At 36.9% G+C, this 72,089-nt stretch overlaps 3 protein-coding genes, 1 long non-coding RNA gene and 2 pseudogenes across 8 annotated transcripts in view; 5 read left to right on the top strand and 1 right to left on the bottom strand.

Annotated features, from left to right (window-relative positions):
• The window catches only part of LOC116146060 (ADP-ribosylation factor-like protein 8a), a 4,415-nt gene extending 1,843 nt beyond the window's left edge, over window positions 1–2,572 (top strand). Inside the window, exons 4-6 of the mRNA XM_031431476.1 lie at window positions 1–37; window positions 1,668–1,829; window positions 2,153–2,572. The exon at window positions 1–37 is cut by the window's left edge and continues 85 nt beyond it. Of these exons, the coding sequence (XP_031287336.1) occupies window positions 1–37; window positions 1,668–1,829; window positions 2,153–2,270 (317 nt within the window). The 3' untranslated portion in view covers window positions 2,271–2,572. The remainder of the gene's footprint in view (window positions 38–1,667; window positions 1,830–2,152) is intronic.
• Window positions 2,573–6,137: 3,565 nt separating this feature from the next.
• Window positions 6,138–10,419, top strand: LOC116146054. 4 transcript variants are annotated; one of them, XR_004130462.1, is made up of 6 exons: window positions 6,138–6,617; window positions 6,868–7,013; window positions 7,400–7,798; window positions 8,841–8,965; window positions 9,129–9,250; window positions 10,118–10,419. It is a non-coding gene; the product is annotated as an uncharacterized LOC116146054 (long non-coding RNA). The 4 variants fall into 4 exon arrangements; XR_004130460.1 differs by lacking the exon at window positions 10,118–10,419 and adding an exon at window positions 9,591–10,083; XR_004130461.1 differs by lacking the exon at window positions 10,118–10,419 and adding an exon at window positions 7,257–7,308 and having other exon boundaries at window positions 9,129–10,083.
• A 1,743-nt stretch (window positions 10,420–12,162) lies between these two features.
• LOC116146017 lies at window positions 12,163–12,543 on the bottom strand. Its single transcript, XM_031431426.1, has one exon. It carries the CDS (start codon window positions 12,541–12,543, stop codon window positions 12,163–12,165), a length of 381 nt encoding a protein of 126 aa, XP_031287286.1.
• A 31,494-nt stretch (window positions 12,544–44,037) lies between these two features.
• Window positions 44,038–45,791, top strand: LOC116145977 (cytochrome P450 83B1-like). 2 transcript variants are annotated; one of them, XM_031431399.1, is made up of 3 exons: window positions 44,090–44,510; window positions 44,583–44,916; window positions 45,052–45,791. In XM_031431399.1, exons 1-3 carry the CDS (start codon window positions 44,227–44,229, stop codon window positions 45,679–45,681), a joined length of 1,248 nt encoding a protein of 415 aa, XP_031287259.1. In that variant the 5' UTR covers window positions 44,090–44,226; the 3' UTR covers window positions 45,682–45,791. The 2 variants fall into 2 exon arrangements, with proteins under 2 accessions (XP_031287258.1, XP_031287259.1); XM_031431398.1 differs by having other exon boundaries at window positions 44,038–44,916.
• Window positions 45,792–55,776: 9,985 nt separating this feature from the next.
• On the top strand, window positions 55,777–56,867 carry LOC116146016 (annotated as a pseudogene).
• A 7,440-nt stretch (window positions 56,868–64,307) lies between these two features.
• Window positions 64,308–69,661, top strand: LOC116146015 (annotated as a pseudogene).
• The last annotated feature ends 2,428 nt before the right edge of the window (window positions 69,662–72,089 follow it).

Raw genomic sequence — 72,089 nt, 5'->3', positions numbered from 1 at the left:
TGTGGGAGCGATACTGCCGTGCAGTTTCAGCTATTGTGTATGTCCTTAAACTTATATTGTCTGTCCATCTATATCCTAGCAACCTTTCCATCATCTTTAGTTCTTTCAAAATTTTATAAGATGACCTTCGTGTTCTGTTGTCTAGTTTCTTCATATGTATAATTTATGTTTTGTTTGGTATTTCATTGCATATGTATTCTTTTGAATTTGTTGATCACTTTTTTGATCCACATTGTCTGTATAAGGAAGATTATAATATTCATTGTTGTTAAAACCATATGAATTTAATACTCTTTTGGAGATTGTTTCTTTAAGGAATCTCTACTAATTTAACTTGTCAACTGTTAGAGGTTCTCTCCCATAACAATTTGAAGCCCCTTTTTATTTATGAGATTTAGAGCGAAATTGAGAACTAACATTTCTGTCATTAACATCTTACTGGCGCAAACAAAATAGCGATCCAGCTTCAACCTACTTAACTTTTACATTCAATGCCTTTTTTTTACTCTTAGTTAAAGTCAGTGATGGTTGACATTAGGTTTGTTTATTTTCATTTTTTTATTTTTTATAAATTCTTTGAATTATTGTCCTGTATGGGATATTTCTTATTCTTTTCAGGTTGTGCTTCTTGTTTTCATTTGCTTTGTTTTCTTCTATACATGCTGGAAAAGCATTTCTATAGAGTTTATTCTTATTACATAGTATCATCTTTAATTATCTTCTCTCATAATCTTTTCATTTTCTCTTGATCAGTTTGGGCATTAAGCCTTTTACACTGGAATAATGCTTCAGTGAGATGTTCTTGTTTCATTTAAAGCAATTGGACTACTTTTCTTGAATCCTTCAAATGCTATCAAAATTTCAGTACTATGTTTTTTTCCAGAATCATTCTTATTCGTCCATATTATTTCAATTTCTCTTATTTTTCTTCATTCTTAATGTAAATTATTGTCTTCCTATTTTTTTCCTTTTTAAACTACTCCTTTATAGAGCTGCTGTATTTAGTTTTGCTTTTGGATGAAACTTCCTACATCAACGGTTTTGCTGATATCCTTCTTGCTTTCTTTTAAACAATATTGGAAATAGTGGAAGTTCTATGCATCCTGATTTTTTTCTTGGAAATTTGGTTTTTTCAATTTTGAAGTTTTACAGCTTTAGGTCAAGCTGAGCCACGTTACTTTGATATTATCAATTATACTCTAGTGTCATATTCCTTTTTACTTGGGGATTGCAAGAAGTGAGAAGGGGACCCGGAAGCTGGAAGAGATTTAGTTACAACCTATTTCAGCCTCATTGTGTCTAATATGCCCTAAGTAGTAGAGTTGCATGATCTAAAGCCCTCATATTTTCTCATTGTTTTCAGTTGACATTCCAATTATTTCTCTTTCCTTTATATGGTATATATACATGAAGTTATTCATTGCTTTTCTTACTTTTACTTGCTTGATGTTTCAATAACTTTTTACTGATGAGGCTTTTGTAAACTAGTCATGTGATTTTTCAAGCTTTCATGATCTAAGGTTTGTTTTCAAATAAGATTGTAATATTTCTTTCATAATGCAGTATCTGTCAGACTGTGTGGGAAATGATTGTTTATTGGACTAGTAATTTGGATTTGGTTTACTACTTGGTTCTTTAGATGTTAATGTCAATGTTGTAATTTGCAGTTATGTTGTTGATGCTGCTGATTATGAGAACTTGCATGTTTCAAGAAGTGAACTCCATGACTTGTTAAGTAAGTCCTCACTGAATGGCATCCCATTGCTGGTTCTCGGAAACAAGATTGATAAACCAGAAGCCTTGTCTAAAGAGGATCTGACAGAACAAATGTAAGTGGTGATTCTAGAAATCAGAAACTTTTCTATGTGGTTTGTCAAGATTTTTTCTGCTGGCATCATCAATATCACATTTTCATGAAATTGTCTTACTGTTAAAAGCAAGGACAAAGTGGAACATGGACTTTATGCTCAGTATGGCTGGCAATGAAATAAGCAAATGACACGGAGAGATTGAGCTTACAAAACAATGGAGCTAAAAGAAAAAAATATAAATAATAACTAGATATATTTTCCCTTTTTACTTGTTTATCAATATATGATTGTTCTACTTATTAATGAATTGTGTGATATGAAAGTGTGATTTTGCTATGCAGGGGATTGAAGTCTATTACTGATAGAGAAGTTTGCTGCTACATGATTTCATGCAAGAACTCTTCAAACATTGATTCGGTTATTGATTGGCTGGTAAAGCATTCAAAATCAAAGAATTGAGTGATCAGCTCCTGTAGTTTTGAGCTTGTATTGGCTCCATTTAACCGACTGATATTAGACTGGTGAAAGTGACTTATGCTGTTTGTCTAATCAAAGGTTTATAAATGTGTGAGCATTGTCTTTATTTTAGTCGGCTTCAATCATATATTATAGCATTATTTGGGTTGGCATTAGAAATTGGGAAACATCCTTGTATTATTGTTAGGCTATAAAGCGATTTGAGTCTTGTATAGATCTTGGTGTGAATTGCATTGTAAACTTGCTATTTGAGCTGTGTTTTTAATGAAATAATGGTTTTAATACATTTAGTTCTGGAGCATATGCCTCTATTCTAAAGACTGCCCTGATTGCCATTATGTTTATGCCGATTAACACATAATTCATCCATTCCTTGAAAGAACTTGACCTTAAGCACCAAAGCATAATGTGTAAAACCTTTCTAAATTTTTAACACATGGCCAATCCACTGGATGACTATTATGTCGATAACTTGAACATTTTTTCTTTTTTCTTTTTCTTTTTGGGTGTGTGCAAGCAGTGAATGAAACTAGGGGCAAAATGAACCAGAGTATAGCCTGCATTTCCCAGACATCTGTTTGATACTGTACACTGATCTATAGGCATTGATGGTGATGCTGTGAATAAGGGCATTGATGTAAAATTGAAAAGTTAAGAAGAATTGGATGAAATTTCCGTCTCCTCGCACGGATAAATCCTTGGCCAAGTGTAGACAGTTTCTTTCAAAACTCAGCCCCTTTTATTGCACTTAACAAATGCTTTCTTGTTCCCGAAAACCACAAATCTATTCATCTACACCTGTAACTCTGTAAGTCTTTTATTATGTGCTTGACTTGTCTTGGAATGGAATTGCCAATCAGACTTCGCCAAAAATTAAGCTTATTTCTGCATAATATCTATTTGATATTCTCTAAAATACTGTTATTTAATCCTCCAGTTAACTTTATGATTTGTCTCTGAAATACCCTTTCGCCAAAGAATTCCACAACTCTTTTCTCCAAAAGCTTGAAAACATCCCATTCATTAAAAAAAAAAAAAAAACCACCTATATAAAATAAAATAAAAGGTGTTTTAGAAACTTGAAATATAAAGATACTAACGAAGTCTGTACATTCTACTCAGATGAGCTAACCAAGCTCTCCTCCTATCATGAGACATACAATGAAAAGCTTTCGTCCATTCAATACCAACCATTTTCTCCACAAACTGTATGTATGTATCATTGTCAACAGCCATGTGTCACGGGTTGGGAGTTTCACACCCAAAAGGCTAACCCTTTTAGGTGGAGATCCTCCCCCCATTTATAAGCCCAAGACCTCTCCAATACGCTTCCGATGTGGGATTCGCTACATTCTCCTTCACCTAATCCTGTGACGCCCTCGTCACAAGTGGGGCCCCCTGCCTACCCGTCCACCTCACTCTCGTGTAGACCCACAATCACACGTGGACGTCCCTGCGTGGACGCTTAGCAGGACATCGAAAGACGGATCGAGTCTGCTCTGATACCACTTGTCACGGGCTGGGAGTNTTTATCCTCCAGTTAACTTTATGATTTGTATCTGAAATACCCTTCGCCAAAGAATTCCACAACTCTTTTCTCCAAAAGCTTGAAAACATCCCATTCATTAAAAAAAAAAAAAAAACCACCTATATAAAATAAAATAAAAGGTGTTTTAGAAACTTGAAATATAAAGATACTAACGAAGTCTGTACATTCGACTCAGATGAGCTAACCAAGCTCTCCTCCTATCATGAGACATACAATGAAAAGCTTTCGTCCATTCAATACCAACCATTTTCTCCACAAACTATATGTATGTATCATTGTCAACTGTCATGTGTCAGGAGTTGAGAGTTTCACACCCAAAATGCTAACTTTTTTAGGTGGAGGGACTCCCCCCATTTATAAACCCAGGACCTCCCCAATATGCTTCTAATGTGAGATTCATTACATTCTCCCTCACCCAATCTTGTGACGCCCTCGTCACAGGTGAGGTCCCTGCCTACCCGTCCACCTCACCTCGTGTAGACCCACAATTACACGTGGACGCCCCTACATGGATGCTTAGCAAAACATCGAAAGACGAATCGGGTCTGCTCTGATACCACTTATCACGGGTTGTGAGTTTCACACTCAAAAGGCTAACCCTTTTAGGTGGAGGGACTTCCCCCATTTATAAGCCTAGGACCTCCCCAATACATTTCCGATGTGGGAGTCGTTACATTCTCTCCCACCCAATCCTGTGACGCCCTTGTCACAGGTTAAGCCTCCTGCCTACCCGTCCACCTCATTCTCGTGTGGACCCACAATCACACGTGGACGCCCCTACATGGGCGCTTGACAGGACATCAAAAGATGGATAAGGTCTGCTTTGATACCAAATGTCACGGCCCAATTGTTTCTCTTCAGACTCATGCGACCTTAGGCGCCAATCACTCGACGATTGCCCTAAGTCAGCCTTACTCGCTCAAGCCTCTAGCCCTGCAAATAAGAGAACACTCACACAAACTCACTCACAAGAGATGCTAGAAGAGAACTCTTTATTAATAGGAGAATGTTTTACCATTCTTGGATGGTTTGGCCAAACGAAGGTCTCCCACTTTTATAGTAGATGGAACTTACAATGGACGGTCTAGATCTTCCACAATCAACAGTAGAGATTAGCTAACTCCAAACTACCACTACCAACTACCATCTACCAATTACCATATTAATTACAAGATTCTAGCAAGGCCGAACGACATGCACCTACCCATAGTTTGCCATAACGATAATTTGATACTCAAAAGGTTTGAAAATGACAATTACCCACTTTCTGTCCATCTCTGTGAATAAAATTTGTTTAAGTAAGGCCAATATAGTAATTTTATACCCATTAATTTTAAATTAATCAATAAATCCCTAAATTTTTTTATCATAGTTTTTTATTTCATTTTTCTCTTCTCTTTCTCATCTTCTTCTTCATCTCTCCCTTCTCTTTCTTTCTTTTCCTCTGTCTTTTCCCTCCTTCCCTTCTCTTTTTTTACTTTTCTTCTCCGTCTTTTCCCTTCTCTTTCTTCCCTTTCTTCTCCGGTTCTCCCTCTTTTCCCTCCTCCCCTTCTCTTTTTTCCTTTTCTTCTCCCTTCTCTTTCTTTCCTTTCTTCTCCATCTTTTCCCTCCTCTGGTTCTTTTTTTTCCTTATCTTCTCTGTCTTTTCCCTCTTCCCCTTGTCTTTTTAACTTGCTTCTCCCTCTTTTCCCTTTGGTCGCTAGGCAAGAACCCGTCTTTTCCTCCAGTTTTTAAATTTTTTCAAAATTTTATAATTTTTTACGGTTTGGGTTGGAAGTGTCTGAAGCTTGTGGTGGTTTGTGGCGGTGGTGATGGTTGTATTTGGTGGTCTTTTCCTCTTCAGTTTTTTAATTTTTAATTTTTTTTCAAATTTTTATAACTTTTTACAGTTTGGGTTGGAAGTGTTTGAAATTTGTGGTGGTTTGTGATGGTGGTGATGGTTGTATTTGGTGGTTCTGGTGGCGGGTTTGGAGCTGGTGGAGGTCCTGACCGAGAAGAAAGGAAGAAAAGAGAAGGGAGGAGGGAAAAGACGGAGAAGAAAGGAAAGAAAGAGAAGGGAAAAGAGGGAGAAGAAAAGGAAAAAAGAGAAGGGGGGAGGGAAAAGATGAAGAACTGGAGAAGAAAGGAAAGAGAGAAGGAAAAAGAGGGAGAAGAAAAAGTAAAAAAGAGAAGGGGAGGAGGTAAAAGAGTCAAAAGACGGAGAAAAAAGAAAGAAAGAGAAGCGAGAGATGATGAAGAAGATAAGAGAGAGAAGAGAAAAATAAAATAAAAAAATATGATAAAAAAAGTTTAGGATTTTATTGATGAATTTAAAATTAATAGATATAAAATTATTATATTATCCTTTTTTAAACGGAATTTATTAACAGAGTTGGATAGAAAGTGGATAATTGTCATTTTCAAACCTTTTGACTATCATTTTATCGTCATCGCAAACTATGGATAGATGCATGTCGTCAGCCTTCTAGCAAATACAGAAGGTTCTAAAATATCGGGTTAACGACTCCCAAGCATTTCATTAATCACTTCGTTACTTATTGCCAATGAAACATGAAAGAAATGCTAAATACAAGTTAATAAATTGGGATATTGCAAATTCCTCTATTATTGTTCCGCATGATTTTTCTATTTTCCTGTTCTTACTTTACTATGGTTTTTGAGCTTCTAATCAAAATTGCATCATTTCATAGGCTGGTCTTCCCCCAGGTGTTCTGAATATAGTTTCTGGCCATGGTCCAACCGTTGGTGCGCCTCTTGCCAGCCATATGGATGTGGACTAGGTATATTTTGAACTTTAACATCCTTGCTCATCATTTCTATACGCATAACGGTGTTAACTGTTGAATCTAATAGCTTGATGAGTTGATAACCTAATCAATTATGTGGACACAAATCGACCTGGTCTTTTGGAACCCAATCTGAGCATTTGCCACTTACATTGGGCATTATTTTATTATAGGCTTAGCCGTTGTTCATTATCTCGTGGTTTTTAGAATACGAGTGATTAAACCATCGCCACTACTATTGCAGCTTGCTTTCACTGGTTTTACCGAATCTTAAGCCAGCTTAGGTACATAAGGTCAGGCATTGAAAGCAATGCAACCCTTGATTGTGGAGGTGACAGATTTGGCACCAGAGGTTACTTCGTTCAGCCTACCGTCTTCTCAAATGTTCAGGTACTATTCATTTATCTCCTGTAATTTCCTCTACCCATATGTTTTCATATCATTATATCTCCTGTAATTGACTAAATGAAAAGCGAAATGCACTCTGAATAACAGTAGAATCAGTTGGTTCTAAAAGGTTTTTGGTATTGTTGGTTATTGTTACACAGTTCCATTTTACTTTTGTTCAATGGTTATGAGAAATTTGTGCCCCTAATTTCTATTTGTTCTGTCTTGCCCACCAATATTTGATAGCAATCTAAATCGTCTTTGGAAGTTTTCTCACACAGTATATCGGTTATAAAGGGTGGGCCATTTTTCTATTTTAATTAAATGAAATTATCTATCAAGATAGATTCACTCAGCCTGTTCTTCTCATGACATCTTGCATTTGGCAGCTAACTGCTAAATTAGGTTTGCAAGTGGTTGACCAAGAAGTAGACAATTGGAAGAATTTTGGAGAAGTTGGGGTTAGAGTCGACACCAATTAACACTAAAGGCTATGAGACTTTGTTGAAATTGGTGCAGCACACAGCTGGAGATAGCTTTGATCTTTATTATGGTCTGTTCATGTACAATGTAAATGCAATGGAGCAGCTAGAGGTTGGATTTGGCTTTTGATTCATTGAAGAAGCAGCTTCTTGGTAGAGTGCATGGTGTTCTGCGGAGGCAAATGTTCGAAAATGCAGAGACATTCCTTGATACGAGGGAGAAGCCGACAGCACCTAAGCTTTCTCAAAATGATATTGCACATGAATCTTCCTTGGAGACTGTTAATGTGCAAATGAATTATGCTGGTAAGTAGTATGTGTATTTGTTTTATTTTAATCAAGTACTCCGTTTATTTATTTTCTATTCATTTTATATATTTTCATGGTATGTTTGTCATATGGATTCAACTTTTTTAGATGTAAATTTCCTATGCACATGAATCATCTTGGTCAAATCTATTTTACTTTGAGCCTACCTTCATCATTAATAACTGTCTCCAACTTTTTAACGAGTATTACCGTTGTTGTATATGGTTGTGATTTCTTTTTGTTTTATTCTTTTTTTGAGCTAAATTTGACCAAATTTACTCATATCAAGAGAAAATACTTTTATTAAAAAGATAACAAGACAAAAATAGATCCATATGGGAGAGGAAAATATGAAGTATAAACTGGAAAGCAAAGTACTCCAAGCCAAAACCACTTTTTCGTAATTTCACATGTTAAAACATTTTTACCATTAAACAACAAAGAAGCAATCAAGCCTGAGCTTCTATTCAAACATTAAGCAGATGCAAATCAGAGTGGTGTATTGTAAATTTTTAAAAATAATAGAAGTGAAAACTTAGAAGAATGCCTTAATAGAATAAGTAGATTATATTTCTTTCCAATCTTCATCGTAAGCCTCTATGATAAACTATAGTCTACAGATGTTAGATTGTTGTTGCTTTATTCATCTTAAAACTTGGATTTTAATATAAAAATATGAAAAAGAATGGGAATGATTATGATTGATACTATTCACGTATGAAAGTTCGGGAATTGATAATGGGACAATAAATCGTAAGAAAATGTGAGTTAAAGCCAAAACACTTCAGCTATATTTCTTTCAAGTTTTTGAGGTCTATGAATCAGTGATTCACTACAAAATTCATTAGAAATTGCAACTAAGGGCTTTTCTTCTAAGTTTTTGAGTTCTCTGAATCATTGATTCACTACAAAATTCATTGGAAATTGCAACTAAGGGCTTAACATCTACTTATTTGTCATAGCCATCGGATCAAACCTTGCAAATTGCTAGAGTTAAATGGTAATATACATTTAACAAAGCGGATCCTTTCAATTGCAGGCCTAGTGAAAGAAATTGTGCTAACTCTTTTGTGAGGGCACATTAATGGAACTGAGCATAAACTTAATTGTATGGTCAATAGTGCTGGATTAGCAATGGTACAATTCTCTAGACGCAGTAGGCAGGTAATGATTCAATACTCTGTTTTTACTGCTTGTATTGTATTACTATTCTGCTCTGTCAATGATTTTGAATAAGTGGGCTCGTCTGACCATCCAGTAGTAATGTATTTATTTTTTCTTTGTGCCATCTGGGATTCATTTTTTATTCAATAATTTTGTGGAACAGGTAGCTGAGGCATTTAATATTAACTTCCATGGAGAAAATCTAAGCAATTTTTGGTAAACATATGTGGAGGAATAATGAAGTGTGATGTAGTTGCAAGCGGAATTGTTAATACCGCTAAACAGGTGAGCAGTGCATTAAATTGTTTTGGATTTTATGTAAACCAATTCTTACCATTTTAAATGCATGAAATTGTACTGGACTATCTGCCCTTTTCAGTACCTGAATTTGTACTTTCAGTCAGTTACTCATCTTCTATAATATTGCCTACAATTTTCACCTTTTTATTCCAAACTTTTTCTATGAATGTAACTTTGGAATAAGTGGAAGGATGGCCTATTTTCTCCACTAATGTGAAAATGGAAAGAGCAACGGAAAATTGTTGGTGATGGCCAGCGTTGAATATTTCAATTGTCTCCAGGAGTTATACTAATAGCAATATTTTTGTTTGGTCTTGTACACAAGTTCGCCCTAAAAAATACTAGTGGGAGTTCGACTTGAAGGCACCGATGTTGACCAGCGAAAGAGATACTTGAAGTAAATATGGAATTCAAGCTGATGTGAAAAATCTTTTGAATGAGAATTTTGATATGATATAAAACTTCATAAACTAAAGGTTCTGTTATGAAGCTTCATTTTCCCTAATGGTTCTGCAGGAAAGTTGTTATACACTAATAACAGCAGAAGATCTTGATGATGCTGCTGAGAAAGCAGTTAAACCAACTGTCAAATGAGCAAATCGATGATACAAGCCTGTTGTTCCTATTCTTCATACTTTTTACGAATTTTGATGAAATGAATCAATTGAATATTTGCTGATGATGAAGCAGGAAGGGTGAAACTTTCTTATATTGCCTTTTAAAATTGACTGTTTTGTGGTTAAGAGAATTGTGGTGTTTCTTTTAGATATTTTATACCGCTACCAAAATACTTGCAATTAATTTTGCAGTTATATTCTCCGTCCACTGATTTCTCTTTTGTTTTTGGTACAGATGTTCATTTATTTCAGAAATGGAGTTTTAAAGTTGTGAGCAAACACGGTCTTGCCAGGAAATGCAATAAACACCGATTTAGAAAATTTTCCTAAACGAGACTGTTGAGTTATTTGCCATCTATTTCCATTCAGTGGAGATAGAAGGATTCTGAGATGATACAATGAAGATACTGATAGGATCACCTGCAACCAGACCCAATCCACAACAAAAATAATGCAAGAAACACAATCTTTATAACCTCAGCTATATTTATATGAGTAATGCTACATTTACACCATCCATTACATCATTTTTATTACACCATCACCATTTTACTAATAATTATTTTATTATAATATTAAAAATTCAAAATAATTAAAAATTTGTGTGGATGTAGGATATGTCACATTATGGTGTAATGAAAATTGTGTAATGAGTGGTGTAAATGTAGTATTACTCTATTTATATTAATCAGATAGCAGAAAACAAATGGAATCAGAAGATAATGGAATGAAATGAATTTGTAGCCATAAATCCTAGCATTTCGAGGAGCCAGGAACCTCCACTATTTGATCATCCAAAAAACTAACTGCTATTGAGACTCATCCTGCTTATATACTAACCCTTTCCACAATTGCCCTTACTCAAACAATTCTTATTCTCATAACAGACTCCTACCCACCCTACGCCTGTGATTTGTGGACCCTACACCATAACAACCTTCTTAATGTCTATTACGCCCCGTAAGGGTGTACACCTTATGCACCACAGGTTTATCAATATCGCGCACACCTTTATGCACCACAGGTTTATCAATATCGCGCGCCCCCCCCCCCCCCCCCCCCCCCCCCCCCCCCCCCCCCCCCCCCCCCCCCCTTCCCCTTTTGAAGAGTCACCTTGTCCTGAAGGTGAAATTGAGGAAACTGCGTTTTAATCACTTCATACGGTTCCCAGGTGGCTTCAAACTCAGGTAGATTCTGCCATTTGATGAGGACCTCCTTAGAGACATCTAAGAGAGTACGCACAAAGAGGACTGCAGTTGGTTGGACCAATAATTCTAGGTCTTCAGAAAGTGATTCCGGTAAGGGTTTGATGGGCACCGATTGATGTAAGCTCCTTTTGAGCTGAGAAATATGGAAGACAGGATGAATATGGGCCGTGGGAGGCAGGTCCAATTTATAAGCCACTGGTCCAATTCATTCCAAAACAGTGTAAAGACCATAGAAGCACGGACTGAGTTTTTCATTCATCTTCCGGGCAAGAGATTTAAACCTGTAGGGCTGTAGCTTCAGAAAAACTGAGTCACAAGTTGGAAACACTCGTCTCGTCGATGAAGGTCAGTATTTTTCTTCATGTGAGCTTGAGCTAAAGCTAAATTATCCTTAAGCTCCTTTAACATGGAATTCCTCTCATTCATTTGGACATTTACATCTTCCATAGCTGAGGGGCAGTTTGTGAATTTTAAAAGAGTGGGGGGATCTCTTCCATAGAGGGCTTTAAAGGGGGTCATTCGGATGGAGTCGTGATACGTTGTGTTGTACCAGAATTTAGCCCAAGTAAGCCACATAGGCCATTATCGTGGCTGAGAACTGCAAAAACAATGGAGATAAGCGTCGAGGCACCTATTGACCACCTCTATTTGTCCATCTGTTTGTGGATGGTAAGCCAAACTAAATTTCAGGACAGTGCCAGTAGCCTTGAACAATTCCTGCCAAAATTGACTCATGAAAATTTTGTCTCTATCAGAAACAATGAAATTCGGAAAGCCATGGAGCTTGATCACTTCTTTAACAAATATGGCAGCCACATCCTTGGCCATGTAGGGGTGACCAAGACAAAATAAATGGATGTATTTGGTAAGGCAGTCAACGACCACAAAAATGGTGTCCACTCCTTTTGAACGTGGTAGTCCCCTGATAAAGTTCTTTAGAGAGATCCTCAAAAACCTGATTTGGAATGGGCAGGGGCTGTAGGAGTCTGGTTGGTTTTAACGACAACTGTTTGTTTAGTTGACAGGTAGTGCATGCCTTGATATAGCGTTGTATATCTCCGCGAATACCATCCTAGTAAACCACCGATGACACCCTCTTATATGTTCTGAAGAAACCTGAGTGTCCTCCACTGAGACTCTGGTGGAACTCAACAAGTAATGTTGAAACAAACCTGAACCCTTTCAGAATTACCAGCATGTTCTTATAGAATAGGCAGCTCCTGCGGAGTTGATAGTTGGGTTGACTAGAAGAATCAAGGAGAAGGTCCTGTAAAATTACCCGTAGTTTCGGATTAGTTTGTGCCTCCGATGCCATGTCCTCATACTTTGAAAATTGTACCATAGATAAGGCTGTCAGGTTGGCCAATTCAGTCCCGTATTCTCTTCTTGAAAGAGCGTCTGCCACTCTATTTGAAGCCCCTGGATAGTACTGAATTGCAAAGGTAAACCCCATGAGCTTGGAAATCCACTTGTGTTGTTCTAGGGTTTTTGATCTCTAGTCCGTTAAAAATTGGAGGCTGCGCTAATCAGTTTTATTATGAATTTCCTGCCGAGCAAATAGTGGCTCCACTTCTTGACCGCAAAGACAATGGCCATCAATTCTCGCTCGTAAACCGATTTAAGCTTGGCTGTAGGGGAAAAGGCCTTGCTGACGAAGGCTATGGGGCGAGACTACTGCACCAAAATAAACCCAAGGCCTCTACCGGATGCATCTGTCTGAATCTCAAATGGAAGTGTGAAATCTGGGACTACCAAAACTGGTACAGTAGTCATGGCTTCCTTGAGTCTATCAAAAGCCAATTGGGTTGAGTCATTCCAAGTGAAGGAGTCTTTTTTTAGTAGTTGAGTAAGGGGCTGTGCGATGGAACCATACCCTTTTACAAATCTCCTATAATAACCTGTCAATCCAAGAAATCCTTTCAAACCCTTCACATTCAGTGGTTGTGGCCAAGACACCATGGCCTCAATCTTTTTCGAATCTGTCTCCACTCCCTTTGTCGAGACCAGGTGACCCAAATACTCTAGCTTAGATTGGCCAAACGAACATTGTTTCTTGTTAACAACCAACTCGTGTTCCTTCAAAATCTGAAATGTTGGATGTGGGTGGAGATGCTAAGGCTATATATAAAGATATCATCAAAGAAAACCAGGATGAATTTGCGTAGGACAGGCCTAAACACTGAGTTCATTAAAGCTTGGAATGTTGAGGGGACATTAGTGAGTCCGAAGGGCATAACAAGGAACTCATAATGCCCTTCATGAGTGCGGAAAACTGTCTTTGGAACATCAACATCTCATACCCTGATTTGGTGGTATCTTGACTTTAAATCCAGTTTTGTGAACATCGTAGCCCTAGCCAACTCATCAAGTAACTCTTCAATGGTCGGAATTGGGAATTTGTCGGGTATCGTAATGTCATTTAATGCCCAATAATCCACACAAAATCGTCAACTCCCATCTTTCTTTTTGACTAATAGAACAGAGCTGGCATACGGGCTAACACTAGGTTGAATAATCCCAGCAGTCAATATTTCCCCAACCAGCTTTTCGATTTCATTCTTTTGAAAGTACGAATATTTGTATGGTCTGATGTTTGGGGGTTTGGAACCTGATTGGAGTTCTATGGCATGGTCGTGGACCCTATGGGGAGGTAGTTTAGGATTCTGGTCAAACAAATGGGGATAAGTTTCTATCACCTCTATTATTTTAGGATTAGTTTCCTCCTGCTTTGAATCTTCCTTCAACCTTATGGCTCCAAACTCCACTACGTAGCCAGTTCCCGTAGAATGCAAGGACCTGACCATAGTCTTCAGTGAGACTTCAGTTTTCACCAGTAAAGGATCCCCTCGCAACTTAACCCTTTTTCCTTCCCATTCAAACTCCATCGTTAGACTCTTCCAATTGGAACTCACATCTCCCAAACTACTCAACCATGTAATTCCCAACATGATGTCTGCACCTCCTAATTCAAACGGGAAAAACTCCTGCTGGATCTCAAGCCCCTGGAGTTTCAGCCTAACTGCCTTACAAATTCCCTCTCCCCGAATGGTACATCCATCCCCTACCATTACTCCAAAGGGTCTCCCTTTTCCACCTTCAGCGCTAGCTTCTGTACAATCTCATAGGAAACGAAATTGTGGGAAGCCCTACTATCCACCAACACCATCACACTCTCATCCCCAATCTACCCTTTTAACTTCAAAGTTTTTCCCGAAGAGATACCCACGATGGAGTTCATCGAAAGAGCTAAAGATTTACCTTCACGTTTGGGTTCATCGTCAGTTTCTGTCTCAATTTTTGGTGGGTTTGCATCTTCATCATCCAGGAGGAGTAGCACTTGTAGAGATATGTTCTTACACCTGTGGTTTGGCCCAAATTTTTTGTCACAACGATAGCACAGCCCACGCTCTCTTTTGAACTGTATTTCGGCCTCGCAGAGTCGTTGAAATTTGTCGTTCCAGTTACTAAACCCCACAAACTCTGTCGATTTCTCCCTTCGCTCAGGTCCCTTATTGGAGTTTGACGAAAACGAAAGGGGATTTGGGGACTTTGCGCTGGTATTCCACCAGTTTGGGCATGAGGTATTTGGGTTTGGGCTGACCCGTGAATAAGGCTCCCCTCTACCCATTTGATTTTTAAATGATTTGGCCTATACTTTTCTAACACCCAATTCCTTTCTTCCACCCTGTGGGCCTGGTCCATCAACCCAAACAATGAAGTTAGCTGATTTCAGCTTTAATTTCCTCCTTCAACCCATTTGCAAAAATCCCCTTTAACAGATCTTCACCTAGATCCTTCAATGGTGCAGCGTTGGCTTCAAACTGTTCTAGGTACTTTGTGACTGTCCCATCCTGCTTCAAGGCTACTAAGGCCTCATAGGCAGATCCCTTAAATAATGGTCGAAATCGATCAATCAGTGCTGTTTTGAATGCATCCCATGACTGAAATGGTGCTTTGGATTCTACCCATTGATACCAGCTCAGAGCTCTCCCCTCCATGCAAACTGCTGCTGCTTCTACCATCTCTGTCTCCTGATAACGATTGATGGTGAAGTAACGATCTGCTCTGAAGGACCATCCATATGGATCTTCACCATTGAAGATTGGCAACTCCAGCTTGCGTGTTCTGTTTCTGCTCTTTCCCAACTTCCCTACTATCTCCTCGATCTGGTTCCTTTTCTCCCCCGGTATTCTGGTTCTCTGCTGATGAAGAGGATTTCTCTCTTTCTAGGTCTCTTCTTCCATCTCTTTCTTCTCTCATGCGCATTAATTCCCTCATTTCTGTCAAATATTCCTTAACATTACCCATGTCAATCTTCAAGGTACTTGTGTCTTCCTTTATTGTATTCATCTCCTTCTCCACGTTATCCATCCTATTCTCCATTTTGGATTTTATCATTCCCCACTCTGGCTCTGATACCAAATGATAGGATCACATGCAATCAGACCCAATCCACAACCAATCCACAACAAAAATAATGCAAGAAACACAATCTGTATAACCTCAGCTATATTTATATTAATTAGATAGCAGAAAAAAAATGGAATCAGAAGATAATGGAATGAAATGAATTTGTAACCATAAATCCTAGCATTTCGAGGAGACAGGAACCTCCATTATTTGATCATCCAAAAAACTAACTGCTACTGAGACTCATCCTGCTTATATACTAACCCTTTCCACAATTGCCCTTACTCACACAATTCTTATTCTCATCACAGACTCCTACCCACCCTACACCTGTGATTTGTGGACCCTACACCATAACAACCTTCTTAATGTCTATTACGCCCCTTAAGGGTGTACACCTTATGCACCGCAGGTTTATCAGATACACAGTCGGATGTTGTATTCTTATTGTATAACTTTAATACCAAATGTAAAGAGGTGAATGATTTTCAAGAGCATTTCTGTGCCAATGGTTTATGTTTGAGCAATACCTATGCAATCTTCATGGAAATGCAATAGGTCGTGCTGTGAATAGTGTGATCATTGGATTCTCACACGCAAATAAGCCTTTAGCTACCCATCTTTAGCCATTCAAATCTTACAGCATTCTCTTCCTCATTCACATCCATCCTGCAACTTCCCAACCGATGTGTTGAAAAATATAAGCTCCAACTGCATCAGTGGTGTCCAAAAACTCATCTAACTCTTCCTCCTTCGTCCCTTTGTATTTCCTTCTCTGGCCATTTTTGATGTCAACCCTATCAAAACTCTTACAACCTGCCTCTACGAACAATAAGAATTCAATATGCATTTGCTTGAAACATGCATCTTGTGTAGTTTAGCAGTTAGCCTATTGAAAACAATTTTTCTTTACATAACATAGTTGGAGCTTTACATTCTATTATTTTAACCATTGTTTTAAAACCTGACTCAAGGGGTGACCGGTCAACTGGTCGGGTCTTGGTTCGATCGGTTGGTTGGACCGACCAGTTGGACTAGTGAAATCATAAACCAAGGGTAATAAGGTTAAAAAAAAAATGTTGTTTTCAAAGAAAAGTGATTGATAGAAAATTCATTAATGGCAATGATATGTCATATATTGAAGATTTGGTGATAAGGTTATATTAAAGGTTAAAATAGAAACAGAGGAGGTCAAATTTTTTTTTTTTTTTTTAATAGAAAGTGAAAACAATCATGTTTGCGTGAGAAAATTTTCAGTGAGATCCTAGCATGTAAGGTCGATTTACTTGGCTGATAGAATTTCAAGCTTTATTCTATTTCTTCAGTTGTTGTATGATTGTAAGTTTATAGAGACAAATGAGATTTTGATTGAGATTTTAATTGGATTTTGATGAAGAAGAAGGTAAGATTTGGCTTTAAGTCGAGATTGAATAAGGTGAGATTGAAGAATGTAACAAAATTTCAAGCTTTATTCTATTTCTTCAGTTGTTGGCTTTGTTGGAGATTTAGGATTTGGATTCGATCCTCTTTAGAGTGAAGAATCAAGATTGAAGATATTGAAGGATGCAAAGCATAATTGGATGATGTGAGATTGTTTTGTTTTTAGGGATTATGCTTTTAATTGACCCGGTTTAGCTACCGAGCTGGGTGGACCAAAGGTTTGGTACTATTCCACCGATCCATAACCAGCTCAATCTGGTTTAAATACAATGATCGGGCTTTAGGAATAACCAGATCAAAGTGAAGGTCGATTTTCCGTTGAACCAGTTGGACCAGTCGATCCGGTTCAGATTTTAAAATAGAGATTATAACCAGGACTTAGATATATCTCATTGTATCGATAAAGTTTGTCGATTACTGCAAAACCATTGTATATACATTGGAAGGCAATTAAAAGAATATTTAGATATCTAATAGATCTCATTGATCATGGTCTATCGTTAAAAGCTAAGTAGGAAATTGATGTTGATAATAAAAGGTTAACTTCTGGATATTGTGTATATTTGCGAGGAAACTTGAGATCTTGGAGTTTGAAAAAGCAACTAATAATATTAAGGTCATCAACTCAAATTGGGTATCAGAACCTAACTCATGTAAGTGTTGAGATATTATGGCTGCAAAGTTTAATTACAAAACTTAAAATTTTGTGACACAGCCTCCCTTTAATATGGCATGATCATCTCAATGCTATTTCATTAAAGATATTCCACAAGCAAGAACCAAATTTATCTTCTCTTTTAAACGAGGGTTTGGATTGGGTTCTTTTTTAGTTTTCTGGTGGGAAGGTATAGGAAAAAGTGGGTTTTCGTTTGGAATCTGAAACTTTTATATACCTTTGTGTTTTTTTTTTTATTTTTCAAAATTATATTTAGATTTGGGTAAGGATGACAAATTGTCCCATTCGTTTGGGTACATGTAGGACCACCTTTATTCGTGATGAGGATGTGGGGAATTAATATTAATGATTTACACTTGTTAAAAAAAAAAAGAAAAAAAAACTTAAATTTTACTTGTTATAAAAAAAAAATGTTATTCCAATTGTATGGTTGGAATAAACATTCAATTCTATATCATAGAGTTGTTTTGTAAATATAATATTGACGTTACTTTTTGGTAAATAATGATGATTGATTGACGACCTTACTTTTAAACATAAACAAGGGGGCTCAACTATAATCATGAACCAGGCTATCTTTGGGAAAGTGCATGTAATTTTGTGGCCAATTTTGACTCACCAAAAACTCAAAATGACAATTTGATTAAGGATTCATGGTACGTTCGGTTAAGAGAATACTGTATTCATGGGAATGTAATATTAATGAAAAGATAAATTACCTTGAAATTATTGAAAATATTATATTAAATGTGTTTGGTTATATTAGAATAAATTGGTAAGTATATTATACTAATATGTTTGGTTGAGAGAAATAAATTAGTGGGTATGTTATATAGATTTTTGAATTGCCATTTTTTTTTAAATACTATTAAATTATTACTATTTGGAATATTTTTTTAACCCCCTACATGTAAGATTTTGTTAAAACACCTCAGCCACAATAAAAGTTTAATTTTAACAAAAATACTCCTTCCCACCAGAGCCACTATCGATCGTGGCCTAAACGATACACGACCGGCCGGATATGGCCAGCTATGGGTTGATCTGGTAGTTTCTGGCCAGATTGATGGCTGGAAACAGTATCTAGCCAAAAACGGCAAGAGCTATGAATTTGGCCAAAAACAACCGGATTCATTCTTGCCGAAAATGACCAAATCCATTCTAGTCATAAATGGCCAGATTTATTATGGCCACTAACGGCTAGATCTATGGTCGTTAACAGCAAGAATAGATCGGGCTATTTCAGGCCATCAATATGGTTGAAAACGACCATATCGACACACGACCGACAAGATCTAGCCAGTTGTGCGTCGTTCTGATGATGTTGACCTACTGCCAGTGGTGGCAATTGATGCTGGTGTGTAACAACTACTGTAAACTAGTACAATGCATGCATAATAACAATAGAAAATGGGCCCAAAACTTTTCCTTTTTATTATTAGTCATATGCTTTTGTACACAAAGAACGTCATTTGCAAAAGTGCCATTTTAAAAGACAAAACAGGGGAAACAGTGTAGCTATTGCTCCTCGCTTGCCGACGCCCCTCCGACTGCATCAACACCTAGATCCTGCATCCACAAAGGAAAATAACGGGGTGAGCACAAAATAATGCTCAGTAAGTAAAACCCTCTATCTGTCTATCCCCGTATGTATAACTCTTAATTCTTTCCTTATACTATTTCTGTTTCTATTTCTGTTTCTACTAAACATCATGGCCTCATCTTACCGGAGGTACGGCCGGATGGCGTTCACACAGCACCATCTCACTCTCCATGACTATCGGGTGGAATTCACACAGTACCAACCCGTTCTTAGTGACTACCGAGTGGGGATCACAAAGCACCTACTCGGTTTTCCTAACTATCGGGTGGAGACCACCTAGCACCTACCCGTTTCTCATGACTTTTGGGTAACGATCACCAAGCATTAACCCGTCTCTAATCACTGTCGGGTGATGATCACAAAGCATCAACCCACTTCTAATAAATGTCGGATGATGATCACAAAGCATCAACCCCTTTTCTAATAACTAACCGGGTGGTGGTCACAAAGCATCCACCCGTTTCTAATACTTATCGGGTGATGATCACAAAGCATCAACCCATTTCTAATAGCTATTCGGGTGGTGATCACAAAGCATCAACCCGATTCTCATAACTGTCGGGTGATGATCACAAAGCATCAACCCATTTCTAATACTCTTCTCATTCACTCTATTCTAGCACTTCTCATTCTCTCTACCCTTAGAGTAGTTGCATCCACAAAGTTCTCTACTCATAGAGCAAGTGCATACACAAAGTTTCCTACTCTTTCTTAGGTCACTTCTCAATGCACAATTAATGCCTATGGATGGTTCATCTCCACTAATGCACTTATGAAATGCCAACATGCAATGTTGCAAGAATTAAGGTTCACTACTCATACTCAAACCTCTATTAGGCATTTCATCAAACAACTCAAGTGCATAATAAAACTCTACTATAACAATAATTCTAAATCTTTCTCTAACCATCCAAAATGGGGAGAAACCCCCTCACATAGCCACATATCCTGCCAAAGAAAGACACTTCCAAAAGGATTCCTCAATACCCTTCAATTCCATCTCAAACTACCTTTCCAACCCACAACTCACTTCTTATATTTGAAAGGTATAAACAATCACAAAGCACTAGAAATCTCTATTTAAGCCTCAATAACATGGCATATAACATGTATATAACATACATACATAAGTGCTATCAAAACCCTAATCAAGAAAATTCTCAAATCTCAACTTGGGTTGGGATTTACTTACCTTGTTATGGAGAGATTTCACTAACTCTTCCTTTCACTTGGTTTGCTTGACTTTTTCTCTACTCTTAAACAAAAGAACAAAAACCCTCAATATTCAATATATACTAAAACTCACAAAGCTTCACAACCAAAGCAAGAATCCTTACCTTAGGATGCCTTAGGTTGATTTTCTACCCCAAATCACTCCAAAAGCCCTTTAAAACTCCTTGATCAAAAGAAAGAGAAATTGAGAGGAAGCAAGAGAGGAGAGTGGCGATGGAGAAGAAGAATGAAGGGTTTGCAATGACTTAATTCCTTTTAATGAAATTTATACACAAGCATTCCCATTTTGCCCTTACTCTTCTTTGGGAATTCTATCTATATCCTTTGATTCATTACAAACACACCCCCATAGCAACATATTCTCCATGAAAATTCCTTACATTTTACTCCCCACTTTTCCTGCTAATTAGGGGTAGAACGGTCAAATTGCCCTTAGGGAAGAAAATATCTAAAACTTAACAAACATTTTGGTCGGCCTGTCGCCGCGGCAAGGAAGCTTCTGTCGCCACGGTGAAACTATCCAGCAGCTTCCCGTGGCTTCAACACCCCTTCGCCGCGGCGAAGATTCTTCTTCGCCCTGGCGAAGCTTGGAACACTGAATTTCTTCTATTTTCAACCAATTTCAGGGCAAGTATTCAACATAACACTCAATCAAAGGTCAACCAAACAATATTACCAAGAAACCAACTCAAATAAGAGCAAAAGAAGAAACAATAACTACGTACCTCAAGTGAGTCGTTACATGGTGGCCAGATCCAGCCATCTGTCTTGGGTAATTTGGTTCAAGTTCAAGGGTAATAATGTCCTAAAAATCTTACGTATAAGAATTAAACAGTCCATGAATGTTCTTATAAATTGTGTTAAAAACAAGGACATTACTGTCCAAAAATTTTAATCATTATGGGTAATATTATAAAAAAATTAAGATTACCAAGTAATTTTAGAATACCTAAGAAAATAGTAATATTTAGATTACCACCTAGATAACCAATAATAATTGCTATTGGTTTTGGAAGATTATTGGAATATGTTATTACTTAACAACCAAACGTGGTAATGTAAAAATATAAGATGACGTTACTAGAGTAATGTCAAATACCCTTAAACCGAACACACCCTTAAAATGGGTGGTGTTATTTATGCCCATCAGTTTCTTCTTAAACTTTAATAATAATTTTTTTAATATATATTTTTAAAGTGGTAATTATCCTTTAGTACTTCCGTATGTTAATTCTTATCTTTTTCAAACCCTAAATTTTTTTTTTTTTCTAAAATATATTTTGAAACTTTTTGTTGGAAATTATATTTTACGTAGATGAAAGACCCGCGCTATGACTTTGGTTTTGAGTTTTGACATCATGTTTGTTTGAATCATTGGAAATTTCAATTGGTTTAGACTGCTCTTCTTATGGTGTTGATGAGTAATAAAGCAATAAATTGATGATCAAGTAATTCAGTTCATACCTAATCATGAAACATGCTTGTTGCGCGTAAGGCTTTGTTTTCAAAACGAAATGAAACTTCAATAGGTAACCAAAAATTATGTTGTAAACTAAAAACAAAAACTCTTCAATTTCCTCAATAAAACAGAAAAAAATAAATTGATTATAAACAGAGAAAAATGTTAAACTCCAACCATTTCAATTTTACTCAATTTTAATTATTTTTTGGTGGCTGAATGATTCGATAAAGACTCCTGGGTATATTACTTAAGAGGTCTTGAATTCAAATCATTTCTCGGATGCTAATAGGGATAGCCACTAGAGTTCTTACCCGGCCAATAGTTTCAGGGTCCCGAGAAACTAGTTGAAGTCCACGTAAACTGGCCCAAACACTCTCAATCATTAAAAAAATTTTTTTTTTTAATCAATTTCTCTTAACCTTCTTCAATCGTAAAAGCTTTCACAATCTATAATATATTGTAGTTGCAGTTGAAAACTAACAACATAATACATTTTAGTTAAAGTTATAAGGGAATAATGAGATCTATTAAGAAGTTTTAAAGTCATGAAAACTGTTTCAATGAAAATAAGCATCAATATTTGTAACGCCCCACTTGAGGTACGTAGCTAAGTTATGGTGTATTGCTTGAATGTTTATTGTTTTGCTTTTATTTGGTTTGATATATTGTTAATATTGGTTGGCCCTTAGTTGAAATTTTGTTAAAGTCATTTTGAGAAAAATGTAGAGAAAATCCCTTAAACTTTCATTAGGGGTAAAATGGTCTTTTCACTCAAAATTAGTTGAAATTGTAGAGAGTGAAAAGAGATAGAATTTCATAGAGAATGCATTAAAAATGAGGGCATTATTGTAAATTGACTAAGGGACATAGATGGAATTTCCAAGAAAGAGCAAGGGCAAAATGGGAAAGTGTGGTTATAAATTAAAGTGTTAAGGGTTTGAAACCCTTCATTCTTCTTCTCCACCGCCACACTCTTTCCCCAATTTCTCTCAAATTGTCATTCAATCCTCCAAGGATTTTGAGGGCTTTTAAGTGGTTTTTCATAGGGTTTTGATTCTAGGTATTAAAAGGTATGGATTCAAGCTCTTTATCTATGATTTATTTGTGTAAAGGTTGAGTTCTTATGAAGTTTATGCTTAGGGTTAAGAGAAGATTGGAATCCAACGAGAATAGAGAGCTTAGGAGAGACTACTCAAGCACAAGGTAAGTAAATTCCACTCAAAATCCAACTTAAGCTAAAATTTAAGAATTCAAGTGAGTAGAGATTTCTTTTAAATATGCATATGTTGTGATTATTGAGAAATTGAGATGAGATTGATGATGAATTATGCTTGTTGTTGGATATATTTGAATATGAGAAGTATATATGATGATTTATTATGGGTTGAAATTGGAAGAATTGGAGAAATTTTTGTGGAGTGTGTTTGCCATGTAGGTATGTGATGCTACAAGAGAGTTTTTCTCTCATTTTGGATGGTTTGAGAACTAAATAGAATGATAATTGAATTAGGGTTTGTTTATGCACAATTAATGTTTGATGATATGCCTAAGTGAAAACTGCCATGTCACAGCTGTGAATTTCTGAGTGATTTTTGGGCATCCTACAGATTGATTTGGGTTGAGACCAAAACATAAAAGTTGTAGCCCTATCTCTAAGATTTAAAACGAGACCAAAAACATAGCAATCCAAGGTGTATAACTCAAGTTATGCCTTCTTGAGTGTGACCTGTGCATAATGACTATTTTGATGCAATATTGCATTTGTGCATTTCATAAGTGCATTAAGTAAGAAACTTTAAGCATGAACCGCCCTTATGCATTAATTGTGCATTGAGAAGTAGTTTGAGAAAGAGTAGAGAACTTTGTGAATGGGCTACTCTAAAAGTAAAGAGAATGAGAAAAATCTAAGAATGGGTTGGGGCTTTGTGAACTACACCCGGAAGTTATGAAGAATGGGTTGGTACTTAGTGAACTCCACCCGGAAGCCACGAAGAGTGGGTTGGTGCTTTGTGAACTCCACCCAGTCGTGCCTTCGGTAAGATGAGGCTGTGACATTCCAGTGAGAAAGAATGAGAAAATATGAGAAAGAATAGAGGAAGAGAATGAGTAGAAGTCACGAAGAGTGGGTGAATGCTTTGTGATCTCCACTCAGTCGTGCCTTCAGTAAGATGAGGCCGTGACATACAATAGAAAGTTGATAGAAAAGAGCTATGTGAAAGAGAAACAGAAAGAGAAAATAAATGATATGAGAAGAGTGTAAGGAAAGAATTAAGAGAAAAAGCTACGGGGATAGACGAGTAGAGGATTTACTTACTGAGCATTATTTTGTGCTCACCCCGTTGTTTTTCTTTGTGTTTGCAGGATCTAGGTGAGGATGCGGTCGGATGGGCGTTGGCAAGCGAGGAGTAATAGCTACACTGTCCACTGTTTTTGATAACTTTTACTAATGATGCCTTACTTTGTATGAAGAATGATTAAATGTATTAAAAGAAAATTTTGGGCCCATTCACTTTTGCTAATATAAATATATTTACTTGATATATTTCTATGAGTATTCTAGTATGAAGCAGTTATTACAATATTTCAATGTGATAAGCAAAATGGCTATTAGTAATGCTACATTTACATTATTTTTTTACACTATTTTCATTATATCATGATGTGGTATATGTCACATCATGATGTAATGAAAATGATGTAAAAGAGTGGTGTAAATGTAGCATTACTCAAATGGTTATAGATAAATTGAGAGATTTCGTTGCTTTGTCTTGAAACTATTTTTTTTTTTTTTTTTGAAAAAAGACAAAAAAAAAAATAATATATTTTGAATGTGAATATTTAAAAAAATTATAAAATTAAAAGGGTAGTTTTGGAATTAGTATGAATATATTTAGAAATGGGGTTCAATGAGATAATTGTTGCATGCATCTAGTATCACTCAATAATAAGACAATTTTTTTTTAATGATTGAAGTGTTTATGTGTACCTTGCAGACGTAAAAATCTACCAGTACGGAATGAGGGACTGATCCCGTGAGGTTGAGGCCACTAGCGATCTACTGTACCTGCACACGTAAAGAAACACACGTGAAGCAACGGAAAACATCTGGGTGGTGTTTGTCGTAGGCACTCCGACGCTCAAGTCAGCAAGGCTGAAAGGCTGATTTGGTGAGGGCTAGGGAGTAGGGAGGTTACCAGAAGTCTAGTCAAGGACTGTGACTACGGTTGTGATGTGAAGTTCTCAAGCTAGAACTCCGGGGTCTGTAGGTGTAGTGTAATCTGCCTTGTGAGAGGGCTGGCCTCTGTTTAAATAGTGACTGTCTGGTCTCCCATTCCTAGAGGGATTGGGAGTTCTCGTAGTAATCCGTTCTCTCTTGGGATATATCCTCTAGTCCCATTATCCCGGCGTGAAAAAGAGTCTAGGTATGACTCTGACATGGACCTTGGAGGAGTTGGGGTTGCTGTGGGCTACTTTTATTTGTTACTTTTACCTGTGTTCGAATAGGAATGTGATTTGTAGGTGACCATGGGCTCTAAATTCTTTCATAGATCCAAGAAGTGGACTGGAACTAGGAGGCTTGTGTCCGAACGGTTTGGGCCGACTGTACCTCGTATCAAATAGGCCTAATCCGGTGAGTTTTAGATTGGGCCGCATCGGGATAGGGCCTGGAATTTTCCTCATTGTCAGTCCCTTTTTCCTATTTGGGCCAAGGACGGTTTTTGGCCCTAACAGTTTGCCCACCACTCTCTGAGTTAAGATTTCCTTAAGTCGAAAAGTAGCAAGTGATTGAGGCGTACTCGGTCTCCCTTCCTAGACGACCGATTGTCGATGCAACTGACCAATTTGATGCAGGTGATTCGTGGTGGAGGGTCGTTCGGTATCCATTACCGATCCAGAGTATGCCACCATCCCAAAAGGGCGTGCTCGATCGGCATGAAAGGCCGAAGGGATTGATACCACGAGACTTCAGAGGCTCATGTGCTCGCTCGATGTGTCCTACCGATTGGAGAAATGAGCTAGCATCCCATGGCAAGGGTGTCCGCTCGATATGCCGGGTCGAGTGTAGTAGAGACAATATCGAACTGAAGGTTCATTCAGTCAGGGTACTCGGGTGATCGAGTGGGATGGAATCGACTCGGCTGGCTTGCTAAACCGTATGACTTGCGCTTGTGATTCCATGGGGCTCTTCACTGGACGCCAAAAGGTCGAATAAGATGCACACGCTTTTGACCTATGGCTGCCCACTCGTTCGCTATGGAAGACCGAATGGGCAAGGCCCTAGGCTGGATCGTTTCGAGGGTGAACATGGGCTAGAATGTTCTTAGCCATTCGACTATTTGGGAAAATCTCCTGGGCCTGCGAAACATGGGAGCCTGTTGGGTCCATTCTGATAGTTGCACGTTAAATCGTTCGAGAAGGCAAGGCGGTTGGACATGGCTCCCGTACGGTGCCACAGTTTCCTAGGTACCGTGGATCTCGGCCACGTGTACGATGGTAATCAGCCCCTCGTTTTGGAGGCGGGAAAACGAAGAGTTGCTCTGACCGTTGGCCAATTGTGGGTTGCCACGTGTCTGCTTCCGTCAGATTTCTCTTATAAAAACGAGGGAGCAGACTGTTCGTCTCCCATTTGAGTTTTTCCTCCATTTTTCTGGAAAACAAAATTTTTTCTTCTTCGTTTCAAGTTCCTCTTCAGCGACGGTGGATTCTCTCTACAGATATCGGCTTTTTTCACGGTAAACACACTACTTTTGCGACGTCTCTTTGTTTCTTTGTGCTTTTGTCTATTTTTTGAAGGGATTAGGCAATGTTTCAATTAGATTTCTGTTTGTTTCGAAGGAGTTTGAGCGGTGTTTGGAAGTTGTTTTGGCTTGTTGTTTTTCCTAAAGGGTTTTGCCTGGATTTAGATTAGGCTTAAAAGGTATTGCCTGAGGATAGATTTGGATATTAGATTTTCTGGAAAAATTTTGGAGTTTCTAGGTTTTGGACGGAAAAAATATGAAGTCGAGTTACGTACTATCTTGACTCGGCTCGGTCGATCTGCCTGACCGAATCAAGTAACCAAGGTGGATCTGGGTTATTAGTGGACAGCTTAAAGTTTGATATGTAGATCATCCGGTCCATCCGGCGGAGTTGTGAGTGGGTTGTGAGAGGTGGACTCGAACAAGGGATCGGTCATCCAGACCGAGTAGAGGGTTGTACGGTCAGTTAATGTTTGGATTGGTGAGTCAGTGACCAAGGGCGAGTAGACTCATAGGGGTAAACTTGAAGGTTAATTGGTCACTTGGGGCGAGCGAGAAAAGCCTTTGTTGAATCTGGGACCAGGTTGGTCAGTAGCAAAGGTCGATCAGAATTTAAGCTTACGAGGGTTGATAGGTTGTTGACGGTGATAGGTCGACTAGTGCTAAAGGACAAGCCATAGCTCGGCCGGTGGTTCGGGGCGAGTGGTCGCTGGAGACTTAGTATTTCGGGAGTTCAGATTGTGGGATCAAGTCGGTCGGTTTGGTAGGGCGAACAGGTTGATATGTCAGACACAGAGTCAGGTAGCTTGAGCGGGGTTGTGGCGGATGCTGGGAATGAGTATGAATGTGCCCCGACCATGGTGATGATGCTTGAGGGCTTTGTTCCGACGAGTGTACCGACCGATGTTAGTGTAGCTGCCCTCGGGACGAGTGCTGCTGGTCCGAGTAGTTCGAGAAGGCATGGGGGAAGTGGGGAAGACTCCAAAGGTGCTAGTAGTTCACCCTCGTCCAGTAGTAGCTCTGAGGAGGAGCTAAGCCAACAGGGTAGTGGGATCTTGGCTAGGGACTATCCACCCGTGCTCAAGGATAGCAACGTGTGGCGAATTCGGACTATGTATCACATTTCGAGTTCGGTTGAGATTCGGGCGCCACGGTCATACGAGCTGGTTGATTGGGAGGCAAAAGGCTGGGTGAGTGTTTATGAGAAATGGTTTCGTGATGGACTGAGGTTGCCTATTCCTTGTCTCGTTTGGGAGGTGCTAAACCACTTCATGATTGCCTTATCGCAGATCATACCGAATGGTTGGAGGTTGTTTATGGCGTTGGAAGACCTCTGTGTGCGGAACTAGGTGATGTTTGGGTTGCACGAGCTATTGTACTCGTATTTTCTGAAGGAGAACGACAAAGAGAAGGGTCGATATCTGATCAACCTCAGGCATGGTCGGTCTCATCTGGTGATCGACCTCCGGTCTAGTGACAAGAATTGGAAGGATCGGTACTTCTTTGTGCGGGGTCAGGCCGTCTTTGGGGAGAGAGGTCAGGGCTATATTCCGAGCAGTTGGCAAGCCACTGGTGAGAACCTTTTGTCTTTTTTTTTTTTTTTTTGTACTTTGATTACTAAATCTTATTGTGTTTTTTGCTTACAAAGCTTGAGTACAATAGGGTCGGGTTGGGTAGGGCAAGGCAGAGCGGAGACGGCTTGGACGCGCCGACCCAGAAGGTGCTAGCCATTTCGAAGGCGTAGAGGGATTGGCGAGTGGTATTGGTGGAGGCCAACCTTAGGACCAGCAATCTCTGGCCTGAAGTAGAGGCGATTCAGTGAGGTATTCCTTTCTCCTCGTTGAAGCAGACTTGGGATGTCCTTCTAACTCGGTACTACAATCATACCATTTATGGTGAGTCCAGGCTGAACCCACTAACCATTGGAGAGTTTGTGCTTGCAAAGACACTGATGAAGAAACTGATAGTCCCTAGTGCGAGTGAGTCTATCGCTCAGCATCGGGAGAAGAGGAGGAGGGAATCCTCCGCCAGAAGGATAGGAGATCTGATGATATAGCGGCAACACTGTCGAGCCGTCAGCCTGTTGCTGGAGCAAGGTCATCCCAGATAGCGATCTTGGATAAAGAGAATGAGACGATCACCTTCCATATTCTGGCTTCCGCATCAACTTACTCTGATGCAGCTTCTATGAGCAAATTGGATGATTCCTTCCTGTTGCCGGCGGACGAGACTCGCTTGAACCAGATGGGGGCGGTCGCGACTGCTGACTGGGGGGTATCCCGCATTTTCCAGGTAGGGTAGAATTTTTATTTTATTTTGTTCATGACGATTTGTACTGATGACAATGTTTTGTTTTGCAGATATTCACGAGCAGTCTGCATTTGAGGAAGTCTGTAATGGCACAGGAGAAGAGGATACAAGATGTGACCAAGGTGAACACCAATTTGCGCTAGAGAGAGGCGGCAGCCCAGAAGGCCGAGTAGGAGAGCCAGCAGCGTTTGAAGGCGGCCGAGGGTGAGTTGGAGAGGCTGAAGAGAGAGTTAGCCGAGAAGACTGCAGAGATTGAGTCCCTCAAGGAGCAGTGCCTTACCATTGCTAATGTTGCCATTATTAGGGCCCAGGGGGAGCTCATGCTCGAGTATAAGGCCAGGAACACTTCCTACTGGAATCCGAATAAGGACATCCAGCTCATGTAGGAGATGTTGGAGGAGGGGGCTGAGCATACGGAGGAGCAAATGCTCGATTTTGCTAGTCGGCCAGGACCATTGGTTACTGGGGATGTGAGCGACTAGGTCATAGGGACAGGTACTAGTGCTGGCGATGGGGTGACCAAGTCAAAGATGGGAGAGACGACTTGCATCGATGACACTTAGCTTTATTTTTACTTTGCTCATGTATTTTGGGGCCTACGATGCCCTTTCTTGGCGTGTATGCCTTTTATTGTATTTCTGAACTAAGCTGCTTGAGGTTGTTTATATGTTAAAACTTATTGTTCTATTTTTGATGTTTTACTGATGGGTGAATGAGTTGTTGATTGCTTTTTTGTTCGTAGATGCACTAGGGGTTAAACTCTTATGCTTGAGTAGTGATTCTGGTGCGGCCCAATGGCTGAGTCGTGTAGACTCTCTACTAGGTTAGGTCGATGACTTGATGATTTTGAGGTGTAAGAGCCCTTCACTCGGTTTGGCTGTTTGGATGGGTAGCTTCATGAACCGGACAGGCTGGTTGGTGATCCGAATCTACTTTGAGGTGGTGGACCATTGCCTCTGGACTGATTCTTGTCATGTCGGCGTGGGACCAGGCGAAACAGTCTTGATTCTATCTAAGGAATTCTATCAGCATCTCTCTTATTTCAGGCCCTAGGCGGGAACCTATCTTTGTCTTTTTCTCGGGGTCATCCGAGTGTATCTGCACTTCATCCAACTCTTCCATAGATGGTTGATCTGGCTCGGTCGAAGAGGTTGGATGGGACTGTAATTGCTATGAAGCATTACACGTGCCCTTGAAGGCGTTCTTGTAACAATCTCTGGAGGCTTTCCGGTCGCCCTTGATTTCTCGTACTCCCTATTTGGTAGGAAACCTAATCGTTTGGTGGAAAGTGGATGGGACTGCTCTCATGTCATGGATCCAAAGTCGGCCCAAGATAGTGTTGTATGGTGAAGGGCAGTCGATCACTAGGAAGACAGTCTGTTTGTTTACTCCGCTGGCATAGATAGGAAGGACGATCTCTCCGATAGTGTACTTCTGCTCAGAACTAAAACCAACTAGTAGGGTCGGCCTTCTGTTGATGTTTTCTTCTTCCAGACCCATAGCCTTCACTGTTGCAAGGAACAAAATGTTCGTTGATGACCCCTCGTCTATGAATACCCTCTTGACTAGGATGTTGGCGATCTGGAGAGAGACGACTAGAGCATCATGATGGGAGGCGGCTAGGGTGACCGGCTCGTCATCTTCAAACTGAATTACTTGATGGGAGTGTGACCGAGAAACCGGGTGGATGGACTAGATCTCATGGTGGTTGTTGGCCCTGGAGTATCGTTTGGCTGATGAGTAACTGACTTTGCTGATTTCTGACCCCCCGGAGATGAGTGAGCAGAATCCTTTTGGTGTGGGCTCTCGCAGGGGTGGAGATATTTCTTTAGTGCTTTTCTAGCTGATAGTGTGTTTCCCTTTATTCGTCAACAGATCTCAGAGGTGTCCCCTTTTCAATAGTGCGGTGACCTCCAAGCGCAGGGCAATACAGTCCGGGGTGTTATGTCCATGGTCGCCGTGGAACTTACACCACTTGGTCGTATCTCTCCTTGCTTCGGCATTGAGCTTGCCTGGCCACTTAACACTAGATCCTGTTCCTTTTATAATCGCCACTTGGGCTGGTTCGACGTTGAGGTTGTATTCTAGTATTTTGTATCAACTTGATCCGACCTGTCTGTTGTCGGTTCTGGGTGGCTGGCGGTCATATTGTGGTTGGCGGTCGTATTGTGGTTGGCGATCATATGGTTTTCTTACTCTATTCTGGTTACGAGGAGGGGGCTAGTGACAGGGTTCAATTGATCTAAATTTTGGCCTTCTATCATTCCGCCTTAGGTCATACCTGGCGTGTTGGTAGGTGTCGAATCCAACAAATAATAAAATTCTCACTCTCAAAAGAATTATAAATTGTAACAGTGATGAGCAAGGTCATATCCACAGAGATTGGGTATATTTATTTTAATGAAAATTAAAGCAAAGAAAAATGGGGGTTTTGAAATTTCGAAGTGAAATAAAAATAAAGCAATTATAATCAATAAAAATTAAGGGGAAATCAATATCAAGCAAATATCTAACCGAAGGTATAATTTCAGAATTGGTTCAGAGAATTGATCACAGATGCAAGGATAAAATCTTCTATTCTTCACTAAATTGGTTATGGTTATTAACAAGCTCTAACAACCTATCTCTCCTTACTTTCTCGATAACCAAAACAAGCTCTTTGATTACTTCCCTTGTCAATAAACAACCCTAAACAAGTCCTTAGGATTTAATCTATCGATAGCATTAATAATTAGAGAGACTACCAATTCTAGCCAACAAATACACAAGCTCGATTCATTTAGACTAGATTATATATCTTCATAACATAAATCGAAAATTCCTTTATAATCAACTATGTTATTTTACCACTAATATTAGAACACTTAAACAATTACGGATTTAAAGTTCTAAATGGCAATTTATTAACCTGATAATTGAACAACGGGCCCTTTGCATCAATCAATCAAGACAATAATTGTTAATAAACATAGAAGATATATAAATAATGAGGAAATAAAAGAATACTGAAAATTATTTAGATCTCACAGTTCTTGAAGAACCAAAACTTCAATTATCCTTCAGCTGGAAGAAAAGTATTTAGCTACTCATAATTAAAAGAAAGCCTAAAGAAAAGAGAAAAGAGCCAGAGTGAGATAGATGTCCCCTTTTCTTGTGAATAATCTCCCTATTTATAACTCCATCTAATAATAGTTACCCTATCTAGATCAGGAAACTAATTAAAAGCAAATCCCACCAAAATAGGGAGTCTTGGCAAATCCTAGAGATTAAGAAAGGGTAAATAAATCTTTCCAACTGTCATGCATATCTTTTTCTCCAACAAATTCGTAACCCTAGGTCAAAAACCTCGGATCCAGTAAGGCGCACCCACTCTTTATCTGCTGACTGCTTTTATGAACATTCTGGGAAAACACGACGTACCCACGCTTTAAGCAAAATCCGCTTATGGAATGTATCTCTTTTTGAGCTCCGATTTTTTCCCTCCAAAACTCTTGATTTTGAATTCAATTTGATTTAACTCCTCAATCTACTCCACAAGATATGAAACATAATCAAAATCCAAGATTTAAGCATTTATAACCATTAAAACATGAGGAAATATAACAAATATATAGATATTATGAATGCTTATCAAATTCCCCCACACTTAAACAATGCTTGTCCTCAAGCATATAATAGCTCAAGTTCGTCACCTTTTCTCATCATCGTTCCTTCCTCCACCTTTACTCATCCTCTATAATCCAAATCACCATGCCTTAAAGATTTAAATCTAAAGACAAATAAGAAATGAGAAATTTCATAGAGTAAATTCTTATAAACCACATCCATGAACAATCACCTCAATGATCTTCGCGAAATCAAAATGCAATAGGATCTAACACCCTCTCATTGGATTCACTCAATACGCTCAAAGTGTTTAGGGAATCAATGAACTCTCAAGTCAAAACATAGAAGATCTTTTCCATAAGCTTGCTAATATATCACGTCTTTATCATCAATGGATTGAATTGAATGCAAAAAATCTAAGGGTCTTAAATGGGTTGTAACGGGGCTTAAGTAAGGTGCAGTGAGAAGGAATTTTTAGGTACTTTTATCAAAGGAATTATACCAACTTCTTCACAGAAAGCGCAACTCAATAATGTCAAATGTTTTCTTCAATCAATTCACTTCGAAACAATTGAAGTTGCACAACTTTTCTTTCTTCATGGCCCCCTATTTTTTTTCTTCTTCTTCTTCTTTTTTTTTTTTTTTTTTCTTTTTTGAAAAACCAAGGCACTTGTAACTTGAATCACTTTATTCCTAACATCTTTCAATCCTTTCAAAGATAATTTGAAGGTTCATGTGAACAAGCTAGTATGATCCTTCAATTCAAGGTTCAAAAGAGGGAAATCAACAAAAGAATGGGTTGACATTGCTTATATCATGGTTAACTTCCAACAAAAGGGCCAAGGTTCAAAATTGGCTTTCTAAGGTAAAGATCAAGGTAGGTTTTTTAAGAAAGCTAAATGGCTTCACCTAAATGCCCTTATTAATTCAATGCATCCAATTCAACAATGTAGTCTCCTGACATGCATAACAAAGCAAGTTCTAGAAAAATCAACTATTTATGTCTATCACTCAATTGGGAAAATGGAGCGTAATATAATATGAATGTTCATTGGCTCAAAAGGGCACAAAAAGGGTCATTTGCATTAGATCCCACACATTTTCCATTCAATCAATCATCAAGAGCAATTAATCACTGCGTAGTAAATAAGAATTCAACTATTCATGCTAATCCCTTATTACGCCTCTATTTATCTCAATAATTCACAATAATCCAGATCATTTAAGACAAGCATCGACAGAATCTACAATTTAGAAGAGAAAGATCACAAACAAGAACTAAAGTATCACTTGGATTTTTGAAAATTTTCTTGGAAAATGACGCAAAAATTGATCAAAAGGGAGCTAAAAGTGAAGTTCAAAGTAGTATCAAATTCATATGTCAAAGACCCTCCCCCACACTTAATCCATACATTGTCCTCAATGTATCAAAAATAGATGCTCAAAAACTATAAAAGAACAAGAGTAAGTAGAAAACTCCCCTGAAAATGTTGAGCATCAACCAAGATATCTGTCACGTGCTTGGGGGTGAAGGTGGTGTGCTGCTGCGTTCGGGGTGGACGATAGGCTCGCGTGGTAGTGGTGCGAGATGGGGTGAGATGGTAAGAGATGGATAGTTGCTGCGCTGGGTGAAGGAGGCGGCAAGAGAACAATTGGAGTAAGGCGTGGGCACGTTGTATTCAAAGATCTCGTCTGGTTTGTTCCCAATTCCATGATTCAAGATTTTCCATAAGGCGTGCCCACGGGTTACGAAAATCATCTTCTGCCAAACAAATTGGAAAGAAAATCAAATGCACTCTGAAAAATGATTAAAAAGAACTAAAAATAATCTAAATAAAATAAAGAAAACAAGGAAAGTATGACAAAAAGTTGGGTTGCCTCCCAAAAGCGCCCTTCTTTAACGTCTTTGGCTAGACGTTGCCACCTCTTAATCGCCATAAGTCGAACATTCCAAAATAATTTGATCAACATTATATACTTGAAAACCTTCATAAAAAGGTTTCAAACGATGACCATTGACCTTAAAAGTTTTACTTGTATCCGAACTTTGTGTTTCAACTGCACCATGAGGAAATACTTTAGTAACAATAAAAGGACCTACCCATCTAAAACACAATTTACCAGGAAATAACTTCAGTCTAGAGTGATAAAGTAAAACTTTCTAACCAATAGAAATTTTTTTCCTAGAAATCAGTTGATCTTGAAAGGCTTTGGTCTTTTCTTTGTATATTCTCGAGCTTTCATAGGCATCATTGCGGATTTCCTCCAACTCTTGCAATTGTAATTTCCTTTGTTCGCTTGATTCATCCATTCTCATGTTGCAATGCTTGATAGCCCAATATGCTTTGTGTTCTAGTTCGACTGGGAGATGACATGGTTTGCCAAATACCAAACGGTAAGGAGACATACCTATGGGGGTCTTATAGGCTGTTCGGTAGGCTTATAATGCATCATCAAGCCGCATACTCCAATCCTTCCTATTTGAGTTGATAGTTTTCTTGAGTATGGACTTGATCTCTCTATTGGATACTTCAACTTGCCTACTTGTTTACGGATGGTAAGCAGTGGAGGTGTGGTAGGTAACATTATATTTCTTGAATAAAGCCTCTACTACTCTGTTGCAAAAATGAGTCCCACGATCACTGATTATAGCTGTTGGTGTCCCGAACCTGACAAAAATATGAGATTTGACAAAATCTACAACAACTTTAGCATTGTCAGTCCATGTAGCCTTAGCTTTTACCCATTTTGAAACATAATCCACAACAAGAATGATGTAAACATTACCATGAGAAGAAGGAAAAGGGCCCATGAAATCAATATCCCATACATCAAATATTTCACAAACAAGAATAGGGGTGAGTGGCATTTGGTCTCTATGCCTTAAATTTCTAGTTTTCCGGCACTGTTCACATGCTTTACGAAACATATATGAATCACGAAACAAAGTAGGCCAAAACAGCCCACATTCTAACACCTTACGAGCTGTTCTTTTGGGACCAAAGTGTCATCCGCATGCATATGAATGACAAAATTTCAAAATGGAAGGAGTTTCTTGTTGAGTGACGCACCTTCGAATAATTTGATCAGAACAATGTTTCCATAAATAAGGATCATCCCAAACATAATGTTTAGCATCACTTTTGATTTTATCTCTTTGAGCTCTAGACAAATCATCTGGCAGTTTTCTAGTAACTAGATAATTAACAATATCAACATACCAAGGGATTGACTTTTCAATAGAAAAGAGATACTCATCTGGAAAGTAATCTTGTAATGGTGATGGTTCTTCATTTGTGGGTAATCTACTAAGATGATCGGCGACCAAATTCTCTGCACTTTTTTTATCGCGTATCGCCAAGTTGAACTCTTGTAGCAAAAGTATCCACCGAATGAGTCTGGGTTTTGCCTCCTTCTTTGACAGCAAATACTTGAGAGCTGCATGATCAAAATAAACAATTACTTTAGTGCCAAGTAAATATGAACGGAATTTTTCTAAAGCAAAAACAATAGCTAGAAGTTCTTTTCCCGTCGTTGAATAGTTCCTCTGCGCATTATCAAGTGTTCTTGAAGCATAGTAGATGACATGAGGCACTCGTCGAACCCGTTGTCCAAGAATGGCACCAACTGCATGATTGCTTGCGTCACACATGATTTCGAATGGAATATCCCAATTCGGTGACCGGATAATCGGCGCCGAAGTCAGCATATCCTTCAACTTATCGAATGCATCTTTGCACGCCTCATCAACTTCAAACACCACATCTTTTTGCAATAACCTACATAAGGGTTGAGCGATTTTGGAAAAATCCTTGATAAAGCGTCGATAAAATCCTGCATGTCCAAGAAAAGAGCGAATTTCCTGCACACTTGCAAGGTAAGACAAAGATTTGATAATTTCTATCTTAGCTTTATCAACTTCAATTCCCTTAGATGATACAATATGGCCTAAAATAATACCTTGATCAACCATAAAGTGACACTTTTCATAATTCAGAACAAGGTTCGTTTCTATGCATCTTTTAAGCACTTTTGTAAGGTTAGTTAAACAAGTATCAAAAGAATCACCATAGATTGTAAAGTCATCGATAAATACCTCTATGATGTTTTCTATGTACTCTGAAAATATACTAACCATACACCTTTGAAATGTAGCAAAAGCGTTGCAAAGTCCAAATGGCATTCGTTGGTATGCAAAAGTGCCAAACGGGCATGTGAAGGTGGTTTTTCCTTGGTCCTCAAGTGCAACTGGGATTTGATGAAAACCTGAATAACCATCAAGACAACAATAATGAGTATGACCAGCCAAACGTTCAAGCATTTGATCAATAAATGGAAAAGGAAAGTGATCTTTTCTAGTTGATGCATTTAACTTCCTATAATCTATACAAACCCGCCACCCGTTTTGAATTTGAGTGGGCACTAACTCACTATCAGGATTTTTTATTACCGTTATACCTGTTTTCTTTGGCACAACTAGAATCGGGCTTACCCATTTACTATCTGAAATTGGATAGATCATGCCTGCATCGAGAAGTTTTAAAATTTCTTTCTTTACCACTTCCATCATTAGTGGATTCAGTCGGCGTTGGGCTTCTCTGGAAGGCTTACAATCTTCCTCTAATAGTATCCTATGCATGCATGTGGAAGGGCTCAATCCCTTAATGTCAGCTATAGTCCAGCCAATAGCCTCTTTATACTCTCTAAGTATCCGAATCAACTTTTCTTCCTCTAGCATGGAGAGTTTGTTTGAGATTATCACCAGAAGAGTTTCTCTTTCTCCCAAAAATGCATATTTCAGATGATCTGGTAAGGGTTTCAATTCCAATTTTGGTGCCTGCACAATAGAAGGGAGAAGTTTTGTCTGAGAAAAAGGCAACTCAATGTAAGACACATCATACCTTACAGGTTTAAGTGATTCCAATTCGTAGATTGCATCTTGCAGGTCGGACTCCAACACAAACTTCTTCATGATCTTCTGTAGCCCTTCAAGAGTGAAATTCCTGCTAAGTATAACTTTTAGCTTATCATCATCACTTAGATCAAAGATTTCCTGCACCAACGGGTCAATAACATCCATAACAAAAACAGAAGACACATCATTAGGGTACCTCATGGCGTCATAAATATTGAATTTAATAATTTCACCATCAAATTCCATGGTGAGTGTACCATCATGCACATCAATTTTTGTCCTAGATGTTTTTAGAAATGGCCTTCCCAATAACATTAGTGTTGAATTAGAAGAGTCATCTTCTTCCATGTCAAGAACATAAAAATCAGCAGAAAAGACCAATCCATTAACTTGTACTAACACATCCTCCACGACTCCTTTAGGATATACATTAGATCTATCAGCAAATTGAATAATCACACCTGTCTCTTTTAATGGACCAATATTCAAAGACGAATAAATAGAGAGAGGCATGACATTTATTGAAGCTCCTAGATCTAGCATTGCTTTCTCAATCTTAACATCACCTAGTTTGCAAGGGATAGTAAACATACCCGTGTCCTTGCATTTTGGAGTTAATTTTTTCTGGAGGATGGCTGAAACATTTTCCCCCATACTTATCTTCTCATTACCTTTCAACTTCCTCTTGTTGGTGCACAACTCCTTGAGAAATTTAGTATATCGAGGCACTTGTTTGATTGCATCAAGCAAGGGAATATTTACCTCAACCTTGCGAAAAGTTTCAAGAATTTCCTTCTCTTCCTCTTCTTTCTTGGATTTAGTCAATCTAGTAGGAAAGGGAGGATTTGTCACTAATGCCTTTGGTTGTTCACTGTCGAGTCCTCTAGGCTGGTCAGTTTGAGGTTGAGGAGCAACTACTTCTTTTTCAATTTCTTCTCCATGTGCTGCCTTACTGGGTTCCTTCAACTCCTTCCCGCTTCTCAAGGTAACTGCACTAGCATTTTGTTTTGGGTTAACAATAGTTTGTGAGGGCAATTTACCTTAAGATTCTAATCTGCTCATAGAAGATGCTAGTTGACTCATTTGATTCTCCAATTGTTGAATGCTTGTTCTTGTCTCCTGTTGAAATTGATGCGTGTTAGTTGCAAGTGATTTAACAATTTCTTCTAGAGACATACCTGAACTTGTGGAGGTTTGTTGTGGTGGTGGGGCAGGTGGTCTAGGCTGAAAGTGTTGGAATGGTGGTCTTGCTCCATAGCTGAAATTGGGATGATCCCTCCATCCTGGGTTGTAGGTATTTGAATAGGGATCGTATTTCCTTTGTGGTGGGCCTGGAAATCCTCCAGCTACATTAGCATGCTTATAGGAATCATCTTGAAGTGTAGGGCACATGTCAGTTGGATGACCGGTGGTAGCACAAATTCCACAAGCTTTCACTTGTTGCATATTTCCTATAGTTAATTGTTGAACAACAGAAGTTAGATTGGAAATTTGATTTTCAAGGGAAGATATACTTACCTCATTCACCCTTATTAGAGATGTATCCTGCCTGAATCCAAATTGTTGTGAGTTAGCGGCCATGATGGAAATCAAATCTCTAGCGTCACAAGGAGTTTTGTTCACTATGGCACCTCCACTTACTACATCCATCATCTTCCTTTCCATGGGTAGGAGCCCTTCGTAGAAATATTGAATGAGGAGCTATTCAGAAATTCCATGTTGTGGACAGCTTGCACAGAGTTGCTTAAATCTTTCCCAATACTCATGAAGGGTCTCTGTATCTTTCTGTTTTATTCCACATATCTCCCTTCTAATGCAAGCAGCTCGTGAGGCAGGGAAAAATTTATCAAGAAACAATCTCACCATCTCCATCCATGTGGTTATAGAGCCAGGGGGTAAATAAAATAACCAATCCTTTGCTTTTTCAGTCAGCGAGAATGGAAAAGCACATAATTTGATTTGTTCTTTGGTCACTCCTTGCGGTTTCATGCTTGAACACACCACGTGGAATTCCTTCAAATGCTTATGAGGATCTTCATTCTCAAGACCATGAAAAGTTGGGAATTATTGTCTTGATTGATTGGTGCAAAGGGCCCGTTGTTCAATTATCAGGTTAATAAATTGCCATTTAGAACTTTAAATTTGTAATTGTTTAAGTGTTCTAATATTAGTGGTAAAATAATATAGTTGATTATAAAGGGATTTTCGATTTATGTTATGAAGATATATAATCTAGTCTAAATGAATCGAGCTTGTGTATTTGTTGGCTAGAATTGGTTGTCTCTCTAATTATTAATGTTGTCGATAGATTAAATTCTAAGAGCTTGTCTAGGGTTGTTTATTGACAAGGGAAGTAATCAAAGAGCTTGTTTTGGTTATCGAGAAAGTAAAGAGAGATAGGTTGTTAGAGCTTGTTAATAACCATAACCAGTTTAGTGAAGAATAGAAGATTTTATCCTTGTATCTGTGATCAATTCTCTGAACCNTAACCATTAAGCAATTCTATTAGGTAAATGAATAATTTACCCTTGGTGTACTTTTATGGACACTTAAATCATATGGTTTTGTATGAAAATACCATTATACCCTTGGTTACCGTTTATGTCATTTAACCTTATCAATCAACTTTATGACCATTCTACCCTCATTTCTCTTCAATGACATTACCCTTTACACTTTATAATGGCCACATCTCGAAATACATGTAAATTGATCATTTTACCCTTCCATTCAAAAAAGAAACTTACTTGAAAAGGTAAATTTCATACCTTAGGGCATCGGAATAATAACGTGGGGTTTACAAGCAAATATCCAACCAAAGGTATAATTTCAAAATTGGTTCAGAGAATTGATCACAGATACAAGGATAAAATCTTCTATTCTTCACTAAATTGGTTATGGTTATTAACAAGCTCTAACAACCTATCTCTCCTTACTTTCTCGATAACCAAAACAAGCTCTTTGATTACTTCCCTTGTTAATAAACAACCCTAAACAAGCTCTTAGGATTTAATCTATTGACAGCATTAATAATTAGAGAGACTACCAATTCTAGCCAACAAATACACAAGCTCGATTCATTTAGACTAGATTATATATCTTCATAACATAAATCGAAAATCTCTTTATAATCAACTATGTTATTTTACCACTAATATTAGAACATTTAAACAATTACGGATTTAAAGTTCTAAATGACAATCTATTGACCTAATAATTGAACAACGGGCCCTTTGCATCAATCAATCAAGACAACAATTGTTAATAAACATAGAAGATATATAAATAGTGAAGAAATAAAAGAAGAGTGAAAATTATTTAGATCTCACAAATCTTGAAGAACCAAAACTTCAATTATCCTTCAGTTGGAAGAAAAGTATTTAGCTACTCATAATTAAAAGAACGCCTAAAGAAAAGAGAAGAGAGAGAGAGAGAGAGATGTCCTTTTTTCTTGTGAATAATCTCCCTATTTATAACTCCATCTAATAATAGTTACCATATCTAGATCAGGAAACTAATTAAAAGCAAATCCCATCTTAATAGGGAGTCTTGGCAACTGTCATGCATATATTTTTCTCCAACAAATTCGTAACCCTAGGTCAAAAACCTCGGATCCAATAAGGCGCGCCCACGTTTTATTTGCTGACTACTTTTGTGAACATTCGGGAAAACAGGACGTGCCCACGCTTTAAGCAAAAACCGCCTCTGGAATGTATATCTTTTTGAGCTCCGATTTTTCCTCTTCAAATCTCTTGATTTTGAATTCAATTTGATTTAACTCCTCAATCTACTCCACAAAATACAAAACATAATCAAAATCCAAGATTTGAGCATTTATAACTATTAAAACATGAGGAAATATAACAAATAAATAGATATTATGAATTCTTATCAGCAGGCACAAGCAGGATTAGAGCTGAATGCTATGGTAATAGTGTAATATAAAATTAAAAATTGCGTTGAATTGAGGAAGAGGACAAATAAAAATGGAATATTGAATTGAGCAAGAGGACAAATAAAAATGGAATATTGAATTTAGCAAGAGACAAATAAAAATAAATGAGATGGACGAACGTCCATTATTTTGCTTTTAAATTTTTTTGGACAGATATAATAAATAGATACACATCTATATAATATGAACGAGAGTCTATTAAATATGGGAGAGCATCTATAAATGTTGGATGGTCATTCATTCATGAAAGACTCTAACGTGATCGCATGATTCGCATCTGACTAGTTGTTATGTCTTTTGGTACAAAAATTTGGTATAAAATTTCGGTGTCCGTAGCATTACTCCTCTTGGACTTGTCCAAGATGATCCTTCTTCTTTGTATTCTTTTTATTTTTAATGAAATTACTAGATTACCCAAAAAAAAAAAAATCTTTATAATATTTAAATCTTCTTTTATGAAGGATGATTTTCTAAAATTCTGTTATTATATAATATAGGGGATTGCAACAATGTAGACCGCTAAAATTTTGTGTTTTTGTAAAGATGAGTTAAAATTGAAAGCGATACAATGCGGATACGTGTTAAATGGTTTCTTTAAATTCCCCATATAACTATCCATTGAAAGACTCCTTTGGTGCCTACCAGTCGGAGCTGTATCTTTTCTGGCACGCCTCTTGATACCTTCCCTCTTCTTACTTGAACTGGTCCCCGTCAAATTTCCATTTGCATGACTTTCCACTTCGTTATCACTACTTTCACCCTTAGTTAGTAAAAACGCGTATTATACGTGAATTGTATGGACAGTCATATAATTCACGTATAAAACACACGTATACATATTTTATAAAATCTGCCGTATAATTTGCATATAGTAAGGTTTTCCGTATAATTCGCGAATTAAAAAAAAAACAAAATCTCACCCCCAAAACGACGTCGTTTTAGTGGGTTTTTACTAAAAATTAAAACAAATCTCTCTTCTTCGGTTCTTCTTCAGTTCTTCACTTCTTCTTCCTCAGTTCGGTTCTTCTTCTTCTTCAGTTCTTCACGTTTTCAGCTTTTAGTGTTTAATCCACAGTATTTCCCTGATTTTTCACAGCCATAGCATCCATCAATAGCATTCCATTCAACGTCGATGCTTCGTGTTGTAAAGGCCCTCACAATAGCGTCCTCATAAAAATAAGTCGGGTCAACCACATGCAGAATACTAAATGTTCCATATACGCTGCAAAATGAAGGCAGGGAGCTGCTGGACTCATGTTCATCCATTGCGTAAAAAAGATTTGTTTCATCACTAACACAAATGGGTCCCGCTACAAAAGAAATCAGGAATAATCCGCTCAGTACAGTTCAAACCCTTCAAGTCCACAAAAATTTGATTGATTTATGAGTCTAAAGGGAAAACGGATTCGGGGGCCTTTTGGACTGCAAGATGTGGGTTTACAAAATTCATAAGCATTCTAGTCGTTGTTTCCAGAAGTGTTATTTATGGCTTCTGAATAAGGTAAGAGAAGAAAGAAGATTATAATTAGCAGAAGGTTCATGGAGACAGACGAACAGAGAGAAAAGTAGAGCTTGAGAGAGGAAGAGGGATAGAGGAATTGTCTAAAGTTTAAGTCTGGAGACTATAATTTGAGTATCAGTTATATTTATATATTGTGTATTTGCATTATTGGTTAATTGAATACTTTGCATTTGAGATGTTATATTGATTTTAACCAGGTATGCCATAAAAGTGTTAAAACTAAGATTGATATTGCCGTATTTTTCAAAACGTATTATTGACAATGTACCGTTTTAAACCCGCATCGTATTTTTCCTGTATCCGAATTTTATGGCCAAATTTTTATAAATATATTTTTTACCATTTGCCGTATTATATCTGTAAAATTTTCATACTATTTTTTTACCATACCCGTATTTACCAACTAGGCTTTCACCTCCATTTGTCTTAGTGCCACTAGCTCTGCTATCCAAACCGTTATCCTCGGTAACTTAATTATAAAAAAATAATAATAAAGAAAAGAAAAGTTAATTTTAACTTTTAATTTAAATGGTACTTTGATCAATGCGATTAAAGGGGCGGTGGGACTTGACAATATTTTTTATTTTTTATCAGCATAAAAGTTAGAACACATGAATGTTAAGAATAAAGTATTAAGAATGATTAAGTAGATGATGGTAACATAATTATAAAAAAAAGTTGTTTAATTTAATAAAGAAAATATATTTGTATTATTTTAATAAATTAAAGAGAATACGAATCACTTTAGATGGTCGAGTGAAGTGGTTGAATAGAGACTCTTGAGATATTATCCATGAGGTCTTGAGTTCAAATCACCTCGATTGCGTGATTGAATAAAGACTCTTGGGATATTAGCCGTGAAATCCTTAGTTCGATTCACCTTGACCGAGGTTTATCCAACTAGTTTCATGGTTATTTTATCATAGGGTAAGTAATAAATTGACTTTTGTTTCAACACCATGAAAAGTAAAACTTGAAAGTTCTCCAATACCTAGAAGCGTCTCATTTCCCTTAGTTTTTAGAATAACTGAAGTCTATTTATTGAGGTTATGGTTTTGTAGAATTAACATAGTAGAATGGCATTCCTTACCATCCTTTTCTTTCTTCCTATCTTCCTCTTTTTTCTTATCCAAAGACGCAAAACCCACAAAAATATTCGTTTGCCACCTGGCCCTCGGGGTCTTCCCATAATCGGTAATTTACACCAGTTTGATGGTTCAAAACCTCAAAAAGTGTGGAAGCTCTCTCAAAAGTATGGCCCCCTTATGTCCTTGCGTCTTGGTTTTTTGCCAGTCTTAATAGTTTCCTCCGCAAAAATGGCTAAGGAGGTCATGAAGACTCATGATCTTGAATTTTGTGGTAGACCTGCCTTACTTACTGCCAAGAAGTTATCATACAATTGCTCTGATTTGGTTTTTTCTCCATATAATGATTATTGGAGAGAGATGAGGAAAATATGTGTCGTTCATCTCTTCAATTCTAATAGAGTTCAGAATTTTCGTCCCATCAGAGAAGATGAAGTTTCCCGTATGATTGAAAAGATATCAAAGTCAGTTGTTGCTTCTAATCCCGTTAACTTAAGTGAGCTAATGATGTTTCTTACAAGTACCATTATTTGCAGATTGGGTTTTGGAAAGAGGTATGAAGATGAAGGAACTGAAAGAAGTAGATTTCATGCTCTACTTAATGAAGCTCAGGCCTTGGTTGCTAGCATCTGTTTTTCAGATTGTTTTCCCTTCCTGGGCTGGCTTGACAAACTTACAGGCATGATAGGTCGACTCGAAAACAACTTTAAGGAATTCGACAGATTTTATCAGGAACTCATCGAGGAACATTTAGATCCCAAGGAACCTAAAAATGATCAGGAAGATATAATTGATGTTTTACTTCAAATACGAAAAGAACGAGGATTTAAAATAGATGTTAATTGGGATCAAATGAAAGCAGTGCTTACGGTATTATGTTTTTCTTAATCCAAAATCTAATTTCTTAGTTTTTTTTTATATTTAATTTTTACCGTTATATCTCCAAAAACCAAAATATAATTATTATTCCACGCCCGTAATTTTGTGTTTTTCATTTTCTTGCAGGATGTATTTATCGCTGGCACTGACACAAGTGCAGCTACTGTGGTTTGGGCCATGACCTTGCTAATGAAGAATCCAAGAGCAATGGAAAAAGGTCAAGAAGAAATTAGATCTTTAATCGGAAATAAAGGTTTTGTAGATGAAGATGATATTCAAGAACTGCCGTATCTTAAAGCCATAGTGAAAGAGACATTGAGACTACAACCCGTGGCACCATTTCTAGTTCCAAGAGAAACAATGGAAAACTCCATCATAGAGGGGTATGAAATACCACCAAAAACACTCGTTTTTGTGAATGCATGGGCAATAGGAAGGGATCCTGAAGCCTGGGGGAACCCAGATGAATTTGACCCTGAGAGATTCATTGGTAGTTCTGTTGACTTTAAAGGTCAACACTTTGAGTTTATACCATTCGGTGCTGGGCGAAGAATTTGCCCAGGATTATATATGGGACTTGCAACGGTGGAGCTCGCCCTTGCTAATCTTCTTTACAAATTTGATTGGGAAATGCCCTCTGGGATGAAGAAGGAAGACTTAGATTTTGATGCTCTTCCCGGTGTTACCAGGCACAAGAAAAATGCTTTGTGTCTTATGGCTAGACATATAAATATCAGGGCAAATTCAGTACTTTGATCTATCAATTAAGTGTTTGATGTAAACGAATTTACGGATCGCTATGTGTAATCGATTCTGCACTGGACTGCCGTTCGAATGGTTATAATAATGTTCTTCTTAATTGTTTTCTGCTGGTGCTAATGGCTGTGTAATTAATAAAATAAAGTTTTTCTTTGTTCCAAATTTTCGGTGCGTTCATTTTCTGGTGATAAAAAAAAAAAATAAAAAAATCCCATTTTCCCTTGTAAAATGGACCCATCAACATCATCTATATAATATCCTGCCGGCTTATATTATATAGGAACACAAATCATACATAATAATTTCACATAATTAAACCGACTTGATTGCGTGTTTTGATTTTTAACTTGTCAGGTTATTTATCTAAATCATTTTTAATGTCACATCAATTATTTAAATCATTTTTAATATCACATCAATTTTTGAGTTTAAGTTTAATACTATCTCAATATTTGTCATAATCTTCAGATTAATAAAAATAGAGGGTTGAATGTTGAATCCATTTTATTTCTTTTATTGTTTCAAAAAAAAAAAAAAACAGTATTGTTACTTCCCTTGTTATTTTACTGGGATATGTTTTATAATTTCTTATTTCTTAAATTTGAGTTGACATTTATATAGACAATTATTGTAGAAAGAGAGAACATCAACGGTATCCGTATGACATTTCTCTCTTTTCAAATTATATAATTGTTGTTAAACGTTTCTTTTTTTGATATAATTTTAGTTCTATAAGAAAAATATTTATACATTCATATATTGCTATTTGAGTGATTAGAGTTTTTAAGCTTATTACACAATATGGTGATAACAAATTTAATTAATTATTTGGCAAAAAAGTAACATCACTCTTTTCCAAGGTTAAAGACGAAGCCGTGAAGCTCCTGAAAAGCTTATATGTGGAAAGTTAGGTTGCGGTTATTGTCTCTTAAATTCAAATATATCTATCTGACAAGAAAAGAACATCAAACTTTTCCACAATCAAAAGGAAGTCGTGAAGCTCTTGGAAAGCTTATACGCGGAGAAATTAGATTGCAGTTATTGTCTCTTAAATTAAAAAAAAAAAAACCCCAAAGTCCTCCCCACTTTACAAAGATAGAATATCCCACTTGCTTGAAATGGATCTTCTTTTGTTGCTTTGTGATGCATATTGTATAACAACAAAGTTACGGACACCGAAAATTTTATATCGAAAATATATATCGGCCTACGTGTACCCCTGACTCACACCCAGCCTGATTTTTCTATAATTATTTTTTTAGTGAATGGTTGTCCATCAAATATGGACGACCTTTCACTCACATGGACTCCCGTCCATATTATATGGACGGGGGTCCATTTGCTACAGACGGATGTCCCTATTTAAAGGACGCCCGTCCATAAATAAAATGGAATAATTTTTTTTTATAAAAATTAGGGACGGCTGTTCATAAATTTTGGACTATCGTCCTTAACCAAAATATGAAAATAAAAAAAAATAAAAAAACTTTGGGGACAACCGTCCATAAATTTTGGACGGGCGTCCATCCCGTCCATACTTTAAAAAAAAAAAAAAAAAAAACGAAGCTATTAATGGATCAAAGAAGAAGAAGCTTACTTTGTCCAGCTTCTCAAGAATCTGCACGTCGTGGAACCCATCCCCTGATTGCCTCTCCAGCTATTGTGGCCAACCAGGCCGGCCACCCTGCTACCACCTGCTCACCTTCTGTAGCTTTGGGAATATTACCCATCCCTGGATGATGTTGAGCAACAACATATTCCATTTTCTCCCTCTTCCGATCGAAATTCTCACCATGCAACCGAACAGACCCATTCACCTGCTTATCAATCAACATTGTTCTCCCATCGTTACTATCATATCGAGCAAGGCCTCAGCTTGACATGTACAATGTTACTAACACTATCTCTATTCAAAGAGTCTTCAGACACCTGATCTGAAACTTTTTCTTTAGTTCCACAGAAAGATTGTGATTGCTTCTTTCCATGAACATCATCATCATCCTTCAATTTTTTACTATTATGATGGTGGTGGTGGTGACCATGACCCCACGACTCAGCTTCTCCAGAGTTCTCATCAACATATCTCACCAATTTCTCCACAAGAAGAAAGAGTACAATTCCCGCTGCAACAATCAAATATAACATAATAAGAATTCAAGGTGCTACGACACAATCTGCAAAGCCCCCTGATATACTAATATTAAGTAGATGGTCAATGAAATCAACAAAGGAGAAAATATGTAATCGAAGAGAATAATCGACAAACTAATATAACAGGAATGCCATACAAATTTAATAAGAAGTTAGATAGCAACAGCTACAGAACAAAGCAAGGCCTCAGCTCGATATGATAGTAATGATGGGAGAACAATGTTGATTGATAAGCAGGTGAATGGGTCTGTTCGGTTGCATGGTGAGAATTTCGATCGGAAGAGGGAGAAAATGGAAAATGTTGTTGCTCAACATCATCCAGGGATGGGTAATATTCCCAAAGCTACAGAAGGTGAGCAGGTGGCAGCAAGGTGGCCGGCCTGGTTGGCCACAGTGGTTGGAGAGGCGATCAGGGGATGGGTTCCACAAAGTGCAGATTCTTTTGAGAAGCTGGACAAAGTAAGCTTCTTCTTCTTTGATCCATTAATAACTTCTCTTTTTTTTTTTTTTTTAAACTATGGACGGGTGTCCAAACATAAGGGTAATGGACACCCGTCCAAACGTAAGGGACGGCCGTCCAAAATTTATGGACGGCCGTCCCCAAAGTTTTTTATTTTTTTTTTTTTATTTTCATATTTTTGTTAAGGACGGCTGTCCAAAATTTATGAACTGTCGTCCCTAATTTTTATAAAAAAAAATTATTCCATTTTATTTATGGACGGGCGTCCTTTAAATGGGGACGTCCGTCCGTAGTAAATGGACCACCGTCCATATAATATGGACGGGAGTCCATGTTCATTAGAAAAATAATTATAGAAAAATCAGGCGTGGTGTGAGTCAAGGGTACACGTAGGCCGGTACACATTTTCGATGCAAAATTTTCGGTGTCCATAGCTTTCTTGTACTGTATAGACCTTTGGTATATCAAAAATTCTATATCCACCGAAAAATTGCACCGAAAAATTGCACCGACTATAAATATTCCTTGGCCAAAAAGATCGGTGGCTATATCTTGATTATATTGACCTTTTGAATAGTTACTGAAATTTGTTTTCAGTATGTGTTCTATGTTTCGTATATCGGCTGTGTATATTTCGCTCAGTGCGGGAGCCAGAAGCCGAAAAGTGCTTTGTTTTCGGGCAAATTGAGTTTGGTAGTCATAACGTTTGTTCAGGTAGAGGAGCTGTTGAAAGACTGTACCTTTTACTGTTGGATAACTAGGGTCTTTGAAAGATTTGCCTGAATAGGATTTGATTATGAGAAAAGAGAGGGTTAAGAAGAGAAATAAAAGTGACAACACAATGAAGGTAAAGATGGCCAAGATGATACTCATTTTTTTTTCCCTGTTGTGTATGAGAAGAGATTGATGATCTTTATTATATATTGAGCCTGTTCTCTATCTCGTAATTCCTCCTGGAACATGAGAAATATATAATATTGAAAAGTGGATCATTTGAGGGAAATATATCTACATCTATTAGAGACGTGACCACGTTAAGGGTGATGCATTATTGCATTGTATATTAATTTATTTATTAACTTGATCTTTGCCAATCCAGCGCATGGGATGGGTACAGAGTAGGAGAAGACTCAGACGACTAGCAAGCCCCAAAAGCCAAAACTGCTTGACAGCATTCATTCTCTTCTTTTGATTTTTGTTTTTGTTTTTGTTTTTTTTTTTTTTTTGACTGGATGTGTTTAGGCCAATTTGCGCACACCGGCACACTAACACTAATCCTTCGGGACCCTAAAGTTGATAGTTGGATAAATCTCCTTAGTGGTCACACCTATTAACAATCTAGGTGGATCGAACTCAAGACCTCTTGAATAATACACCCAAAAATCTTAGTTAACCACTAGACAACTCAGTGGTGGTTAGCATTCATTCTCCTCCGCATACACACTTTTGTATTTTTAATTACCCTGAAAAACAAACTATAGTGGTATTGCGTTTGCCACCTGCTAGTAAATCTTGATATCGGTTCATTTATCGACACCTTGTATGATGTTCTAATTCAACTCATTTACTTGTATTTTTTGAACCACATAAAATGTTAAATATTATTATTATTACTGTAACCATCATACTTATTGAGTAGCTTTCATGGACATACTTTTAAGTCAAAAGCTAGTAAGGTAGTTGACATCCATTTGGCAATACCTTTCTTTGTGTGGCTTTTCGGCTCAATATAACAAGAGCATTTACGAAACAATGTCTAGGATCTTCGGCTCATTTTGAGGCCTGTGACATTCCGTTTTACTTATCTAGGCTTGGGCCAATAAGTGACATTCCGCGCCTATTAATGGTTAATATAACAATTACATAGAGGTAAAGCTAACAGTGCAAGCACCACACTAGGGGTGTTCAAAAGAACTAATTGGAAGCAGAACCGGCGGGTACCTGAGGTTTGGTTCTGGTTCCTACCCAGAACCAGTCGTCAACGGGTAGGTTCCGGTTCCAAATTTTTGGAACCGTTACTATGCAGTTCCGGTTCTTATAGTTAGGAACCAGAACCGGAACCAGGAATTGAGACTAATATAAAATAAAATTAGAGAGTAGGGGGTTAATAAAAACTTTTGTAGAAAAAGTAATGTGAATATATTTATATTTATATTTAATAATATTTAAAGTAAGTTGGTTTGACTTTTGAAAATCTATCTTTACAAAGTAATGGAGTTTGTAATTTTGAATTTATAATTTGTAATTTTATTTTTGTTAACAAGTTCCAGATGGGGGGTATTTGTAAGTTTTTAAGGGGTTTTTTTGCTATTTTAAAAACTTTTGGGGGGTCATTGTAATTTTACAAGGTACCCAGAACTAGAACTAGAACCATTGTTACAGGGTCCGGTTCTGGGTACCTAAGAACCGAAACCGATGGTTTCTGTTCCGGTTCCAAATTTCAAGGAACCGTCGGTTCCGGTTCCTTTAAAAAATGCAGGGTATCCGGAACCGAAGACCCCTAGTCGATATTGACGCGTTCAAAGAAGTATACTTATTCTTGTCGCAATCGCGATGAGGAACCTGGGCATAGGATTTCTTGGGCTCAAACTGCTGCCTCTTTCCCTTCTGCTGATCGTTATTAGCCCACCTATAATCAACTCTTCTACCAGCCTCTCCCTAGTTAGGAGTGCTAGTCGAAGGACTGAGGTCGTGGCGATTGAGAACGACCACAAAATTCTATATTCGGAGGTGCTTCTTTGTAACGTCGTAGAAGCGGGTGAGGAAAATGTCACCCTCGGATTGCAGCTTCTTCCACAGGTCGGTCTGTGGGCGAAGTCCCACAATAATGAGAGTCTGAACAAATTCTTTAGGTGTGTTAGCTACCTTGTGCAACTCCTTGTGGAACCTATCAATGTAAGACTGGAGGGATTCATTCTTTTCCTACCGTATGTTGCTCAGCTAGCTCAACAGCATTGAGAACTTCCTATTCGCCTGGAAGTATTTAAAAAATAACAAGCTCATCCGCTGCCACGAGTTAATAGATCTTGGCGGAAGTGATCTAAACCAGCGCTTGGCGTGGGCAGTCAGGGTCACTGCCAAACAACGATATTTGGCCAAGTTGGAAACTTGGTGAAGCTCTATGAGGTCGTTAAACTCATAAAGGTGATCCTGCGGATAAGAATTCCAATGGAATTGCTCGCATACCTAGCATTCTAAACCTCAACGGGAGAGGAGCAGCTAACACTGTCGAAGAAAAGGGAGACGCCTCAGCGACTTGCCCATGCTCATTTTGATGAGCTCTAAGCTGATCTAAAGCTCGGTGTAACTCCTCAATCTGAGGCAGCGCAGCTACCTAGGGATCACTTTCTGCAACGTGGGTTCGACCCTTATGATTACAGTTGAGGAAAGACCGTAGATCAAACTCTTCCTTGCCTCAACCGGAGGCTCCGACATATCTTGACACACGTTGACTAGAGCTGTCTGAAGATAGTGAAAGGTTCGGGGAGTTAGCCCAACCTCCGCAGTGGTCAGAACCGACCCTCAGTTGTTGAGGGTTTCCTTGCCTTGCACTCTTGTGGGGGTGCTCATGCGATGTGGTGTGGGACAGTTCATGATGCGACATGTCGCCAAGTCGCAAAGCCACAGGTATTCTACCTGTTTCGCGATTGGTATTTGCTAGTCCCTTGGAGCCCTTCAGCCCATTATCTGCCACTTGTTTTCCCTTGCCTTTAAGCACTGTAGTGCGCGTGGCATGGGCCTTTGCCCATTTCCACGCTTTAGAGCGACCTACAGGCGTTTTTGGCGATGGGACTGCCTTGTCGGACTCGGGTGGTATGACCTGATCCAAACAATCTAACCTTCAGTTAACTGTTTGGAGAGTTATTGAACCTCGAGAGTTATTGAACCTCTCCAGGTAATCCATCACAGTTGGGTCGAATTGTGAGCTCAAAGGAATGTTTGTTGCGGTACTATGCTGAATCGGGGGCACTTTAGGAGAAGTCATCATGTACCCAGGGGACCTCCTTGTTGCTGAGGCTAGCTCGCTCAGTTTCGAAACCACAGGCCATTTGCTAGCGAATAGACTCGATTGATCAGATATTCCTGATGAAGAGCGCATACTAAATCAGACCCTCCTCCTAGCGTCAAACTGTTAATGCTTGATTTTGACACCAACTATTCACACGTGCAAAAAACTAAGAGAAAAGGGAGACGATTTTTAAAGTGGTTTGGATACTCAAAGTGAATCCTACATCCACTGTCTTTTTGTTTATGGAAGATTACAATCAGATCGCATGTAGCGATCAAAGAGAATGAAGATACAAAGAGGGAGAGAGAAAGTTTATATTATCAGAATTAGAATCCCCAAAAATGAGAGGAGAGCTCTCTATTTATAGTAAGAGGTTTCTAGTAATGATTACGGGTCTGCCAGCGGGCAGGTGCCGTACAATTCCTACCATGCTTCCCATTGGTTGGTTGTATGGAAGATATCCTTAAATCGCGCGAGGCTTGGGCAGATTGGTGACTCCCAGCCACTCACTCTCCAGGCCTTTACCTGCCAATCTGATGATATCCTTTACTCCTTCTGTCCTTGGACGTCGTGGCAGCGTCTGGACAACACAATGTCTTCCTGATCTCTGATTAGTCCTTACTGATGTAAGCCTGTGTCAGTCCTGATTATTTAGGCATAACAGTATCTTATGTCTAGACATATAAATAACAGGGCAAATTCAGCATTTTGATCTATCAATTAAGTGTTTGATGTAAACGAAATTACCGATCGCTATGTAATCGATTCTGCAATGGACTGTCGTTCGAATGGTTATAATAATGTTCTTCTTAATTGTTTTTTGCTGGTGCTAATGGCTATGTAATTAATAAAATAAAGTTTTTCTTTGCTCCAAATTTTCAGTATGTTCATTTTCTGGTGATAAAATTTAAAAAAAAAAAAAATCTCATTTTCCCTTGTAAAATGGACGGTGAATACCCATCAACATCATCTATATAATATCCTGCCGGCTTATATTATATAGGAACACAAATCATACATAATAATTTCACGTAATTAAACCGACTTGATTAGTTGATTGTGTGTTTTGATCTTTAACTTGTCATGTTATCTATCTAAATCGTTTTTAATGTCACATCAATTATTCAAATCATTTTTAATATCACATCAATTTGCAAGTTCAAGTTTAATACTATCTCAATATTTATCCTAATCTTTAGATTAATAAAAATAGAGGGTTGAATGTTGAATCCTTTTTATTTCTATTATTGTTTCAAAAAAAAAAAAAAAAAACAATGTTGTTACTTCCCTCATTATTTTACTGAGATATGTTTGCTAGTTTCTTATTACTTAAATTTGAGTTGACATATATATAGACAATTATTGTAGAACGAGAGAATATCGACTGTATTTGTATAACATTTCTCTCTTTTCAAATTATATAATTGCTCTTAGATGTTTCTTTTTCTGATATAATTTTAGTTTTATAAAAAAAATATGTGTATATTCATATATTGCTATTTCAGTGATTAATGTATTTAGGCTGATTATACAAGATGGTGATAACAAATTTAATTAATTATTTGGTAAGAAAGGAACATTATACCATTCCAAGGTTAAAGAAGAAGCCGTGAAGCTTTGAAAAGCTTATATGTGGAAAAATTAGATTGCGGTTATTGTCTCTTAAATTCAGAAGAAACCCAGAGCCTTCTCTACTTTACAAAGATAGGATATGCCGGTTGCTAGAAATGGGTCTTCTTTTGTTGCTTTGTGATGCATAGTGTATAGACCTTTTGACTTTTGTGACCTTCTTTTGTTTATGGTGACCTGCTTTTTTGTCCTTCGGGGCTTGTTTTTTATGTGGCCGCCCGCCTTTTGTGTATCTCTCTTGGACTTGTCCAAGATGATCCTTCTTCTTTGTATTTTTTTTTATTTTTAATGAAACTACCGGTTTACCCAAAAAAATCTTTATAATATTTAAATCTTCTTGTATTGAGGATGGTTTTCTAAAATTCTGTTATTATATAATATCGGGGATGAGCGACATTGCAACAATATAGACCGCTAAAATTTTGTGTTTTTGTAAAGACGAGTTAAAATTGAAAGTGATGCAATGCCGACTACATGTTAAATGGTTTCTTAAAATTGAAAGCTTTTAGTATACATATATACCGAAAAAATTTAGAGTAATGAATAAGACACAAACTATTTTCTTTAAAAAAATAATAATAATAAAGGAAAGAAAAGTTAATTTTATCCTTTAATTTAAACGGTACTTTGATCAATAGGATTAAACGGGTGGTGGGACTTGACAATATTTTTTATTTTTTATCAGCATAAAAGTTAAAACACATGAATGTTAAGAATAAAGTACTGAGAATGATTAAGTAGATGATGGTAACATAATTATAAAAAAAGTTATTTAATTTAATAAAAAAAACATATTTGTATTATTTTAATGAATTAAAGAGAGAATACGAATCACCTTAGATGGTCGAGTGAAGTGATTGAATAGAAACTCTTGAGATATTATCCATAAGGTCTTGAGTTCGATTCACCTTGATCGTGTGATTGAATAGAGACTCTTGAGGTATTAGCAATGAGATTCTGAATTTGATTCATCTTGATCATAAGATTTATCCAACTAATTTCAGAGTTATTTTATCATACGGTATTTTAGTTTTTATTGTAAGTAATAAATTGACTTTTGTTTCAACACAATGAAAAGTAAAACTTGAAAGTTCTCCAATATCTAGAAGCGTCTCATTTCCATTAGCTTTTGGAAGAGTGATGCTATGGGTACTAACGGATGGGTTCTAATCTGTGTACTAACTAAAGCATAGTACGAGTATCATATGCATAGTATGGGTACTATGTGTGATTTTAACAAAGATTAGTACACTGGTTAGTAAAATCCGTTTGTACGCAAAGTATTATTATTTTTAGAATAACTGAAGTCTATTTATTGAGGTTATGGTTTTGCAGAATAACATAGTAGAATGGCATTCCTTACCATCCTTTTCTTTCTTCCTATCTTCCTCTTTTTTCTTATCCAAAGACGCAAAACCCACAAAAATATTCGTTTCCACCTGGCCCTCGGGTCTTCCCATATCGGTAATTTCCACCAGTTTGATGTTCAAAACTCAAACGTGTGAAGCCTCTCAAAAGTTGGCCCCTTATGTCCTTGCTCTTGGTTTTTTGCCAGCTTAATAGTTTCCTCTGCAAAAATGGCTAAGGAGGCATGAGACTCATGATCTTGAATTTTGTGGTAGACCTGCCTTACTTACTGCCAAGAAGTTTTCATACAATTGCTCTGATTTGGTTTTTTTCTCCATATTGATTATTGGAGAGAGATGAGGAAATATGTGTCGTTCATCTCTTCAATTCTAATAGAGTTCAGAATTTTCGTCCCATCAGAGAAATGAAGTTTCCCGTATGATTGAAAAGATATCAAGTCAGTTGTTGCTTCACCCGTTACTTAAGTGAGCTAATGATGTTCTTACAAGTACCATTATTTGCAGATTGGGTTTTGGAAAGAGGTATGAAGAGAAGGAACTGAAAGAAGTAGATTTCATGCTCTCTTAATGAAGCTCAGGCCTTGGTTGCTACATCTGTTTTTCAGATTGTTTTCCTTCTGGGCTGGCTTGACAAACTTACAGCATGATAGGTCGACTCGAAAACAACTTTAAGGAATTCGACAGTTTTATCAGGAACTCATCGAGGAACATTTAGATCCCAAGGAACCTAAAAATGATATCAGAATATATTGATGTTTTACTTCAAATACGAAAGAACGAGATTTAAAATAGATGTTATTGGGAATCAATGAAAGCAGTGCTTACGGTATTATGTTTTTCTTAATCCAAAATCTAATTTCTCAGTTTTTTTTTATATTTATTTTTTACCGTTATATCTCCAAAAACCAAAATATAATTATTATTCCACGCCCGTAATTTTGTGTTTTTTTATTTTCTTGCAGGATTTATTTATCGCTGGCACTGACACAAGTGCAGCTACTGTGGTTTGGGCCATGACCTGCTAATGAAGAATCCAAGACAATGGAAAAAGGTCAAGAAGAAATTAGATCTTTAATCGGAAATAGGTTTTGTAGATGAAGAGTATATTCAAGAACTGCCGTATCTTAAAGCCATAGTGAAAGAGACATTGAACTACAACCCGTGCACCATTCTAGTTCCAAGAGAACAATGGAAAACTCCATCATAGAGGGTATAAAACCACCAAAACACTCGTTTTTGTGAATGCATGGGCAATAGGAGGATCCTGAAGCCTGGGGAACCCGATGAATTTGACCCTGAGAGATTCATTGGTAGTTCTGTTGACTTTAAGGTCAACACTTTGAGTTTATACCATCGGTGCTGGGCGAAGAATTTGCCCAGGATTATATATGGGACTTGCAACGGTGGAGCTCGCCTTGCTAATCTTCTTTACAAATTTGATTGGGAAATGCCCTCTGGGATGAAGAAGGAAGACTTAGATTTTGATGCTTCCCGTGTTACCAGGCACAAGAAAAATGCTTTGTGCTTATGGCTAGACATATATATCAGGGCAAATTCAGTACTTTGATCTATCATTAGTGTTTGTAAACGAATTTACGGATCGCTATGTGTAATCGATTCTGCACTGGCCTGCCGTTCGAATGGTTATATAATGTTTCTCTAATTGTTTCTGCTGGTGCTAATGGCTGTGTAATTAATAAAATAATTTTTCTTTGTTCCAAATTTTCAGTGCGTTCATTTTCTGGTGATAAAATAAAAAATAAAAAAATCCCATTTTCCCTTGTAAAATGGACCCATCAACATATCTATATAATATCCTGCCGGCTTATATAAATAGGAACAACAATCATACATAATAATTTCACATAATTAAACCGACTTGATTGCGTGTTTGATTTTTAACTTGTCAGGTTATTTATCTAATCATTTTTAATGTCACTACTTATTTAAATCATTTTTAATATCACATCATTTTTTAAGTTTAGTTTAATACTATCTCATATTTGTCATAATCTTCAATTAATAAAATAGAGGGTTGAATGTTGAATCCATTTTTTATTCTTTTATGTTTTCCAAAAAAAAAAAAAAAAAACCAGTATTGTTACTTCCCTTGTTATTTTACTGGGATAGTTTTTAATTTTCTTATTTTTCTAAATTTGAGTTGAATTTATATAGACAATTATTATAGAAGAGAGAACATCAAGCGTATCCGTATAACTTTTCTCTCTTTTCAAATTATATAATTGTTGTTAAACGTTTCTTTTTTTGATATAATTTTAGTTCTATAGAAAAATATTATACATTCATATATTGCTATTTGGTGATTAGGTTTTTAAGCTGATTAACACTATGGTGATAACTTTAATTAATTATTTGGCAAAAAAGTACATCACCTTTTCCAAGGTTAAAGACGAAGCCGTGAAGCTCCTGAAAAGCTTATATGTGGAAAGTTAGGTTTCTCTTAAATTCAAAATATATCTATCTGACAAGAAAAACTCAAACTTTCCCAAGTCAAAAAAAGTCGTGAAGCTCTTGGAAAGCTTACTCGGCAGAATTAGATTGCAGTTATTTCTCTTAAATTAAAAAAAAAAAAACCCCAAAGTCCTCTCCACTTTAACAGATAGATATCCCACTTGCTTGAAATGGATCTTCTTTTGTTGCTTGTGATGCATATTGTATAGCAACAAAGTTACGGACACGAAATTTGTATCGAAAATAGTATCATTTACATGTACCCTGACTCACACCAGCCTGATTTTTCTATAATTATTTTTTCTAGTATCACAGGTTTGACTCCTATTCATATATATGGACGGGTCCATTTACTACGAGAGCGTCCTATTTAAAGACGCCCGTCATAAATAATGAATAATTTTTTTTTATAAAAATTAGGACGCGTTCTAATTTTGGACTATCGTCCTTAACCAAAATATGAAAATAAAAAAAAATAAAAAACTTTGGGGACACCGTCCATAAATTTTGGACGGCGTCCATCCCGTCCATACTTTAAAAAAAAAAAAAAAAAAAAAAAAAGAAACTATTAATGGATCAAAGAAAGAGAAGCTTACTTTGTCCAGCTTCTCAAGATTCTGCACGTGTGGAACCATCCCCTGATTGCCTCTCCAGCATTGTGCCCAACCGGCCGGCCACCCTGCTACCACCTGCTCACCTTTAGCTTTGGGAATATTACCCATCCCTGGATGATGTTGAGCAACAACATATTCCATTTTCTCCCCTTCCGATCGAAATTCTCACCATGCAACGAACGACCCTTCACCTGCTTATCAATCAACTTGTTCTCCCATCATTGTATCATATCGAGCAAGGCCCACGCTTGACATGTACAATGTTACTAACCACTCTATTCAAAGAGTCTCAACACCTATCTGAAACTTTTTCTTCAGTTCCACAGGAAGATTGTATGGCTTTTCTTCCATGAACATCATCATCACTTCAATTTTTACTATTATGATGGTGGTGGTGGTGACCATACCCCGACTCAGCTTCCCAGAGTTCTCACAACATATCTCACCAATTTCTCCAAGAAGAAAGAGTACAATTCCCGCTGCAACAATCAAATAAACATAATAAGAATTCAAGGTGCTACGACACATCTGCAAAGCCCCCTGATATACTAATATTAAGTAGATGGTCAATGAAATCAAAAGGAGAAAATATGTAATCGAAAGAATAATCGACAAACTAATATACAGGAATGCCATACAAATTTAATAAGAAGTTATAAGCAACAGCTACAGAACAAAGCAGGCCTCAGCTCGATATGATAGTAATGATGGAGACAATGTTGATTGATAAGCAGGTGAATGGGTCTGTTCGGTTGCATGGTGAGAATTTCGATCGGAAAGGGAAAATGGAAAATGTTGTTGCTCAACATCATCCGGATGGGTAATATTCCCAAAGCACAGAAGGTGAGCTCAGGTGAGCCAGGTAGCCGGCCCCTGTTTGGCCCAAGTGGTGTTTGGAGAGGCGATCAGGGGATGGGTTCCACAAAGTGCAGATTCTTTTGAGAAGCTGGACAAAGTAAGCTTCTTCTTCTTTGATCCATTAATAACTTCTTCTTTTTTAAAAAAAAAAAAAACTATGGATGGGCGTCCAAACATAAGGGTAATGGACGCCCATCCAAACGTAAGGGACGGCCATCCAAAATTTATGGACGGCCATCCCCAAAGTTTTTCATTTATTTATTTTTTTTTTATATTTTTGTTAAGGACGGCTGTCCAAAATTTATAAACGGCCGTCCCTAATTTTTATAAAAAAAATTTATTCCATTTTATTTATGGACGGGTGTCCTTTAAATGGGGACGCCTTAAAAGACGCCCGTTCGTAATAAATGGACCACCGTCCATATTATATGGACGGGAGTCCATGTTCATTAGAAAAATAATTATAGAAAAATAATTATAGAAAAATCAGGCGTGGTGTGAATCAAGGGTACACGTAGGCCGATACACATTTTCGGTGCAAAATTTTCGGTGTCCGTAGCTTTGTTGTACTGTATAGACCTTTTGTATATAAAAAATTCTATATCCACCGAAAAATTGCACCGAAACATGTGGAGCTTCTTTTCTCTGCCAGGAAGCCAAAAATGCTATAACCAAAATATAAAAAAAAAAAAAAAATGCCTTTCACGCTTTCGCACAACCCATGTGCTTTTTTGACGGGTGTGAATGTGATCTTCTACAGCTTTTCACGCTTTCGCACAACCCAAAATGCACCCCACTTCTTCTTCTTCATGGCCTTCCATGGCTTCTTCATTGACTCCCTCCATCAAATCTGTTGTGCTTTTTTGACGCTACTTCTTCTTCTTCATGGCCTTCCATGGCTTCTTCATTGACTCCCTCCATCAAATCTTCACTTGGGTCATCTAAATCTGCCTTTTTGCAGCATGGGTTCTCTTTGCAATCCGTAACTTTTCCTGGGTTTTTCATGAAAGCTCGTTCCTTTGGTGTTTTTGCCAGAGCTGCTACGGAGAAGACTTTATATGACTTCACCGTTAAGGTAATTTTTTGGCAATTAATGGAGAAAAAGTGGGGTGCGTTTTGGGTTGTGCGAAAGCGTGAAAAGCTGTAGAGAAAGAAGAAGTAGAGGAAGGCATAGAAGAAGTCATTGGTTATGAGCTTTGAAAAAACGTCGGGTGAGTTGCAGAAGGTTATGGAATATGAGAAGTTAGGCAACATGCGTGGACCATCTTCTCTCACCTGTCTTCTCTCACGTGATGAAGACTCTTTACTATGGACTTTGAGCGTGTCTCTCGTGAGAGAAGACTCTTTACTAACAATGGCCATGCCTCCTACGAGTCAGGGTGGGTTTCTATTCCATTTCTTCACCCTTCTACTTTCCAAACCTTAGCACTTGAACCTGAACTCAAGAAGCAGATAATGGAAGATGCAGTTAGGTGATGTATTGCGTGAAGAGAGAGCTCAAATGAAACTCTCAGAGGCTAAATATCAGCTTGAAGAAAAAAATGCCGCTGTTGATAAACTAAGGAGTCAACTTGAAGCTTTTTAATTAGAGTAGGGACGCCCGTCCAAAAATAAAGGACGGTCGTTCATTCCTTATGGACGAGCGTCCATTACATATAGATGGTCGTCTTTACACAATGGACGGGCGTTCATTCGTCCATTCCAGATTTTTTTAAAATTTTTATATTTTAAAAAAAGGACGGGCGTCCCTTATTCACGGGCACCCGTCCAAAATTAAGGGACGAGCGTCCATTAATATATGAACGCCCATCCAATATCTATGGACGGCCGTCCATAACCTATGAACGGTCATCCCTAATTTTTTTTAATATTTTTTATTCCATTTATCGATGGACGGGCGTCCTTTAAATGAGGACGTCCGTCCATAGTAAATGGACCCAAGTCCATGTAAGTGAACAGCCGTCCATATTTTATGGACGGCCATTAACTAGAAAAAATTTAATAACGTCAAATGTGTTGAATGGTCTGAGTCAGGGGACACGTAGGCCAGTACAAAATTTCGATATAAAAACCCTGGTGTCTGTAACATTGTTGTTTGTATATTGGCCTTCCTTTGTTTATAGTAACCTTCTGCTCTTTTGTCCTTCGGGGCTTGTTTTTTATGTGACCCTGCCTCTTGTGTGTCTCTCTTGGAGTCCAAGATGATCCTTTTGTGAGGTTGCCTCTTCTTTGTATTCTTTTTATTTTTAATGAAATTACCGGTTTACCCAAAAAGAAAAAAAGAAGGATCAATATATTTAAATCTTCTATTATTAAGGATGGTTTTCTAAAATTCTGTTATTATATAATATAGGGCATAAATGACATTGCAACTATACAGACCACTAAAATTTTGTATTCTTTACAGATGAGTTAAAATTGAAAGTGATGCAATGCCTACTACATGTTGAATGGTTTCTTAAAATTGAAAGCTTTCAGTATACATATACACCGAACAATTTTAGAGTAATGAATAAGACACAAACTATTTTCTTTGAAAAAATAATAATAATAATAAAGAAAAGAAAAATTAATTTTAACCCTTTAATTTAAATGGTACTTTGATCAATGCGATTAAAGGGGTGGTGGGACTTGAGATATGAACACAGTTAATCTCAAACATACGTTACCCTGAAACGGGTATGAAATACCTATAAGACTCATTTTTGTGAATGCATCGGCACTTGCTAATCTTCTTTACAAAGTTGATTGGGAAATGCCGCCTGTGATGAAGAAGGAAGACAGATTTTTTTTATTCTCTACCCTGGTCTTACCAGGCACAAGAAAATTGCTCTGCTTCTTATAGCTAGGCACTATAAATAACATGGTAAAATCAAGGGCATCCATCGATCAATTAAGCATTTGATGTTAATGAATTTACAGATTACTGAGTGTAACGATTCTGCAATGTGCTGCTGTTGGAAGATTAAAATAATGCTTTTCTCATTTGTTATACTGTAGATGCTAATGGCTATCTAATTAATAAATAGAAGATTTTTTTTGGCCAAGCTTTTCTGTATGCATCCTGTGTCCTGCACGCAATCAGTCTAGTTATAGGAGCAACATGTTCAAGTGATCAGAAAATTCTTGTTGTTGATAAAAGGGCACCCATCAACTAAATAGTATTCTGATAAGAGTATGCTTATTAGGTATACAATAGTGATAGTAAACCCCAAGGGGGTTGGCCTCAAATTATTCCTTCAGCACAACTAACAGTGATTGTTTAATAAGTCACAACAATACCAAACTGACCCTTAATTTGAATGTGCTTTCCTCAAATTATAAAATGAATTTAATTGCCCACTACATTATATATTAAATACACTCTCATTGTTATATTAGAAGGAGATCTCGTTAATATATTAACAAGGGTTAGAGACATATACTGCGTGTTATACAAAAATTTGAAAAATGAAAAGGAATTAACTATCTATTTTAAAAATGTCTATGTAGACAAAAAGAGGTTGTGTCTCTTTTAATATATATATAAGGTTTCATATATTATAGTTAAACAATAAACCTATAATATTCTCCATATATAAAACGTATTATCATTGTCAGCTGTACGCTCGGTATCGAAGTCGGCAACTATATCACCACGTGGTGGCCAATACGATGACAACATGTTGATTTGAAATTAATTAATGTATAAGTACTAAATATTTATTGATCATAATTATTGGGTAATCTCGGAGTCACATGATAATTCATTTATTATACTGAAATTTTTTGTAAATATTTTGAGTTGAACCCTGGAGATGGTGATTTTAAGAGACATGGCTAAACCCAAGGATCCTGTCCAGCTGATGCGGGATTTGCTTCAATCAAAAGATTCCCTTCAATTGATTGAAAATTGAATATAATTACTTGATTAGATTCATTGATTCATGGTGAACTATATATGCACGCCACACATGTTGATCATCTAGCGTTTGTGTTCTTATTTTCGATATATTTAATTGTCAAACTTCATGGAAAAAAGTTGGAGGAACATCAACTTCATTACTCTTCGATTATATATATGGGTTTCGTCGTTTTGATAAATTGAAATCAAATTGATTAGATTAATGTTTTACTGTATAAATTCAGCATCCAAATAAAGGAACCAATTGTCCAAATATTGAATTAATTATTCGGTTCCTACCAATGAAAACTATATAGTAAAGATACCGTTTAAACTTTCAACAAAATCATAAAAGAAGACATCTTCATATACCCAGGTTTAATTTATAGCAGAGAAAATAAAGGATGCATACAGCATATATAATCGACTAGTTTAGAATGATATCGTAAGATATTGGTAAAAGATTTCACAATATTTTTTAATTTTCTCTGCGGGTGTGTTGTTACTTTGAGATTTGAGAACAGCTTTATTTTTTGATATAAATATAAAACGCCGATAGTGCGAATCAAATAATTTAACCTAACAGTTTAAAATATTTAAGTAACAGTACAACTTTAATATACGACAAGTAATAATCACATGTATTATTATAGATTGAAATACACTCAAACCTAATTTAATAAAAACCATATATATTAAAATTACAACTGTACACTTATGCCAAAAACAAAAAAGAAGAAATCCTTTCCCACATTGAAAAATTGTAATATTTTATATTAATATAAAAAAATTTATTGATAAAAATATAAAACACCAATAGTAAGATTGAAATAATTTAACTACCACTAGGTAGTCCAACGGTTAACTAAGACGTTTGGTGTATTATTCAAAAGATCATGAGTTCGATCCATCTGGATTGTTGATAGAGGTGGTCACCAAAGGGATTTATCTGGTTGTCAACTTCACAGTCTCGAGAAATTAATTGAAGTACGCATAAGCTGACCCGGATACCTCCGATCACAAAAAAAAAAAAAATAATAATAATAATAATAATAATAATTTGACCTAACAGCCTTAAATATTGATGAAATACATTAAAATCTAATTATTGATTTCCTCTGGAGTCTGTTTATTTAGGTTCTGGTTTGCATTTGCTGTATGATTGAAACATACAAACACAATGGCATTGCTAATCATCCTTCTCTTTCTTCCTATCTTCGTCTTCTTTCTTCTCCAAAGACAAAAAAAACCCAAAAGCAATCGTTTGCCACCTGGCCCTCGGGGCCTTCCCTTAATCGGCAATTTGCACCAGTTTGATGGTTCAAACCCTAAGAAAGTGTGGAAACTCTCCCAAAAGTATGGCCCCCTCATCTCCTTTCGTCTTGGTTCGGTGCCAACCATTTTAGTTTCATCAGCAAAAATGGCTAAAGAGTTGTTGAAGACACAGGATCTGGTATGTTGTAGTAGACATGCCTTACTTGGTCAGCAAACATTATCTTACAATGGCTTAGACTTAGCATTTTCGCCCTACAATGATTACTGGAGAGAGATAAGAAAAATATGCGTTATTCATCTCTTCAACTCAAATAGAGTGCAACAATTTCGTCCCATTCGAGAAGATGAAGTTTCTCGTATGATGGAAAAGATATCTAAAGCTATTGTTGCTTCTAGACCAGTCAACTTGAGTGAGCACATGATGTCTCTTACAAGTACCATTATCTGCAGAGTCCAATATCTATGGACGGCCGTCCATAACCTATGAACGGTCATCCCTAATTTTTTTTAATATTTTTTATTCCATTTATCGATGGACGGGCGTCCTTTAAATGAGGACGTCCGTCATAGTAAATGGACCCAAGTCCATGTAAGTGAACAGCCGTCCATATTTTATAGACGGCCGTTCACTAGAAAAAATTTAATAGCGTCAAATGTGTTGAATGGTCTGAGTCAGGGGACACATAGGCCGGTACAAAATTTCAATGTAAAAACCCTGGTGTATGTAGCATTGTTGTTTGTATATTGGCCTTCTTTTGTTTATAGTGACCTTCTGCTCTTTTGTCCTTCGGGGCTTGTTTTTTATGTGACCCTGCCTCTTGTGTATCTCTCTTGGAGTCCAAGATGATCCTTTTGTGAGGTTGCCTCTTCTTTGTATTCTTTTTATTTTTATGAAATTACCGGTTTACCCAAAAAGAAAAAAAAAAAGATCAATATATTTAAATCTTCTATTATTAAGGATGGTTTTCTAAAATTCTGTTATTATATAATATAGGGCATAAATGACATTGCAACTATACAGACCGCTAAAATTTTGTATTCTTTACAGATGAGTTAAAATTGAAAGTGATGCAATGCCTACTACATGTTGAATGGTTTCTTAAAATTGAAAGCTTTCAGTATACATATACACCGAACAATTTTAGAGTAATGAATAAGACACAAACTATTTTCTTTGAAAAAATAATAATAATAATAAAGAAAAGAAAAATTAATTTTAACCCTTTAATTTAAATGGTACTTTGATCAATGCGATTAAAGGGGTGGTGGGACTTGAGATATGAACACAGTTAATCTCAAACATACGTTACCCTGAAACGGGTATGAAATACCTATAAGACTCATTTTTGTGAATGCATCGGCACTTGCTAATCTTCTTTACAAAGTTGATTGGGAAATGCCGCCTGTGATGAAGAAGGAAGACAGATTTTTTTTATTCTCTACCCTGGTCTTACCAGGCACAAGAAAATTGCTCTGCTTCTTATAGCTAGGCACTATAAATAACATGGTAAAATCAAGGGCATCCATCGATCAATTAAGCATTTGATGTTAATGAATTTACAGATTACTGAGTGTAACGATTCTGCAATGTGCTGCTGTTGGAAGATTAAAATAATGCTTTTCTCATTTGTTATACTGTAGATGCTAATGGCTATCTAATTAATAAATAGAAGATTTTTTTTGGCCAAGCTTTTCTGTATGCATCCTGTGTCCTGCACGCAATCAGTCTAGTTATAGGAGCAACATGTTCAAGTGATCAGAAAATTCTTGTTGTTGATAAAAGGGCACCCATCAACTAAATAGTATTCTGATAAGAGTATGCTTATTAGGTATACAATAGTGATAGTAAACCCCAAGGGGGTTGGCCTCAAATTATTCCTTCAGCACAACTAACAGTGATTGTTTAATAAGTCACAACAATACCAAACTGACCCTTAATTTGAATGTGCTTTCCTCAAATTATAAAATGAATTTAATTGCCCACTACATTATATATTAAATACACTCTCATTGTTATATTAGAAGGAGATCTCGTTAATATATTAACAAGGGTTAGAGACATATACTGCGTGTTATACAAAAATTTGAAAAATGAAAAGGAATTAACTATCTATTTTAAAAATGTCTATGTAGACAAAAAGAGGTTGTGTCTCTTTTAATATATATATAAGGTTTCATATATTATAGTTAAACAATAAACCTATAATATTCTCCATATATAAAACGTATTATCATTGTCAGCTGTACGCTCGGTATCGAAGTCGGCAACTATATCACCACGTGGTGGCCAATACGATGACAACATGTTGATTTGAAATTAATTAATGTATAAGTACTAAATATTTAATGATCATAATTATTGGGTAATCTCGGAGTCACATGACAATTCATTTATTATACTGAAATTTTTTGTAAATATTTTGAGTTGAACCCTGGAGATGGTGATATTAAGAGACATGGCTAAACCCAAGGATCCTGTCCAGCTGATGCGGGATTTGCTTCAATCAAAAGATTCCCTTCAATTGATTGAAAATTGAATATAATTACTTGATTAGATTCATTGATTGATGGTGAACTATATATGCACGCTACACATGTTGATCATCTAGCGTTTGTGTTCCTATTTTCGATATATTTAATTGTCAAACTTCATGGAAAAAAGTTGGAGGAACATCAACTTCATTACTCTTCGATTATATATATGGGTTTCGTCGTTTTGATAAATTGAAATCAAATTGATTAGATTAATGTTTTACTGTATAAATTCAGCATCCAAATAAAGGAACTAATTGTTCAAATATTGAATTAATTATTCGGTTCCTACCAATGAAAACTATATAGTAAAGATACTGTTTAAACTTTCAAGAAAATCATAAAAGAAGACATCTTCATATACCCAGGTTTAATTTATAGCAGAGAAAATAGGTGATGCATACAGTCATATTAATCGACTAGTTTAGAATGATATCGTAAGATATTGGTAAAGATTTCACAATATTTTTTAATTTTCTCTGCGGGTGTGTTGTTACTTTGATTTGAGAACAGCTTTATTTTTTGATATAAATATAAAACGCCGATAGTGCGAATCAAATAATTTAACCTAACAGTTTAAATATTAAGTAACAGTACAACTTTAATATACGACAGTATAATCACATGTATTATTATAGATTGAAATACACTCAAACCTAATTTAATAAAAACCATATAATTAAATTACAACTGTACACTTATGCCAAAACAAAAAAAAGAAATCTTTCCCACATTGAAAAATTGTATATTTTTATATTAATTAAAAAAATTTATTGATAAAATATAAAACACCAATAGAAGATTGAAATATTTAACTACCACTAGTAGTCCAACGGTTAACTAAGACGTTTGGTGTATTATTCAAAAGATCATGAGTTCGATCCATCTGGATTGTTGATAGAGGTGGTCACCAAAGGGATTTATCTGGTTGTCACATTCACAGTCTCGAGAAATTAATTGAAGTACGCATAAGCTGACCCGGATACCTCCGATCACAAAAAAAAAAAAATAATATAAATATAATAATAATAATTTGACCTAACAGCCTTATTGATGAATACATTAAAATCTATTATTGATTTCCTCTGGAGTCTGTTTATTTAGGTTCTGGTTTGCATTTGCTGTATGATTAAACATACAAACACAATGGCATTGCTAATCATCCTTCTCTTTCTTCCTACTTCGTCTTCTTTCTTCTCCAAAGACAAAAAAAACCCAAAAGCAATCGTTTGCCACCTGGCCCTCGGCCTTCCCTTAACGGCAATTTGCACCAGTTTGATGGTTCAAACCCTAAGAAAGTGTGGAAACTCTCCCAAAAGTATGGCCCCCTCATCTCCTTTCGTCTTGGTTCGGTGCCAACCATTTTAGTTATCAGCAAAAATGGCTAAAGTTGTTGAAGACACAGGATCTGGTATGTTGTAGTAGACATGCCTTACTTGGTCAGCAAACATTATCTTACAATGGCTTAGACTTAGCATTTTCGCCCTACAATGATTACTGGAGAGAGATAAGAAAATATGCGTTATTCATCTCTCAACTCAAATAGAGTGCAACAATTTCGTCCATTCGAGAAGATGAAGTTCTCGTATGATGGAAAAGATATCTAAAGCTATTGTTGCTTCTAGACCAGTCAACTTGAGTGAGCACATGATGTCTCTTACAAGTACCATTATCTGCAGAGTCGGTTTGGAAAGAGGTACGAGAAGAAGGAATTGAAAGAAGTAGCTGATCATGCTCTACTTAATGAAACTCAAGCCTTGTTTATAAGCTTCTTTTTTCAGATTATTTCCTTTCATTGGCTGGGTTGACAAGCTCACGGGAAGATACGTCGCCTCGATAACAATTTTAAAGCATTTGACAAATTTTACCAAGACATCGTTCGAGGACCACTTGGATCCCAGCAAACCTAAAAATGGCCAAGAGGATATATTGATGTTCTACTGCAAATACGAAAAGAGCGTGGATTTAAAGCTGACCTCACTTCGGATCACATCAAAGCAGTGCTCATGGTATTATATTACTCATTCATAAAGCAAAATTTCAATTTTATAGTTTTCGTATATATATTTTAATTAGCTTCAAAGTACAATTAATATTTTTCATTCATTGAGTTCTTTTCTTTTCTTTTTTTAGAATGTATTGTTGCTGGGTGCGCTATTGGGGTTTGGGCCATGACCTTGCTAATGAAAAATCCTAGAGTAATGAAGAAAGTTCAAGCAGAAATAAGATGTGAAGTTGGAACAAAGGCTTTGTAGATGAAGACGATGTTCAGAATCTACTTATCTTAAAGCTGTAGTGAAAGAGACGATACACTGCAACCAACAGTTCCTTTTTTTAGTCCCAAGAGAAACAATGGAAAAGTGCATCATAGAGGGGTATGAAATATCACCTAAAACACTGTTTTTTCTGAATACATGGGCTATAGGAGGACCCTGAAGCTTGGGAGAATCCAGATGAATTTTATCCTGAAAGATTCATAGGGAGTTCTATTGACTTTAAGGGCAACACTTTGAGCTAATACGCGTTGGTGCTGGTAGAAATTTGCCCAGGTTTATATATGGGAATTGCGACTGTGGACCTTGCACTTGCTAATCTTCTTTACAAATTTGATTGGGAAATGCCGCCTGGGATGAAGAAAGAAGAATAATTTTTGATGTTCTACCAGGTATTACCATCCACAAGAAAAATGCTCTCCGTCTTATGCTAGGCACTATAAAATATAAATAAGAGGACCGATCATTAAGCACATTGATAAGTCTGAATTGTTAACTTTCTCAAAAATTGGAGAGTCGTGTGTAATCGATACTGCACTGCAGTTCGTAGTTTATAATAATACTTTCCTTGTTTATGTTTCTTTTTAATAGATGTCCTGGCTATGCCCAGCTAATAAATCTGTTTTTTCTTTATGTGCTGCAACAAGTTCAACTACTGATCAGAAAAATCCCATTTTCGTTGATAAAGTGGTCGTCGAAAACATTAATTTAAATGTTTGACGATCAATAATTTCTAATTTTTTAACAAAAACTAACTTCCGGAGTCACATGACAATTCCTTTATTTAGTGAAAATTTTTGTGAAAATATTTTGAGTTACACCCAGACATGGTGATCAAGAGCTAAACACAGATACGCTTGATCCAGTAGTAGAGCTATAAATATCTTATATAGGTTAATGTATACTAGTATAAGTAATTTAAATGTTATACTCACTACAACAAAATTATTCTACGGTAATATGTAAAAAATGTATTGCCGTAAAAATGTTATCAAAGATAAATGGTAATATAATGAGTATGATATTACAGTCCATGTTACTAAAAATAAGGTTTTGGTAATACTTAAAACTTCTTATACTAATTAAGCAATACTATATTTAAACTGAGTTACTGTAAAACAAAGATAAAATAATTATTTAAATAATTTTTGTGTAATTTTTTCTGACTGTATGAATGTTGTAAGCAAAACATTATTATTATTAATTATTTTGTTGCTTATTAAAAGTTATAAACTGTAATAAAATGCATTATTGAATATATAAAATATTTTAGTTTACACTTTATAAATTAGTTTTTTCCTGACATTTTAAAAGTCTACATATGTATTTTGTATTTTTTGGGTAAAGGTAAGTTTACAAAAAAATAAAAGTACAACCTAAGAGATGGGAATCATCCCTAACTAAAGCAGTACCTTGGACAGACCCCAGATACCAACCTACACAAAGAAAACAACCTTTCCATCTTCTGATACGCTATTAGCCCCTTACCTCGACCTCTGCCAGAGCCCTTCCCACCTGACCGTTTCTTATGGTTCATCTCTCCATTAGCCTCTTCTTCACTGTCGTCACTTACATCATCACTGTTCTCTTCCTTCTCTTCCTCTTCCGACTCCGAAGAACTTTTTGATTTTTCCTCTTCTTGGAATTATCAGAAGCTTTAGCAGCACTCTTTTTTGTGGAAACTGGAGTTTTATTTTGTGGTTCCTCGTTCCCTGCAGGGAGAGTAATTCAATATAGTAACGCAACCAACCCAGGTGTCTCACCTTAACCCATAATTTGTATTGGCCACAATCCGCAACATTGCTTCCTATAAGGGGCAGACAAATGACTAAATACAGAAGCTCTTAACATCAGCTTACCTTCACCAGAAGCTTTGCCGTCATGTATATCAGCTGTTAAAAACACAAAAATTAGACAGCTCCCGCACATCAGTAACAAAATTAACAAATAGCAGCTACAAAATAAAAACTTTAAACATTATAATTAATCCAACAGAATCCAAAGCCTAGTTTGGTTCACCCACAATGAAATTTAATATCCAAAATGAAATTTAATAATCCAAAAAGGTTGAGTTAAACATACACCTATGAGGCCCTTTCATGCTTAAAATAACGCTTTATAACTCTAATTCACTAAGTGTCTAATAAAGCACCATTGCTCCTGTCCATATTGAGGCGATGATAAAAATATTGCACTCTACTTTCCATAATAGCGCTAACAGCATTCATGCCCTTTAACAAGAGACTTCATCATAAAGCACCAAATAGCTTTTAAAGAATGCCAATTACATGTTTTCTATCAACTATTACAGAAGAAATACCTGATCAAGTCGGTCACCACAGTTGTTCTATCCCTATATAACCATGGAATGGCCATAACCACATGCAACACTACCAAAAATGAAAAAAAAAAAAAAAAAAAATCATGTCCATACTAAATTTTAAGAATGGGAATAGAGATATTAATAATAATTAATATACTAACGAATACCCACCTCATAACATGCAGCCCTCGAGAATCTACCTTTTTTGGCATGGCTGAAGACCTGAAAACAATAAACACAAATTGAATATTAAGAGAATAAGGGATAAACTTCAAAGACATAAAGCCTAATATGGCAAGATCACATACTTTTGTCCATTAGGGCCGTATCCCACTCTCCATATTGAGCATGGCCAACTAATGCAGGAGAATCAGCACCAACAAAATGTGTGCATGTTGCCTGATCCATCAACGTAATTCAACCACTGAAGAGAAGAGTAAACATTATTACTGCAATAAAAAACTCATTGTACCCAAGCAAGCACCATCATACATACACCAACAAAAAAAAAAAAGGACCACTGGTCAATGAAGACACGTGCAAGACATCTTATCCTCAA

The sequence above is a fragment of the Pistacia vera genome, unplaced genomic scaffold (genome assembly GCF_008641045.1).
Source record: "Pistacia vera cultivar Batoury unplaced genomic scaffold, PisVer_v2 Contig470, whole genome shotgun sequence".
Lineage (NCBI taxonomy): Eukaryota > Viridiplantae > Streptophyta > Magnoliopsida > Sapindales > Anacardiaceae > Pistacia > Pistacia vera.
This window is presented reverse-complemented; position numbering and strand designations above follow the sequence as displayed.

What these genes read in the sequence shown, in the direction of transcription:
- LOC116146017 (XM_031431426.1), bottom strand. Translation starts at nt 12,543, where the DNA reads ATGGGGTTTACCTTTGCAATTCAGTACTATCCAGGGGCTTCAAATAGA.
- LOC116145977 (XM_031431398.1), top strand. Translation starts at nt 44,038, where the DNA reads ATGGCATTCCTTACCATCCTTTTCTTTCTTCCTATCTTCCTCTTTTTT. An exon ending in AAATGAAAGCAGTGCTTACG is followed by an intron (nt 44,917 to 45,051) that starts GTATTATGTTTT and finishes ATTTTCTTGCAG; the next exon opens with GATGTATTTATCGCTGGCAC.